Here is a 72,089-nt window from a genome sequence, read left to right as displayed (position 1 = left end):
TCACAACACTCCAAGAGTAAAAAAAATCATCTTATTTCTGTTTTAAAAGGACAACAGGGATCCCCAGATCTGATTTCTCCCACAAGAAGAAATTGTCTATATCCGGATGTTTCAACCATCATCTCTCAATCTTTGAAACTTTAGTGAATACAAGCCTATCCTGCCAACTTTTCTGCATAAGACAACCTCTCCATTCAGGTTTTAGCTGATAACTCTCTGAACTGCTTCCAATGCATTAACATCCTTCTTTAAATAAGGAGACCAATACTGTACACAGTACTTCAAATGCAATGTCACCAATGTCCTACACACCTGAAACATAACATCCCTACCTTTGTATTCCATTCACCTCACTCTAACGAATAATTCTTGTTAGATTTCTTAATTAGTATTGCGTACTATCCTTCTGTGAATTATGCACAAGGATATCCAGAGCCCTGTACAATGAGCTCTGCAATCTCTCACCATTTACATGAGATGCTTCCTTTTTTTATTTGTCGTGCCAAATTAGACAATTTCACATTTTACCACATTAATCTCCAATTACTAGATCTTTGCCCACTCATGAAAGCTATCTGTATCCCTTTGTAGCTCCTTTATTTACTTTCTTACTTATCTTTGTGGCAACAGCATATTTAGCAACCCTACATTCTGATTGTCAGTGTCATTACTGGCAAGTTCATCAGATTTCCTGTCTCTCCAGCTTCTGAAATTCACACCTATTCTTATCTGGCAGTGTTTTCAAAATGTTGAAAACATTGATAGGAGACTTAACGTACATCAAATTCTGGCAGTTTAGTTGCACCATTCTAAGAAAGGGAAGGGTAGGGTCGGCTGGGGATATTTTTCTCTCTGGAATTAAAAAAAGATATATTAGAATTCCACTGAATTAAGTAATTAGAAATAATAACAATCACCTCATGTTGATTTGCAGTGCTTCTACCAATCTCCTGAATTATGCTGTAGCTTCAACATTCTCAGATGCTCATTGTAAATAGCTTTCAAAGTATTGCTGGGAGGCTTTGTACAAATAATTATTCAGTTTGCTGTGTGCTGAATCAGACACAAAAGGTTGGTTCATTTACACAGAGGAGATTAATGGATTAATGTAGTTTCACATTTTCCAAAGAAAATTGTTTCTTTTCTCTGAAGATCAGATATGCTGTATGTTTTAGCTGATTTGTGCTTATTGTTCAACCATTATCGACCTATATTTCAGGTAGCTGATTCATCCACAGAGGTTTCCAATTCTGCTTTGGCATGTCCTTTGCAAAAACTCTGGTTTCAGCCTGTTGGAATACAAATTAAACAATAGAGCTTTTGCAACCTGAACATTAACCAAGATTTAAATCAGGGAAATCTGAGGTTACAGTCAAACGTAGGTCCAGCCACAGCACAGGCAGTGAGGACAAGTAGGCTCACTAAGATTCATAGAAAATATACTTCAGGCCAATGGCACAAAATGGATATGTGGGTATCAATTTCTGCTTGAATTCACCTGTACATATTCAGCTTCAGGGAGCTGAGGCCAACTGGAGTTAATATTCAAACACAATTCGGAGCCAGTACCAAAAGATTGAATTTCTACCCAAACCTATCAATTTGTCAATTTGCAAACCTAAACACTACCAAACCTTTCCTTCCACCATTGTTGTATTAAAATTACACCATGGATACCTGAATCTCTACCTTCAAAGATCTACAATTGACTGCAGCCAATTTCTTAGATGAACTTTGAGGATCTGGTTGTTGAATGTTACCCCTTCAGAAGAGAAACTCATCTTCATTCACAAGTACAAATCGTGCTTGGAAATACCAGTGAAAATGCATTTGGTTAAACATGTAAAGGTGAGTACAGCTTGTCGCTGTGAAATGGATATATGTTTGATCGGTAATTGGTTTATTATTGTCACACGTACCGAGGTAGAGTGAAAAACTATGTTTTGTATGCCATCCATACAGATCATTTCATATCAATACATTGAGGTAGTATTGTTATTAGTATTGGTATTGGTTTATTATTGTCACTTGTACCTAGGTACAGTGAAAAACTTGTCTTGCATACCGTTCATACAGATCAATTCATCACAAAGTGCATTGAGGTAGTACAAGGTAAAAACAATAACAGAATACAGAGTAAAGTGTCATAGCTACAGGGAAGTGCACTGCAGGTAGACAATAAGGTGCAAGGTCATAGCAAGGTAGATCATAAGGTCAAGAGTCCACCTCATCGTATAAGGGAACTGGTCAATAGTCTTATAACTGTGGGATAGAAGCTGTCCTTGAGCCTAGTGGTATGTGCCCTCAGGCTTCTGTATCTTCTGCCTGCAGGGAGAGGGGAGAAGAGAGAATGACCCGGGTGTGTGGGGTCTTTGATTATGCTAGCTGCTTCACCAAGGCAGCAAGAGGTACGAACGGAGTCCATGGAGGGGAGGCTGGTTTCCGTGATGTGCTGGGCTGTGTCCACAGCTCTCGAGTACAAAGGAAAAACAATAACAGAATACAGAATATAGTGTTACAATTACAGAGAAAGTACAGTGCAGGCAGACAATAAAGTGCAAGGCCTTGACGAGGTAGATTGTGAGATCAAGAGTCTATTTTATCCGACAAGAGGTCCATTCAATAGTCTTATAACAGCAGGATAGAAGTTCTCCTTGAGCCTGGTGGTACATGCTTTCAGGTTTTTGTATCTTCTGCCCAATGGGAGGGGGGAGAAGAGAGAATGTTCAGGGTGGGAGTGGTCTTTGATTATGCTGGCCACTTTGCTGAGCCTGTGACGGGTAGACAGAGTCCTCAGAGGAGAGGCTGGTTTTCATGATGTGCTGAGCTGTGTCTACAACTCTCTGTAGCCTCTTGCAGTCTTGGGCAGAGCAGTTGCCATAAGAAGCCCTGATGCACCTGGATAGGATGCTTTCTATGGTACATCCATATAAACTGGTGATAGTCGAATTTCCTTAGCCTCCTGAGGAAATTGAGGCACTGGTGCACACTCCTGGCCATGGCACCTACATGGTTGGACCAGGACTAGCTAATGGTGACGTTTACACCGAGGAACTTGAAGCTCTCAACCATCTCCACCTTAGCACCATTGATGTAAACAGGAGTGTGTGCCCTGCTTCCTGAAATCAATGACCAGCTCTTTTGTTGACCTTGAGGGAAAGATGGTTGTCATGACAACAACCAAAGACAAAATTGCCTTTGTCTAAATTGTCAAAGTGCCAGCAACCAAAAACAAAATTCTCTCCAACTCTGTTTACTTTTAATGACCTTGGCTGGGGGATAAATACCAGCCGGTATACCCTTCAAAGGTCCACGTGATGTTTGATTGGGCAGTCAGGACATAAGTTTAATGTTTCACCCAAATGACAGCAGTGCCAGCAGTGCAGCCCTTCGCAGTACTGAAGCTGAGCTGTATAGTCAAAAGTTGCTATAAACCATTCACTGGCAGTTTGCAGATTATTTAACACCTACCACAGTTAAACAATGGTACTAATGAACATGAGAGACTTTATTTCCGTGGGTGTCTTGAATAATTATTTCAGTGCTAATTATTTGACAGCATTTAAATTATTAGGCTTTATTGCTACAAACAGCTAATAAAATTTGCTCAACCCCTATGGTCATTATTCATATGCATGAGCTCACCTCATAGTACTGCAGGGATTGTCCTGTCAAATAAAACTAATGAAGGGCCATTAGCTATGACATCATCTCTTTTACTTGCAAAGATACATTTCACAAATTGTAATCTTAATGACAATCATTTATTTTTCAAAGGATTAAAAATTAATCGGAAATGGTATTAAAAATTAAGGATCTTTTCAAAACAGACAGCAGTACCTCTGATGAATATCACGAGTGGATAAAAAACTGTAGAAACAAATGAGCAAAGGAATTATGAATGACAATACAGTGAAAAGATTATTCATTACCGATCATCAGTCCATGAATGCAGGTTGATTGTGACTGATAGAATACAATAAATGATCAATTTAACTAGTCAGAACTGACAAAATGCAGTACAGTATTCCAGGGCCATGATTTAATTCAGGGCATTGTCCTGACATTTTGTACATCTTGTAAATGTTGTTAAAGCCTACATTAACTATAACTGTGATCACCTTTAATCTGGATATGTAACATTTCAAAAGAACTAGATGAAGACCAAAGGAAGAAAAAAAATAATAATAGAGTCTGGATCGGGTAAATAAATGAGGTTAAAATTACATCCACGCGGGCTCAGACAAAATAGAATGAATGGCTAACGTCCGAGTTACAACAACCTCTGAAGGTTGTTGTACTAACAGCAACCCAAAATATAATTCTGACAGAGACACATGAGACTGCAGACACTGGAACCTGGAGCACAAACAATCTGCTGAAAGAACTCAACAGGTCAAGCAGCATCTGTGCTAGCTGCATCTGTGGAAGCAGCATCTCCCACAGATGCTGTTTGACTTGCTGAGTTCTTCCCGCAGATTGTTTGTGCTCCAATAATTAATTCTGTTGGCTAGAGGCAAAAGTTAGGTAGGTGTGTGTGGAATAAAAATATATCTTCCTTTGTAAAAGCTAGCTACAATGTGGTAACATATGTCTATTGAACTCAGGTTTTGAAATTTGAAACAGAACCAAAAAGTGCTGGAAACACTCAACAGGTCAGACAGCATCAGAGGACAGAGAAACCGGGCTAATGTTTCAGGTGGAGGACACTTCATCAGATACTTCTTGACCAACTCATAAGTCATAAGTGACTTGGATGAGGAGGTGGAAGGGTGGGTTAGTAAGTTTGCAGATGACACAAAGGTTGGTGGTGTGGATAGCGTCGAAGATTGTCGAGGGTTATAATGGAACATTGATAGGATGCAAAGCTGAGAAGTGGCAGATGGAGTTTAACCCAGAAAAGTGTGAAGTGATTCACTTTGGAAGGTTGAATCTGAAGGCAGAATACAGGGTTAATGGCGGGATTCTTAGCAGTGCAGAGGAACAGAGGGACCTTGGGGTATAAGTCTATAGATCCCTCAAGGTTGCTGCACAAGTTGATAGGGTTATTAAGAAGGCGTATGGCGTGTTGGCCTTCATTGAGTTCAAGAGACACAAAGTAATGTTGCAGCTCTATAAAACCCTGGTTAGACCACACTTAGAATATTGTGTTCAGTTCTGGTCGCCTCACTATAGGAAGGATGTGGAAGCTTTAGAAAAGGTGCAGAGGATATTTACCAGGATGTTACCTGGATTGGAGAGCATGTCTTATGAGGATAGGTTGAGCAAGCTAGAGCTTTCTCTTTGGAGCAAAGGAGGATGAGAGGTGGCCTGATAGAGGTGTACAAGATGGTAAGAGGCATAGATTAAGTGGACAGCCAGAGAGTTTTTCCCAGGGTAGAAAGGATTTTTTGTTTACACAGAGAGTGGTGGGTGTGTGGAAAGCGTTACCAGGGTGCTGGTAGAGGCAGATGCATTAGGGACATTTAATAAACTCTTAGATAGGCACATGGATGATAGAAAAATGGAGGGTTATGTGGGAGGGAATGGTTATATACTGATCTTAGAGTAGGCTAAAAGATGACACAACATTATGGGCTGAAGGGCTTGTACTGTGCTGTAATGTTCTATGTTCTGAGTGTTTCCAGCATTTTCTGCTTTTATAAGATCATATACTGCACTCAAAATAGTTTGGAAAAATCTCTAAACTACTACCAAACAAACGTGCAGGACTTCCCATGACTAACTGACTCCAACTAGTCTTCAGATGGGCTGGGTCAACAACAAGAGAAATAAAGCACTTACTTTCTAGTGTCAGAAAGCTGCAGTTGCCTTCCCAAATTGGAAAAGCAATTCTGTTGGCTTGATACTTGTCTTAATTTTCCCACAGCCAGGCTAAAATGCGTACTTTTCTTGTGCAGAAACTCGAAGAACAATATCCCCACTTACTTCATGCACTACCATCTTAAAGAAAGTTGAGTGATGAGCTTTTCTGTATAATTTATATCCATTTTGGAACAGCAAGATCAATCCTGTCAGAAGGATCTTCCGACTTGAATGGGCTTCACTGCTCCTTTGACATCAGGTACAATACCTGATAAAGTGACCCAAAAGAATAAAATCCAGGTTTCTAAATTCTATATCACTGCTTGCATTTTCGTATATAATGGGTACTTTCTCTTTTCTTGTTGCAAAATACACATTTACTTTGCTTCTGCTTCACATTATGCTTATTTAATCTCCTGAAGATATCTTCTAAGATCTGAAGATATTCTTTTGTAGTCATTACAATCAAAAGATTATTTTGGTTGTACAAACAATTATCCACTACTTGGAAGATTTTTCACATCATGGCTGTACAGGGTAATTTTGTGTCTGGGCTTGGAAAAGGTTCAACCTTGTGAATACTTTTGATTCTGTGAATTCTGCATAAATATTTTACAGAGACCTTTGTGGTCATTGCTCATTCTTGAGAACATGACTTACTGTGACTTTGTAGTCATAGTGTTCTGAATGTCTCAGACAAGACAACTATTGGGATGATCCACTCACTCTGGTTGGTTTTCACAAGTATGCTATTAAGTTCTAATCTATCCAATTCCATTTCAATTTGACTCTGTTGAGCATGAAGAACAGGTCGGGGCTCACAATAGACTGGGCTTGCATTTGGTCTGATGCAAGTAGACTCACAGAGTCTGCATTGTCTGCATTGTATCCTCTTCTGCAAGTCTAGCTCTATTTGAACATACCTGTATCATCTTGGCTTCTAACAATGTTTTAAGGCACAACTTTGAAGCATCAATACTTAAAATATTCTTCCAATGCAGCTTAAGTTGTCTCAGCCAGTTCTTCCCCATTTGAGTTGGCCTGTCTTCATTGGCAGCTGTGCCCTCTGTCCTTTGCATTGAACTGTGCACTCCATTTGCCCAAATGTCTTGGCTCATTTATTGAACAGTCTGAAGTGGTATCAATTCATTTGTCAATGGAACAGTTGTTAACCAAAACTTATACTTGAAAGTTTGTTTGCAAACACTACATGTTACAGCATAGGTACTGCACAACCACATTTCTTATCGTCTGACTGAACTCCCAGATGACAAGGTCTTCCTTCTACTGAACATTTAATTCAACAGTTTTGGATAACCAACCTTTCCTGTTTGTGGCCAGTTCTGACGAAAGGAGATCCACCTGCAGCATTAACTCTGTTTTTCTCTCTCCACAGATGTTGCCCAATTTGCTCAGTATTTCCAGCATTCTCTTTTGCCAGAAACTCTTTTCTCTCTCTAACTGCCCTCAATAACTAGATGGAACTGAAAATAATCGTGTTACCCAAACAGCTTTGGTTCCCACCCTAACATACTGTAGGTATTCCTTTCGTTCTCCAACACTCCCCACTCCTGTAACTTACTATATTCTTGTCTTCTCACTTTTCTCGTTCTGCTGAAGGGTCATTGATCTGGAACATTCATTCTATTTTCTATCTCCACAGATGCTCTCTGCCCAGCTGAATGTTTCTGCCACCTTATGTTTTTTTCAGATTTTCAATGTCTGCAGTTTTGAGCTCACTTTCTTTCATCTTTCTTACATCTTTCTTTCTGTTCTTGTTTTGAATAGCCACCAAAATTGCTTTTGTTGTTTCACTTAACTGTAGATATGCAGACTGTTGAAATGTGACTCTTCTGGCAACTGAAAAACTTCACTTTCCAAAATTGATGAAACTCTGGTCAATCATTGGTCATTGAAATGAAAACAATTGATTAAACTAGTCTCCCCTGTAATTTTCAGTTTCATTGGCTTTTACTTCACAATGGCTCTCAGACTGTGGACTGTAACAAAGTAATTCTTGGATACTCTTTTCATCCACACGGCAATTTCACATGCAAACTTGAATGTCACATTTTGCTTGTTCAATAGCTTTGATTGAGATTGTTCTACCACAAGTCCACACGGAAACCAATTGTATAAGGCATGATCTAAAAAGGCATCAACAATTGAAATGCATGGGCAAGTTCTTCAATGAAATAATGTATTTGTTGAATGTCTCATGCTACTTCTGGCTTTTTTAGCCCAAAATAATCTTCCTGTTTCTGCACAACATTTTCAAACAAGTCACCTTTCACCTTGCATGACACAAGAAGATTTGTCTTAGGCCATTTGCTTATCATAGAGTCATAGACTACTACAATACAGAAACAGGCCCTTCAGCCCATCTCATCCATGCTGACCTGATCTTCTGCCTAGTCCATCTACCTGCACCCAGATCATATCTAGTCTAATTCCATGGGAAGTATTGTCCATTTACTCTACAACAACACAAAGTGCTCTTAAATGAAGACAACCATTTGTTAGGTTGGATTTTCAAATTCTAATTCAGATTCAGATTAGTTTATTGTCATATCCACCAGGGTGCAATGAAATTCCTTGCTCACATGAAGCTCATAGAATAAACAGTATACATGGTAAGAATAAATATAACAACAAATACAGTGACAGAATGGTCCAAAGATTGTCATGAAATCTGAAGTAGATCAAAAAGAAATGCTAGGGTGACAATAATGGAATAACCAAGAGGGATAGAATTAAGAGTCCGAGAACATGGCAGCATCACTGGGAAGGGGATGTGAAAAAGGAAATTGGTTCAGAAGTGGGGAAGAAGCTATTCCTGCATCTGGTCATCTGGGCTTTCGAGCTCCTGCATCTTCTCCCAGAATGTAGAAGGGAGAAAGGGCACACATCCTTGACAATACTATTAGCCTCCCTAAAGCAACACACCATGGAAGTGGACTGAATGGAAGGAAGTGACGAGCCTGTGATGGACTGGGCAGTGTTTACCACTGTCTGCAGGTTCCTTCAGTCCAGAATTTTGCATGTTCTTGGTCAACTTGGGTCCATTAATTTTTTTATTCTTTTTTAAAAAATAAAATTATTGAAGGACATTTCATGTGTTTATAGATATCTCCAGTTGTTCGGATTTAAAGCAGCCTTGGACAGCAGGATGGGTGGCCTCAGGAGCAGGTTGGGACATAGCTTTAGGATCTACCACCTGAGGCCCAGCTGGCCCTTGCAAACTTCTCCACCTTGCGGGACAGGTGTGGTTGTGAGATCTGGAAGATGTTTGTACTTGCAGGGTCATGGAAAGTAATCACAAGGGGCAAGTGCCTGATGGGGCACAATCTGGCCTATTTACTGATCTTGCAACTTGGAAACAAAGGATAATCAACAAATTTTACAAACCATTTGCATCATCCACTGCTGTAGTGTGCATCAAAGATGGTGAGGCAATAACTTCATACATTTGCTCACTGAGGGCAGATGTGTAATGTGATGACTTGCAACATCACACATCACATGATCAAAAATGTGCAAAACTGGAGCTGGTGCCCACGAGTACATGAACTAACTTGCATAGTTGGCAGTCTAAATCTGAACAACTTTCATTCAAATCTTAGACTTTATTTAGCCAAAGTAAACTTCCAGCACCACAGGTTAATGCACCAGAAACATACCTAAAAATAACTAGCAGTCATTAAGATAAGACAAGATGAGACAAGATATTTATTTATTAATCACATGTACATCGAAACACACAGTGAAGTGTGTCTTTTTGCATTACTGAGAATGTGCTGGGGGCAGCCCACAAGTGTCGCCACTCTTCCGGCGCCAACATAACATGCCCACAGCTCCTAACCTATACGTCTTTGGAATGTGGGAGGAAACTGAAGCACCCAGAGGAAACCCATGCAGACACATGGAGAGAATGTACAAACTCCTTACAGACAATGGCGGGAATTGAACCCAGGTCAATGGTGCTGTAATAGTGTTAAGCTAACTGCTAGACTACCATGTCATTAATTTTCTGCACTCACAGTGTTTGTATTTCCAAAGCTGTAACCGTTCTTGTCATTGTATAATTTGGAACTGCAGAAACAAATTGGAATCCCTAATGATGTATTGCAAATTACATTCCTCATCAAATAATGGAGTGTTTGGAAACGTATTGTGTAAAGGGCTGAAAGAAGGCAACACCATTGAGGCACAAGGCTTCTGAGCACAGTACTGATAATGGGTCAATTGCAATTCAGTTTAACGATTTGACAAAAACACAGCACAAGTTATTGTACTTTCTTTTGCCTATGAGACAATTGGGGAGATTGGCTCTCAGCAGAAGAGGCTGCTGAAACCAGGCAGATGGTGACAGCTGCTCAGACCTGACACTGGGATTTCTCTACACTACCAGCTTGGCCCATTATTTACATTTTTTAATTAGCTGATGAGCAAACTGTTTTCATCTGTGAATGTAAGCAAACAATACAGAACAGTGAGCTTGGGAGCACTAGGTTGAATAACATTGGCTTGAAATGCAAAGAGTAGTGCGCTTGGAAATGTATGGATATTTTCCCATGTGGAAGGATCAGAAAAGTTGGAATTGTAACAAGTGAAAGTTAAAAGTCAAAGATCTTGCTACATGCTGTAATGACAGTTGTAAGAAGAGAATAAGAAAAAAACTAGGCTGCATGAAATTCATCTTTGCTTTTTAGACCTCAGCAATCCACAGCACAATTAGCTTTTGGTATTTAATATGATAAAAGAATCATTGGCTCCCTTCCCAGCACACAGCACCAGCAGGCTGGGTGATTTAAAAATACAACCTGGATTTGTAAGCCACTCTTAACATGGCAAATTTTTCCAGGTTGCTTCACGAGATTCTAAACAAGCCTGGAATAATTGATACTGGATGAAGAAAGACAGGTCTTCAAATGCCAGGACAAAGTGAGTTTGTTTACCAGCATCTTCAAATTTTCCAGAGAGCTAGGGATGTGTAAGACTTGGGGAGGATCTTGGGGCCTGGGTAGCTGAAGACAAGGCAGTAGAGCAACAAAGTTTGAGATGAAATCTTTCAAAGATTAGAGCAGACCATTTGGAAGATGTAGTGCTCAAGAAATTTACGGTGATAGAGGAAAAGCTTTGCAGTGCTTGAACATAAGAATAAGGATATTAAATTCAATGTATTGGAGAGCCAGCAGTCAGTGGGTTTTGGGCCAGTGTAGGTCAGTGAGTACAAGAGTGATTAATCCAAGATAATTTCAATAATGACCATGACCTTTTTTCCTAAGCACTAAAATGTGCACAAAGGAATGGGCATGAGATCTCAAATGAAACACTAAACTTTATTATTGTTTCTTCCATAAAATCCTCAAGGTGATTCAAATGACATTCTCCTTTGAAAGATCTGGTCTGGCTGTGAATGTTAATCTGTTCCTTAATCCTGTTGAGGTTGTAAACCATAGAATGAGATGCTTGACTGTTTCATAGATATTGAAAGCAGAGTGGTGCTGATTTCTTAATTTACATGCAGCTTGGGGATGCCAGCAATACCTTCAGTTTTCAGCAAGGTCAATTCCAGGAACAGACGAAGATTTCACATGGTAAAAGAAACAGAAAATTTTGTTGAGCACAGGAGTTTTACGAATATAAATATTTTAATCCTATTGAATGTTATTGGTGGCATAATTATAGCAATAACTGCACATGAAGAGATGAGTTGAATAGATTCCTCAGTTGAGTGCTTCGTTTACAGGATGTGGGTGACTACATGAGAAATAATGTCATTAAGTGATGTTGTAGGTAAGATTTTATAAGATTTTCTTGCTGTGCAGCACAAATGTGCAACACTAATATCAGCTCATCAGCCACAGTTCTTGTGAAATCATTTTATTTTATCTTTAAAATAAATAAAACAAAGCAAAATCCAAATGTCAAACTGTACCTTTGACAAGATAACACAGCAGATCTGGCTTTGAATCTAAATACAGTGATAGTTGAATCTCACACTGGTTACAGGTGGTCAGAATGGAAAGATGGAGTCATTCTAAAAGATGGTTCCGAATGCTGCAACATGTTGCAAAGCTCTTCTGGCAAACAACTCTAATTCAACCCATCTGAGTAAGACTACCAGACAACACTTCAATACCAACTCTTAGGTGATACGGATTATTTAACTTATATATTTTACATGCACTTGCTCTCATTAATCCAGTATTCTCCACTGGAAGCACCAAATCAGTGTTACCCTTCTTAGATATTAGATTGATTCATGTATGCTGTAGGTTATACTTCCAATATTCAGTTATGTTTAAACAGGATATCTTGTTTGCAACTTGTACTTGAATTGTTTGATATCTTCTAAGATAAATTTACTAGTTACGTTGTTTTTCTCCCCCCGAGAGATAATGACTTTCTATTTGGAGCAGATTATTGGGAGTGGTATCATAGTATCATGGTATCATGCTACTGAACTTGTAATCTAAAGGACTAATAATTAGGACTTGACTTCAGAACACGTGCTGCATGGCATTCTATCTAGAATGGGCATTAACTTCTTTTCAAACCTTAAATCGACCAAATGTTTAATTTCCAATGTATTCTGATTTATAGACGATAAAACTTAGTGTTACTGGGGATTGAGAAATATTGAAAGACCAAGATTATTTTATTTTGAAAATCAGACATTTCCAACACAAGCATGTCCTTCATGATTGTAGCAAGGTGCCATCAGTAGCACTTTCATAGCTTTTCATCGTATTTTAAAAGAAGAAAAAGGTTCAAATTAAGTGATGCAGTGAGATTTTATATGTGATTAATTGCTTTACCAAGCTATTCTCATGAAAGAAACAATGGCATACTCCATCATACTAATTGAAAGCAGGTGTTCCCTTGTAACAAAGTGGTAAGCTGCAAATGTGGAAAATGCATTTGGAATTGACTCAAGACCATTTACCTCAGAGGCAGTTGTAAATATTTGACCCTCTGTTGCTCTACCACACATATATCCCCAATTCTATTGCTGTATGAAGTCCTTATATGGCTATCCTTCTGACCTTAAAGCAATACATCAGGATATCTGTCTCAAAGACATTGCTATTACATATTAGCAGAGTTCCCTCATAATTTATGTATAAGGAATGGGATTTTCAAAATGAGATATGTAGAGGGGAAGTGTTCCCATTAGTGGATAGTTCAAGGACCTTTACTACACATTGATAATATTGACTTAAAGGTACTAGGGGGATATGAAGAAAAAGCTTTTTTTTTTGCACAGAGAGTCTGTGTGATTTTGGAAGCAGCATCAACCTTAACGTAGCAGGACTGTGGGAAAAGGGACTGATGGGATTATTGTATGAGGAGCTGGCATAGATTAGATAAGCTAAATGGCTGGCACAGTAGTGTAGCGGTTAGCGTAACGCTATTACAGCGCCAGCAACCCGAGATCAATTCCGGCCACTGTTTGTAAGGAGTTTGTACATTCTTCCCGTGTCTGCGTGGGTTTCCTCCGGGTGCTCCTGTTTCCTCCCACATTCCAAAGACGTACAGGTTAGGAAGTTGTGGTCCTGCTATGTTGGTGCCGGAAGCATTGCGACACTTGTGGGCTGCCCCCAGAACACTCTACGCAAAAGATGCATTTCACTGTGTGCCCCGGTGTACATGTGACTAATAAAGATATCTTATCTTCTGACCTGTAACCATTCTATGGTTCTATGATTTAATATTTCCCTCTTTTAAAACTTTATATTGATTTTTTTTACTTCTAATGACTTACCAATCCTGCACCTTTTGATCTGTGATGAGTTGTCAGCCAAGAATCTTTTGAGATCATATGATAGCATATATAAGGGATACTTATCGTTTCAAGATGTTTCTTTCTCCTCCTACTGAGGAAATCTTGCTTTATAATGAGTTAATTGCTCACCTTTTCTGAATTATAAGCATCTCTTAATTGATACTGGTCTATCCCAAAGGTCTTGTTTTATTGAAACATTGTGCTTTGGTTGGTAGAAATCCCTGGGGTTTTCCCCTAAATGCAATTGGTTCCTGGATAAATTCACTAAGGTCACCTGATTAAATATGTTTTGTTCTCTTATGGAGACCCTAGAATGTAGAACATCAAACAGTACAGCACAGGAACAGGCTTTTCAGCCCACAACGTCTGTGTCAACCATGATGCCAATTTAAATTAATCCCATCTGCCTGCACATGGTCTGTATTCCTCCATTCCCTGCCTGTTCATGTGCCAGTGTAGATGCCTCTAAAACACAAATGAAACTGGATATATAGAGTTTCAGTATAATTGGCAAATGTGAGGTGATGCATTTTGGGAGTACTAATGAGGCAAGGACATACACCATGAATGGTAGGTTGTAGGGAATACTGAGGAACAGAGGGACCTTGGAGTATGTTCATATTTCCTTGAAGGTGGCAACACAGGAAGATAACATGGTTTGGAAGCCATATGGGACACTCACCTTTATTAGTCGGTACATCAAATATAGAAGTTGGGAGATGACACTCCAACTTTATAAAACCTTTGTCAGACCTCAGCTGGAATATTGCATGCAGTTCTGGTCACCATGCTTTAGGAAGGATGTAAAAGTGCTAGAGATGGTGCAGAGTACATTCACCAGGATGTTGCACGGGGTGGAGCAGTGGACTTATGAGGAGAGACTGGAGAAGCTAGGTTTGTTCTTCTCGAGTGGAGGAAGAAGTTAAGAGGAGACATGTTGGAAATATCTAAAATTATGAGGGGTACACATAGAGTACACCTCAGGAAATTTATCCCCATATCAAAAGTAGATAAAACTAGAAGACATAGATTTAGGATAAGGAGGAAGAGATTTCCCATACCCTCAGGGGATATCGTAGGGATATGTGGGGGACCTTCTTCACCCAGAGAGTCATGAATACCTGGAATGCACTGCCTGAGAGAGTGGTTGAAGCTGGGTTGCTGACAACACTTAGGGAGTATCTAAATAAGTGCTTAATTCATCTAGGCAAGAAGGTTATGGACCAAGCGCTGGGAAAGGGGAGTAACGTGGACAGGTGCCCATTGGTCAGCATGGACAAGTTGGACCAAATGACCTGTGTCCATGCTTTATGATTCTATGACTATTCAATGACTCTATTTATTATTCACACAGGCATTTGCCTCTTCCAATTAAAAGTGAACTTCTTCCCCAAGTATTTTTTAAAATATTTAATCATTATTTGCTACACCAGTAACAGAAATGGAATGTTTTGGATTGCTCCTTTTTTTGAGCCAGAGGGCTTCATTGCAGTTGCATTAACAATTATCACGGTAATGAAATTGTTTATTTCAACCCTCACTTTCTATGGTAAGTTAAATGGACAATTAATGTGCAAATTCTTGAAAATTAAAGGGGGACGAAGGGCAAAGTACCATCTGTATGAAGCTACTGGCAGATCACCATTAATGACCAGCAAGATCTGGAAATTTCACAACTCGCAGGTGTGTCTTGTAATTCCCTGAGCAACCTGACTAATTTGTATATTCACAACAGTTGCATCAATAACACACTAATATTTTCCATGCATGATCCCACCCATTTAACTGACTAATGTTTAGAGCTCAATTTGCTGATGTTATTTTTTGTCTTTTAGTATGTACACCTGCCACACAACAATTAATCCTTGTCCAATAGTTAAATACTTGTGTACGTTTAAATGGAGAGAATAATACAAAATCTCAAGCTTTTTTATCATTTATTCATGCTAACAAAGCAGTGCACAGTATCCATGTCCAACATAAAGTTGTCTCCATTTTATCATAAGGTGATCCATCAGTTCCAATAAGCCATCTTTCTCTTTGGCTTGTACTTATTGGAAACATAAAACCCATCTGTGTTGTGCAGTGTAGTAATCTCAGAATGTCACTCATTAACAAGAGCATACCACATGTCTGCATCAAATGCTTGAAAAAAAGCCTCAACAAGACAGGGTCTACAGAGGTTTATGGGAGTTAGTTTGTAAGAAGGATAATAGCAGACACAAAATGGGTGCTGTGTTAATAAGACATGCTATTGATACAAGTCAATTTTGGTTATAATTGCTGAAAGGGATACCTGGCAGACTGAGAATTCCAGAACTGATCACACATGAAGCATTTTATGAGGATTCCTGGCATTCATTTTGACCAAACAAAACAATAAAAACAACAATTTATATAGTTGCTTTAACAAAGCATAACAACTTGAGACCTTTTGCAAAATCTGGCATCAAGCCACAGAAGGAGATCCTCGAGCTAATGACCAAAAGCTTAGTCAAGGAGGTATGTGACATGGAAAATGTTAAAGAAAGAAAGATGGGTGGGGAAACAGCAAGATTTTGGGAGAGAACATAGAACAAGCCCTTTGGTCCATGATGTCTCTGCCGAGCATGATGTCAATTTAAACTAATCCCTTCTGCCTGTATGTGATCCATATCCCTCCACTCACTGCATATTCATGTGCCTATCTAAAAGCCATTTGAACACCACTTCCATATTGGTTTCCACCACTACCCCTGGTAGCCCATTCCAGGCATCCACCACTCTCTGTGGAAAATATTTGCCCCACAAATCCCCTTTAAACTTTCCCCCTCTCACTTTAAAGCTATGACCTCTAGTATTTGACATTTCTACCCTGAGAAAAAGATTCTGGCTGTCTACCCCATCTATGCCTCTCATAATTCTATAAACATCTATTGGTCTCCCCTCAGCCTTCAACATTCCAGAGAAAGGCTTGGCCATCTGAAGCCATAGCTGTCAATCATTTAGTTACTGGGCTCCTCTAATTCTGCTAAAATTACAGGAGCCCAGGGGTTTGTAATGTTAGAGATGGTACAGAGATAAGGACAGGCAACACCATCTAACCTCCTGCTTATACCCTTTCACCATACTTCATGCAGGGTGACCTGTACCCCAACTAGATGCCAATGACTGAACTTCACCCTTTTCCAATAACACAGAACCTGGAGAACTTCCAGGATTAATATTGATAGAGAATTCTTGACAATGTGTCCCAACAAGTCTTTTACTGTGTTTCAGAAACCCTCTTTAAACCCCAGTTTGCATGTGAATGGTTAAATATCCAGAGGAAATAATTTGTCCTCAGTTGCTAATGGCATATAACAGAGCTGATTCTGAAAATTAGCTCCTTTCATTTTAATGGAACTAAATTTTGGAAGTGGAATATTTCACAGCTTCTTCTGTATTATGCAATTAATATTGTCAATTCTGGACAAACACAGCATATAAATTTTTTATGCAGCACTCAAACCCTTCACAATATCTAGTTTATTCCCAGCTGGCTGGCCACTGTTAAGAGAGGACATTAGTTCAAGTATAGCCACCAAAATGTGATGCAGCCCCTCAATGAGATCTAGCAGGTAATTTAAGCGGCAACCAGCTGTTATACAATTCTCTGGGTGGCTGTCCCAGCATGACTCCTTTATGAAGGCTGCATCTTGAGTTACTGCAGCCTAAACCAGTCTTTCAGCTTAAGACCACATCATGATCATCTTGGAGACTCATTAATGCCTAAAGTATCCAGGGGAAATTGCTACTCAGAATTTCATATTTTCTACAACTATATCAGGAGCAGACGACACTGAATAGAATATTCCTCTGTTCCAATGCATTCATTTGTAAATTTTTCACCTCATTTTAATAGAACAAGTTTGTGAGGATGGAAACACGTGCCTAAGTTAAATAATGACCTTTATGCTTACCAATGGAAAACTTAAAAATGTCAGTGAAAGTCAGACAATGATTTGCCTATCTACCAGTATGGTCAGCAGTGATTCAAAACAATGGTGCTTTAATTGGCTTCCAAAGCTCATTCCTTGTTGATCACCCTGTTGTATAAAGGAAGAATAGAATGTTTGGGACCAACTCCAGCACTACGTACTTTGAAGAAGTAAATCTCTGCCTGTTCTGGTTTGATATCAAATGAAATGCAATTGTTCCTATTGTTGTACCAATATTTTGCATCTGTCATTCCCAACCCATCTGCAAATGTTCAGAATAGTATCATACATTTTGATGGATCTGATAAAAATTCACAACTCAATTTTTTCCAGTTGTCATTTACTTTCTGACAAATCCCACTATCTTACACCTCAATAGCAGCCACTTCTTTCAAATTTCATTATCTGACCCGTAATCATCAGGCAGCTTTGACGACAAGAAGTTCTGGTGTGATGTATACATTTTGGAAGTGCAGGCACATTATGAAAAGTGAATCAAGCACGATGGATCATCAATAACTAGTGCAGTGAAGATATGCATCAAGTCTACTTAAAATATGTTATTTTACAATAAGTTGAACAATTTATTTTGTGATCCTATAATGGGCTCTACTTTTGTGGTTAAGATCAAGTAAAATCAGTAATACTGACTTAGGTTAAACACAACCCACACATTGACTGAAATGACAGTAGGATGAAGAGATCCGCACCTAATTCCACTTACCTGCCTTTCCATCCCACAAAAATATCATTCAGCCTCAGTATTAAAACAATTGATCTTGCAATACTTGCAACTTACAGGACAAAATTCTACATTTCCATAGCTCTCTGCATTTAGAACTGTTTCTTAACGTCACTACTGAAAGTCTTGGCTCTAAGTTATCATCTATGTAACTGCTGCTAGATTGTACAACCACTTTCTGTCCATTTACCCTTACGGTTCCTTTTCATATATTGAAATCATTGATCAAAACACTCCTTGACTTTAATTTTGGGTAGTACAATCCTTCTATCATTTTACCTCTTAATTTATTTTTTGGACATCAATTATCTTACTGGGAAATTTATGCTACACTTTGTCCATGGCCAAATGTCCTTCCTCAGACTTGGTAGCCAGTTCATGTGATCTAAGCAAGGGTTGTGCAGCTTTGAATTATCTGTACTGCACCAGAACTTTCTCAGAGCTTATTCTAGGTATGAATTTAAAAAGTCAAAACACAATGAAGTCTTCTATATCCATGACACAATTTGTTGACAAACAGATTGTTTTGCCTTCTAAATTGGAGCTCCAGTTCTTTGCCACCAGTGTTCAGAAAGTGGGGAACTTCCAAGAGAAAATAGTAATGGCAAAAAGAAATGCATCAGTATTTTGTTGCAACTCCTACACAATAGTATTGAGGCAGATGTAGTTCACAGATATTGGTTAATGGGGATGCACTAGAAACATATACATTGTAAAACATCAGCCTTCAGTCTTCTCCATGATTAGAGGAAATCCTCCCAGTAGACATACCAGTCTTAAGTATATACATACATTGTAATAAGCCATGAATACAACTTAACAAAGAGTATGAAGGGGTGCTTAATGCAAATTAGCAAACTTGTCAGTGCAGATTGAAAATTCTGCAACTCAGACTTGACGGGGCTTCCAATGCCGGTCAACGTGGGAATGATAATCTGCATCGGAGCCTTGAGGACCACGGCAATTGATAAAGAAGGGTGATAAGTAAGAGTGTTCTGCTGTCACAAGACAACAAATTTCACGTCATATGACAGTGATAATAAACTTGATTCTGATTGATAATAGGTAAATGGGCTGCAAAGAGGGAAACTACTTGTGAACAGCAGTCAAATGGTCTAAATATAATAGTTGGATAGGCCATGAATAAGTAAGGATTAAGTCAGTAGCATAGTCACAAATACAGGCAAATATGGAAGTATCTGGTATCATAAAGGTTCACTCTGACTCAGATCTATGGGCAAGATGATAGGATGCACCAAATGCTCACCTGACCATGAGTAGAACCATAAGTGATCATATCAATACCTAATCATTGTCTTTATTTCTAATTGTAGGAAACTCAGTGCCCTCTGAGTCTTGGGAAAATTTTCATCAGTGCTGTCCTCTGGATGCTTGTTTTGATCAAATAAAGCCATGTTACATCCACACTTCTGAGTTCTGAGTGACATTTTAATCCTCAAACGGTAAAAACGGCAACCTTTCTTGTGATTAATTTTTCCTCAGTGCCTAACATAAAAATCACTGGGGTGCAGATTTTGCACCATTGACCAAGGACAAATCTTTAGGTAATAATCCATTCCCTTCAATTTGTTGCTCTAAAGCAAGATCAAGAGAGATGGAGTTAACTTATGTTCTAAATTACAGATTTATTATTGCAAAAAAATCCATTCATTTGGAAAAAGTATTTTATAAAGCAGAAACTTACGCTTCTATCATTTCTTTTACAATCTTAGTGTAGAAGGTGTAGTGCCACCTAGCACAATCTCATGCCACTGCAACTATTCCAAGCATCAAACATTGAGCTCAGAGGCCATGCAGTCTTGTTCAGAAGGATGAAATGCAGGCTTGTAAGTAGCTCAAAGGCATGTTATAACATAATTCACCAAGAACCCAAAGAATGTGACAAGGAGTATTTTATGAAAAAGAACAAACTGCTGGTGACAGCACTATACAACCCTGAGGATGTCCCAACATACCACACAGCTAATTAAATACTTCGGAACAACAGTAATTTTTGTAATATTGAAATCTATCCAGCATCTTCATGTGTTTGTGTTCCTTGCTGTTGATGTTATAATCTTTGTGCAAGTAATGCTGAATGGTGTTTTATCCACAGAATCTTCCTGTTTATATCAAAGGTGCTGAGGTCGAGAGGGTTGAGAGTTTCAAGTTCTTAGGAGTGAACATCACCAATAGCCTGTCCTAGTCCAAGCACATTGACACCAAGGGCAAGAAAGCTCACCAGTGTCTCTACTTCCTCAGGAGGTTAAAGAAATTTGGCATGTCCCCTTTAACCCTCACTAATTTTTACCAATGCACCAGAGAAAACATCCTATCTGGATGCATCATGGCTTGGTATGGCAACTGCTCTGCCCACGACCACAAGAAACTGCAGAGAGTTATGGACATAACTCAACACATCACGGAAACCAGCCTTCCCTCCATGGACTCTGTCTACACTTCTCACTGCCTCGGTAAAGCAGCCAGCAAAATCAAAGTTCCCACCCACTCCAGACATTCTCTCTTCTCCCCCTTCCCATCAGGCAGAAGATATAAAAGTATTAAAGCACGTACAACAAGGCTTAACAACAGCTTCTATCCCGCTGTTATAAGACTATTGAATGGTTCCCTAGTATGATAAGTTGGACTCTTCACCTCACAATCTACCTTGTTATGACCTTGCACATTACTATCTACCTGCACTGCACTTTCTCTGTACTGTAACACTTTACTCTGCACTCTGTTATTGATTTACCTTGTACTACCTCAATGCACTGATGTAATGAATTGATCTGTATGGATGGTATGTAAGACAAGTTTTTCACTGTACCTTGGTATACGTGACAATAATACACCAATTTACCAATTTACCAACTTAATGATTTTTATCATTACAATTTACTGATCTGACTCCTGCTTCAGTGACATATTTCCTAAGTCAGCACAGATGATGAAGAGGAATAGACAGAATCCAGTAACCCACTTAATTGACTACCTACTGAATTCCCATAGAATCAAGGAATCATCATGGATGGAGGTCATTTAACTCACTGCCATTGTTGGCTCTTTTGTTAGAACAACTCAGTTATTTTTATTCACTGAATCTTTCCCTGTAGTTCTGAATTTCTTTTAAATTTAAATATTTATCTAACACAAAATTAATGTTGAATGTTTCCACTGCCATTTTAGCAAATGAAATTCAGATTAAAACCATTCATTGTATGAAATAAATGCTCCTTTTTTTCTTTGGTTCTTTTGCCAATCATTTTCCATGATATTATATATTTAAAAAATACAATAAAACACAAAAAAGTGCTTAAAATATTTGAATAAACTGAAAAAAATGTTTAAAATACTAATATTTTTAACTGTGTTCCTGCATTGAAATCAATTGAAAAAAATCTTTGCCTCATATGTAACCTGATGCAAGTTCTTTAAATTCCCCAGCAAAAGTGCTAGCTAATTTCTGCAAAACCACTGTCCAACATAGTTGAAGTGGGGTCAGAAAATCACCACTAACTAACTGCATACAACATTGATTTCTTGAACATTTGCACACATATGTTTGGAACCCCTCAGCTTTTGGCACTATTTACATGTTAACAAGCTCTTTATCTCTGTTGTGAATGCATGACTTTTCTTCAACAAAACATCGGAACAACCGACAAGGACGTTAACTGGTATTCGTGGTGAAAGAAATCTCAAAGAAACATTGGACAAAAACAATCAAAAACTGCAGATGCTGGAAGTCTGAAGTAAAAATAGAAATACTGTGAGCATTCTGCAGGTCAAGCTGCATCTGTGGATTAACATTTCTGGGGCTTGGACCAGTCATCGGAGCATTTCCAGCATATCTCAAATAGATATTGCTCCATTTTTCCTCTCAGGTTTGATTACCCCAAAACTTTTTTATCGCTCTTTCATTGAATGTGATGTCTCTGGCAAGGCCAGACTTTAATGCATATCTTGGTGTACTGAGTTGCTCTCAAAGCCCTCGGGGGAAGTTGGAGGCCAGCCACCATGGTTGATCTGGATAGGTCTACATAGTCAAATTGATAAGAATGGCAGATTTCTTTTCACTAAGGAACATTGAAAGTTAGAGAATATTTCTATGACAATCCAATATTTTCATGGTCACCATAACTGACACTAGCTTTTCATTCCAAATTGATTTAATTACATGAATTTAAATTTCCGAACTGCTGTGTGGGAATTAAACTCGGGTATTCGATTAGTAGTTCAAGTCTTTGGATAATAGTCCAGTAACTCAATCACTGTCTTAGTGTAGTGGATGAATGAAATATATTTATCAAATTTGCCAGTTATGTGGCTCATCATTGTTGGAAAAAGGTAAAAGAAATATCATTTCACCATTTTAGCAGTCTTTTGTTTTCATTTCCTTATTTTTGTTCAAAACAATTCAAATGGCTTCTGATTGCTAATAAGTTGAGAATGTAGATTTGTAAAAAAAATGCAGAGGGGAAGATAATGATGATGTTGTTGAATATCACTGACATTAAAAACAGATTCAGGGAGGTAAGGAAAAAGAAGCCAGTTGCAGAAGCTCCAAATTTCTCACCCAAAAAGAAATCAAAAACATATCTTGACTCTTAACCTACACCATCAGAAGAAAAAGCCTATCAGCTTGTGTTTTGTGAACTCCATATTAAATAGAAACAAATTGGTTTAATACTGTAGAGTTTACTCTACAACAGGCTTCCCACACAAGCTACTGTTTCTCCAAGCTGTGCTGAAATGGTACTAATCCTTTGAATTCATTTTATTCTGTTAAATGTTATTCTCTTGTTTCTTTTCACATCTCCAGGACTGCATTGATATTCATGCTCTCATTCACAGGTGATTTCTCTGTGTTTTCAGGTCATTCCTTCCACCATTTCAGTTTCTATTTTCCCACCCCTGCCTACCTTTTAAATCAGGCTTAAAGTTGTTTCAGGCTGTTTATCATTTTCCATTCCATTTCGTGCCTGCTGTCTCCACCAGCTCATCTCAGCTTGTTCCTCGTCCTCTGTCGCTTTCTCTAGCTTTCAGCTTCTGTGAAACATCTTGTCGGTAAATATCTACTTCTTTACTTGCTCTTTATGACATGACATGCCGAATCATCTTGCATTCAAACAACTTGCTCTTAAACTATTTTTTTCTTGTGTGAAAAATGAGGTCTTCACTGGGTTTTGTATTAAATGGAATATTGTAATATTGAATCACACTGTTTAATTTGAAGGATAGAGGTGAAAGCACCATCTTCAAATTGAAGTGTTGACTCTATGGTGTTGTGGGAATTCCAGAAATAATTTGAGGTATCACATTAACAACTTTCAAAATGGCCTCCCTGAGTTCAATCATTGCTAATATTCCTTCATATTGACTGGTGGCAGAGCAAAGGAAATATAAAGGCTCTCACAAGGATCTTTTATGTTGGTGCTGCTCACTAATCTTGAAAGATAAGATAAGATCTTTATTAGTCACATGTACATCGAAACACACAGTGAAATACATCTTTTGTGTAGTGATTTTGGGGGGGCAGCCCACAAGTGTCGCCACGCTTCCAGCGCCAATATAGCATGCCCATAACTTCCTAACCTGTATGTCTTTGGAATGTGGGAGGAAACCGGAGCACCCGGAGGAAACCCACACAGACACGGGGAGAACGTACAAACTCCTTACAGTCAGTGGCCGGATTTGAACCCGGGTCGCTGGCGCTGTAAAGCATTATGCTAACCACTATGCTACCGTGCCTGCCAATATTCAGTGAATTAGTGCTCCAAAATACAACTGTCAAATTCAAATGTAGTAATGTGGTAAAAATAGGCATACCTTTGCAGTGAGGGGGAAAATTTCAAATTAAGTGGATAAATCATGTTCATAATCAGTAATTATTACAGAACATGCATTCATATATTAAAGCTGTTAATCATTTTTGTAGTGAAAGAGGATTTTCTTTTTCATTGGCTATAAAAGCACACACACAAGCAGGCCAGTGTGATTTCTTGATGATTGAGATGGTAAACAATGTGTTGTTGGTGAACCCTTTGACTTGTTACAGTGAAGTAGAGCTAAGTTTCTCCATTCAATTTGATTCATCATTCAATCCCTGCAAAAATCCAACTGGATGTTTGTTTTACTTAAGGAAAAATGAGGAGATTTTTTGTTTTATTCATACATTTTCCAGTATCTGGGCATCACTGGCAAAGTTGACATTTAATGTCTCTAACTGCACTTGAGTAAGTGGTGGTGACCATCTTCTTAGATCACAGTGATCTTTCTGGTAAATTTCAGGAATGCTGTTGAGTAGGGAGTTCCAGGATTTAGACCCAGCAGTGATCAAAGATTGGCAATTGATATTTCCAAATCAGGATGGAGAGTGACCTGAGGAGCTCTTGTAGTTATGTCCTGGGCCTGAGTTATCTTTTTAAGGCAGAGTTAGATGGAATCTTGGTAAGGAGAGGTATGAATGGTTAAAGGGCTATGAGGAGTTCATATTGCAATTAGATCATCAGTGACATTAAACAGTGGAAAAGGCTTGAGGGACCAAGTGACCTATTTCTGTTTTTAATTCATGTGTATGCATGGCTGTGCTTCTAACCATAACCATCTTCCTTTGTGTGAAGTGTTATCCGACCACTGGAGTGTTTTCCTGTTGATGTTCATTGATTTCAATGTTACCAGGACTCCTTGATGCCACACATAGACAAGTAGCACCATGATATCAAGTACAGTCACTCACACTTCACCTCTGGAATTCAGCTTTTTAATCCATATTTGGACCAAAATTTTAATAAGGTCTGGATACTCAGTCTGGCAAAACACAAACTCATCCTTCCCTTAGCATGGCTGACCAGAACTGTACATAATACTCCAGCTGCAAGGTTTTATAAAGTTGGAAAATAGTTTTCCTACTTCTATACTTAATGCCCCAACTAATGAAGGCCAATATCCCACATGCCTTCTTAACCATGTTTTCTACCTGCTTTGCCACCTTCAAGGATTGACAGATGTACTTCAAGGTTTCTTTGTTCCTCCATGATCCCTGGTGTACTTTGTTTGAAGATTGACACAGCAAACCTTGCGTAAAACTCATGGTCTACTGGGCAGCAGTGATCTTGCCTTCTTATGTGCTACTGAGGTGTGGACTTACCTATAGTAGGCACCTCAAGACACCAATGCTGTCTCCGTAAAATTCTACAAATCACTGGAAGGATAAGCAAACCAATGTCAGTGTCCTCTCCCAGGCCAACATTTCCAACATTAAGATCCTAATTACAGCAGGCTGGCTCATTGGGCAGGCCATGTCATTCAGGTGTCCGACATCAGACTCCTGAACAGACACTTTACTTTGAGATCCGTCCATGGAAAAAATTACCAGGCAGTCAGAGGAAAAAAAAAGCAAGAATGTACTCAAAACTTCCTTGAGAAATGTAACATCCTCATTGACCCCTGGGAATCCTCGCCTATGATTGGTCGAAGTGGAGAAAGAGCTTTCAGCACATCATTGAGAACCTCAGATTGGACGCACTTGGACCACACAGTTGAAGGAATACAACCTACCCATCAGCCTGCTTCATCGTACCTCCTGCCCTGTCTGCAAATGAGTCAATGCTTCCCACATTTGCTTCTTCATTTGCCTCAGCACCCACAAAACCAGAATGGAAGTAAATCATCTTCAATCATAAGGCAGTGTCAAAGAAGAAGAAGTGTCCTCTCTTGCAGAAGTGTTGTAGAGTTATATTGTCAATAGCCAAGAAGGTACAGTTCTAATAGAAATCTCTTTCATTCAAATCAGGAAAAACAGGTAAATTCTCTACATGTATTTCAACTGTCCCAATGGAACTCTAAATTATTGTCAAGTCCTTGCAATCGCATCCAAAATAATAGTGATACAAAGTCAATATCCTAAATATTTGCAAAGTATCACAATAAAACAGTAATAAATCAGAGATTTGTGCTTCTACTGCCACACACACCACAGCTTTTCTCCAATCTCTACCGCAACCCTCTTCAATCACCTTATCCACAAAGTCATCTATCAGCGACAATGTCATTGAATGATGGGCTTGGAGGGCTCTCCTATTCACTTGTTCCAACTCGTCACCCGAAAACCATGCCATTTTTTATTCTTTACCACACAATTTACCTTTCTCAGTCCCATAAGAGGATCATCAACCATCTCCTATCAGCCTTCAAATCTAAATATAACTCCTGCTAAAAAATACTTACCCTTGAGCCATCTATTCTGTTCTTTCCAAATGTAATTTTGCACCCAACTTCTTTTTCTTGTGTGCATTGTTGCTTCACAGTGCTAATCCCACGTTTTCTCCCATGCCCTGTACTAATTTGGCTTCTGCTTAATTGTCTGTTACACCACCATCATGTGACAATGCTCATACCCTATATTAGGCTGAGCCAATAATAGCTTTTCATATATATGGCCCAGTCTTGCTATTTTGCATCATCTTCTTTTGACCTCTTATGCCTTCAATGGCTCTTCCAATCCTCTTCTGCCATTGTTCCACAAATACACAAACTGGTCTTTTAAAATGGTCAGATTTATAAAGAAAACTTGACCTCCTTCATCTAAATTTCTCAGAATACCAATGTTAGGAATTATTTTGAAAACAGAAGCACTATTCAATGTAGAAATTGAATAGAAAGCTGCAAAGTTTCCAGCTTAACAATTAAAATTACAAATTAATCTAGTTTTTGGTTTTACCGAAAGTCACTGAAATCCTTCAGAAGATCGAGTTTTCAGTTAATCACATTTAACAGTGCATTACAGAAGCCCATGGAAGATTTTGTCATTGAGGCACCAGTGTAACATGCATTCTCTGAACAGCCTCTTAACTCCTTATGATTTTATTCTGCTGTCATTGTGCTTAAGCTTATGGTGTTTTAATATTTTCTGGCATCTCACTGTTTCTATGCATTGGTCAACCTGTACATCCAACTACTTTAGCCTTAGCAATACTCAAGATCACGTGTTATTTACTGCTACCTGGAAAATGCAGGAGGACAAGATTGGTATCCGTTGTATTACTGATTGATCAATATACAAATGGAAGTTAATCATTAAACATAGTGATGCCATTAAAACTTTTCTACTCTGTCTTCCATCAAGCCCAAACAAAGCAGACCCAGGTCAAATTGGCCACTTTATATTCTGCTACCTACAATGACTGTCTATGCTGGATACCATAAACTCTGTTCTTCACACACACACTGACAAATGGTAGGAGTAAGTATTCACATTTTTTCAGACTATGAATTCGAAACGAGAGATGAGAGTCTGCCTTGACCCTCAGTCTCAGGTGGTTTGCAGAGATTAGGATTAATGCAGGCTTGGTTTTTATTTTATGTTATTTGCCCTCAGCTGTGAGCACTGTGTTGGTATTCACTGGCCAAACCCTCTGTGAAAGAGGGCCACTTGGGCAAGATCAGTATCTTCAGTTTTGCCTCTGTCTAAAGGTTTATCATAGAAACAAAGAGAATGAAAAAGGAAAAAAAAAAGATGCCTGAATATTCTACATTATATGATGAAGGGTTTGGTTTCTCAGGGATTCAGTAAACAAACACAATTAAATCATGTTCTGTAAAGGAAACAAAAGCTTACTTATGTTTTTGCCTGTCAGACCACCTGGGTCCTCAGTAGATCTCTTTCACTAAATCATTATCAAACATCATGAATGTGTGTCAGAAGGATAAGTTTGAAACTATATTTACCCTTTGCAGTCGCTTTCAGCCACCAGCAATTAGAACGACACAGTCGGGATTTTGACATTATGATACAATCTCCCTCATCAATTATACATTTACTTCAGCAGACACAGATTCAATTCCCTTATCTACCTCAATTCGTGCAAAGTAATGCAAGCAAATGTGGGCTCATATTTGGGGTAGGTGAGAAGGTTGTTGGGTGAGATGCCATCAGGAAAATGGCACTTATTGTTACAACATTGTTATTCTCTTGGTACCAAAAGTATCAAATGCACTGGATAAGACCAGGAGGAACATTAACCATCAATCTACTTGGCTCATTACTGAATATTGGAGACAGAGGTTATAACCATATCACATCAGAGCAAATAATAATTACCTTCCCATCCACAACCTTAAAAATCAATCCTTTCCACCACAGTACAACGTAGGTGTAACTAACAATCTGCTGGAGGTATTCAGCTGGTCAAGCAGCATCTGTGGGAGGAAAGGACTGAGATTGGAGAGGCAGAGTGGCCAGTATAAAGAGGAGAAGGGGAGTGGTGAGACAGGAGTCCGAGGTGATTGGTTGACTGAGGAGGGGTGAAAGATGACAGGCAGGTTGCGCCAGTAAGGGAGGGGAGTGGAGGTGGGTGAGCTGGGGATTAAAACTGAGGCTTTTTTGATAGTACCTCCAAACTCCCAACCCCAATGATTGGTCCACCAATCACCTCGGACTCCTTTCTCACTACTCCCCTTCTCTGGCCATCTCGCCTCTGCACTCTCAGTTCTGATGCAGGGTTTTGGCCTGAAACGTCAACAGTTCCTTTCCTCCCACAGATGCTGCTCACCCTGCTGAGTTCCTCCAGCAGATTGTTTGAATGACCATACTAACATTGGCATATATCATCACTCTTTGATTGTTTAATTTCTGACCTAAGAACATAGTAGGAATACATTTCCACATAAACTGCACAGTTCAAGACTTGTCTAGGAATACATTCATGAAATAGTAGCATTAAACATGTGTTACAGTGGTGTCTCCTTGTCACCCTTCACTTCTGAACTTTAGTTCCAATGAAGCTGAGGACAAATTTCTCCATTGCGATTGCCACCATCTTCGTAAGGTTAGCTTGACATAACAATTACTGCTGGCCTTTCTGGTGAGACGCAGAAGTGGGGAATAAGTTATGGAAAATGATGAATCAGACAGTACATAAACCTGCCACTAGTACAAAATGCAAGCTAACAAAATGACTATTCACAATGAAAAGTAATTAAGCAGTGACCTAAAGCTCCATGTAAAACTGTCATATTTCAGGTAGTGGCAGCTAAATCCATGTTTAGATGGCATTTTTAATACATTTTCTGAATATAGGTATTGATGGTAGAGTTGACATTTGATGCCTATTCCTCATCACCTGAAATAGCAGCGGACTTTGTTGAGCTGTTGAAGTTCATGTGGTATTTTTGTAGATGCTAAATACAAATAAAGGGATAGATAACCAGATTCCTTCAAAGAATATTGAATAGTCAACCATGTTGAAGTGTGACCAAAATCATATTTTAAGTTAGCTGATTTAGGTAGCAAATTTCCTTTCTTACAATAAATTCATAATCCATTTGGGCTTTTCCAATGAGCTGTGCTGATGGGATTTGAACATGTGTCCACGAGAACAATTAATACTGTAACATAACTACCATACTATGTATTCCTAAGTGTCTTGCAATAGACTCTGATCATACAAGTCAAGTTAATGTCATAGAAAGCTATTTCATTTCTTAAAAACGTGTCACAGTTATTAATAATATGGTTCATGAATTTTCAGACAATAATTCCACCCCTCTTTTGTCAAACAGCAACAAAAATTTTGATTTGTTTCTCTTGAATATTGCATGCTTGGAAGTTGAATGCAACAAGAAATTCATAAAATATGAGGCATCTTGCTCAGATCTCAGTGTTTGCACAGTAGTCAAGTGGTATCAAATTTTCAGTTCCTTCTCTGCCTTCGTGCTACACTGACATTGCAATCTCTCCACAGCATGTTCTTTGATCTTTGGTAACTTATGCAAGTTATTGCAAAAAAAAACAAAGAATAAACACATCAATGGCATCAATTTTGGTGAATAAGGTGACCTGTTTTGTCAAACCCTCAGCTCTCAAGTGAGCTATTCTAGGTTTTGAATTTAACGTTCTTTCTGGTGCTGTCTGGTGCAGGGTATGTGCTGTAACAATTCTACAATTTAATGAAATTTTTTTTAAAGCATAACCAATAATTTAGTGTAAGAAATGCTACAGCCAATTTGAACACAACAAGATCCCTAAAGCCTCAAGGTAATGCTAACCAGATATTTCATTTTAGTGATGTTGAGTGAAGATAAATATTGGCCAGGACATTCGGAAGAACGCTTCAGCTCCTAGAACATAGAACATGGAGCATTACAGCACAGTACAGGCCCTTCAGCCCACAATGTTGTGCTGACACTTTATCCCGCTTTAAGATCTATCTAACCCTTCCCCCATAACTCTATCATTCATGAGTCTATCTAAGAGTCTCTTAAATATCCCTGATGTATCTGCCCCCAAAACCTCTGCTGGCAGTGCACCACACTTGCACCCACCACTCTCTGTGTAAAAAGCTTACCCCTGACATCCCCCTTATATCTTCTTCCAATCACCTTAAAATTATGTCCCCTCATGTTAGCCATTGTCGCCCTGGGAAAAAGCCATTTCAATAAAAGTCAATGGACTTTTTTGCTCCACTTCAGAGAGCCATAGAGCCATAGTTTGGTCTCACTTGAAATACAGAATTTTCCTTTCCAAGGCACAGAGAAAAGTATAACTGAGTAGAATTAATGTAGTTTGTTAGTTGACTTGTCTATTTGCTCTTTTTGAGACAACACAAACAATGACCCAGCAACAGTGAAATTAACTTCTGTGCACAGATTCATTCATCTTACGCTCAGCCTCTCGACCTATAATTGGAACAATTCTCTTGTTGTCCAGTGCAATGTTACAAAACAAAATAGCTACTTAGATCCCTATTCTTAATGCTGACCACAACAAGCCTTATTGGTAGCCTGAATTTGACTGATTTATCTGGGTAGCTGTTGAAATAATCAAACTAACTTCCTCAGGAGACAGAAACAGCAGAATATGATAAATGGGCATCCATTTGACTATTGCAGAATTTCTGTATTTGGCTAAGCATCATCCTGTGATGGATGTCAATGGATGGATTATCCAAGTTTGTGGTTCTGGCATGAAAAATAATGTAGCACTAAGGGGAGCAAAATATTCTGGTGATGAAAATTTTGCAGAGACAAAGATCTGCATTAAGAAATCAAATTACCCTGAAAGGTAATAATCTTCTTGATGATACCATCAGCCTCTTCACAGTGGTTTAAGAACTATCTGAATGTGAGTACCATTACAAGAGGTCTTAGATACTAAGAATGATAAAGAGTGATATCATTCAACCCATGTCAGCTCCCCAGAGAGCAATCCCAGCAATATCATACCCTTCCCTTATTTCTCTCCACCCCTGCTTCTTATTCTCTCTCACACTTGCCCATCCAACTACCTATTGATTTTTTTTGTTTTGCCATTAACCTTTACTAAGTGGTAATTCACAGTAGCCATTTAACCTACTGCACATTTTTGGGATGAGCAATGAAACCACCTGGTCATGGAGAGAATATACAAACTGCACACAGATAACACCCAAGGTGAGGATCAAAGCCAGGTCATGGGAGTTGTGAGGCAGCACTAACTGCTGCACTGCCATTCTACTCTTGCAGAAGGTGAAGGAATTACATCTTCCAATTTGTTTCATTATCTTCCAAATACTTTGGTTCTCATAATGTTGCAGAAAAGGGGTGGAGTGGAGAGGAGAAAGGTGTGTGTAGGGGGTGGGGTGGTGGGTGGGTGTGGGCTGTTGGTATTTGAAAGGGTGGAGACCAGAATCAATGAGGGTCACGTGTGGTGGTGGTGTGGGCTGAGAGAGGGTGATGAAAATTGGTAGTCATGGATGAACTGGTTTGAGGAGTGGAAATAGAAGGAGATAGTTGAAAGCAGAGGAGAGAGAAAGAAAAGGAGCCGAAAACAATGCTGGAAATGTGAGTGCCGGAGAAGCAAAACACTGTAGATATTGGTCATCGATAGCATATACGTATCACAGAAACACTATTACCCCTTTGATACCACTTTGCATTACAATGGACTTATTTTGTTCTAATTGTGTTCTTTCTTGTAAAACCTGTGTATAATTTATGTTTAATTTATGTTTTTCTTGTGAATCCTGCTTATCTGTTGCTATATGGGCCTGTAATGCTGCTGCAAGTATGTTTTTCATTGCACCTGTGCATTTATGTACTTGTGCACATGACAATAAACTGGACTTTGACTTTGATCTGAAACAAAAATGGAGAATGCTGGAAATACTCAGCAAGTAGAGGGGCATCTTTGAAGAGTGAACAGCAGAATTAGTGTTTCAGTTGATAGCCTTTCATCAGAACTCAACTGACACAAACTGGAAAGTTTGGTTATTTGAAATTATTGAATTCAGTAATAAGTCCTGAGGGCCGTAAGGTCCTTGGTCAGGAGAGAAGGTGCTATACCTTGAACTTATGTTTGGCAGTGAGAGGCCAAAGACAGAGTGGGACAGAGAATTAAATTAACAGGCATCTGGAAGCCCAGGGTATCCACCTTGGACTAAGTATAGGTCACTGAAACCACTTCTTGTTTCAGTTTAGTGGAGACCACATCAGGAGCATCAAATGAAAGTCAATCGAAGGAGTGTTTGGGTCCTTGGATAGTGGGTAGAGATAAAATGAGAGGGCTCATAGCACTTTTCCATTCGACTGCGCAGATGCAATACCAGCCCTTGTAAAACAGCTTCGCTTACCTTCCCTGCCTGATTTGGTGAACGTTTCCAGCATTCTGCTTTTATTTCAGATTTCTAGCAATGGCAGTAGTTTAATTTTAGAGTCTCCAGCAATTTATGAAAGTCATTGGTTCTTTGGGGAACTTCTTTGTCAACTCTGGGTCACACAATATCTGTGCTGCATCTGGGCAGATAACATGTTTGAACATGATCATCACAGACAGCAAATGCAGAAAAAAAAACAGGTCTGCACCTGGGTAGATGAGCTCAGATCTGCCGTGGGTAACTAAATTCAGGCCCATACTTTGGCAGCTAAACTCTGGCCTGCACATGTGCAGGTGAAGTCAGGCTTGTTCACGTGCACCTGACATTGGTTCTCTCTGGCTGCATGCTTCACTTGCTACACAGCATGGGCTCTATACAGGCAATTGGACCCCACAGCTGACAGTCTGAAAGGTCTCAGGATCTTCTCAGTGGAAAAGGTGGTAGGTATGATTAGTGCATGTTTACTATCATTTTGCACATTTAGGAATATTTGACTGGGATCAGATTTTGTCCCAACAACTCTATTAATTCCAGTAGTATTCTGCTTTCAAGAAGAAATCCATCAAAATCACAACCCAGGGACACTGAAGGATGGGTATGACGACAATTTCCAGCCAGTGGGTTCCTGCTCATCATCTGCTCCTGCTCATTCGAACTTTGTGTGGTCTATTTAGTAAACTCAACTGGTTCTATCCTCCTCAATGCCACAAAGTGAAAGGACCCCATTCTTCTGGTAGGAGAAGGGATAAATAGAATTATTTGTTGCTGGTTTGGGGACTACTGTTACTTCTTCAGAGGTACCGTTGGTAGCTGAAGATTTATATCATACAGTGGTTGTTGAGAAGGACCCTGTGAAACATCTCATGCCATTAAAAATCTATGTAGTGTATGTTAATGGGGAAAAAATATCAACTACCATTCATTGTCTCAGGGAATTCCAAAGTCATTTCCTTTTATAATGCCAGTACTAATTTATACACAGCACACTCCCACAAACGACAATTGAAGAATCTGTATTTCTAGGTATTGGTTAAGAGGTAAATGCTCCATATGTATGTCCTACTGCTGGGTGGCCATATGTATGGAGCGTCTTCACATGTGCAGTATGGGAAATGAACTAAAGGGAAGAATGCTTTGCCAAACTGTTTGACACAGTGGAGCCCACCTTCATTTATTCTTTACCTACTGCAGGACGTGAGACTGTGGCTACTCTGTAGACCATCTCCAACAAAGCATCCAGAGCAACTTTTATTAAAGAGACCTAATTGAATAACTCTTCCAAAGAGCTGGCAGAAGTATAACAGGCAGAATGTCAACCTTCAATGCTACAAAATTCAAGGATTCCTTGACGAATCATTGTGTTATCCTTCTTTGCTTATAGGTCCTTTCAGCATAAGCTTCAAGTAGGCATAAAAAATAGAACCCAACTTACCCTTACACGAGACTATTTTGATGTTTTACAATGTGGAAAGAAGTACAATGTAGGACTTCAAATGGCAGCTGATACCCTGAAGAGGAAGTTGCTCTTATTTTCAATTCTGAGAAATTTATGTTATCAGCTCTATTATTATAACAGAACAAGAAATTTCAAACAAATGCATTAAGCATTCATACCTTAATATTCACTCAGTTTAATTCCAACACCAAAGCTTTGTACCCTGCAGCATTTCCTGGAAAATGTAATTAGAGAAGACTGCTTATGCGGGAACACAGAAGAAAAACCATTATCTTCAATACTGGTATGTATTGCCCATTATTATTTATGGAAATAGACCCACACCAAGAATAATAAATGATGCATTACAAATCATTGCTTGTATTTTCATCTGTTAGAGTGTGTGAATGGATAACAAGTCCACATGCATTCTTATAAAGTTCCCATGTGCAACCAGAGTAAATTATGAATATAATTGCATGTTCTATGAAAAAGCTAAATTTATGAAATATTGATGATGTTTAGAACCATCATTTTGTGTCATTCACGGTACAAGAACTCATCGGAATATCATAGAACAGAATCCCTCAGTGTTCTTGCAGCGCTCCCAAAATGAGCATCATTCACTGTGACTTTCTGAAACAAAATATATAATTGGTAATTGGTTTATTATTGTCACATTTACCAAGATACAGTGAAAATCTTGGTTTTGCATGTCATCCATATAGATAATTTCAAAACATAAGTACGTTAAGGTAGTACAAGGGAAAAGAGATAAGATCTCTTTATTACTCATATGTACATCGAAACACACAGTGAAATGCATCTTTTTGCATAAAGTGTTCTGGGCATAGCCCTCAAGTGTCGCCACGCTTCCAGCACCAACATAGCATGCCCACAACTTCCTAACCCGTACATCTTTGGAATGTGGAAGGAAACGGGAACACCCAGAAGAAACCCATGCAGTCACGGGGAGAACGTACAAACTCCTTACAGACAGCGGGCAGAATTGAACCCGGGTCTCTGGCGCTGTAATAGTGTTACACTAACTGCTACACTACCGTGATATCAGATATCGGAATGCGGAATACAGTGTTACAGTTACAGAGAAAGTGCAGTGCAGCTAAACAATAAGGTGCAAGAGCCATGACGAGGTAGATTGTGAAGTCAAGAGTTCATCTTTATCGTACAAGAGGTCTGTTTTTTGAGTCTTATAATAGTAGGATAGAAGCTAATATATCCAAATCACAATTAATAAAAGTAGAAGCTACAGTATGTATAGGTTGGAATTAAATGATCTTCTCTGACCTTTTCTTTTCAATATGGCCAATGACAAGCAACCAAAAGTGCAGAAGTCCTTTTACTCAGTAGGTTGTAAATCTTTAGAATTCACAATCAAATTCCACCAATACAGTAGAAGGAAAATAATCCATTTCAAAAAACTCTCAATTTTTAGGTACTGCAGAAAAAAAACTGTTCATGTTATAATGCTACAAAAAGCCACCTTATTCACTAATTTAAGAGAAGGAAACCTGCCATCCTTAGACTGCCTGGCTAACATGTGACTCCACTTCTTTGCCATAAACACTCGCCACTCAAGGGCAATTAGGGTTGGACAATAAATCCCAGCTTTACCATTGAGGCTGATATCACAAGAGAAAGAAAAACATTTATAATAGACATTGCTGTTATTAAAATAATTGAGAAAGAAATTGGAAGTTTTTTTTGCTTTATCAGCCACTGGAATTCATTTGATTTTAGGGCAAGTTATTTTGTTTGTGCATACTGCTGGGAAACAGTCACTGATTTTCCCCCAAGCCTGAGACAAAACACAAGGATATTTTTCCATTATCTCCAAAGTTCTCCAAAGATGCAGGGTCTTGCTTCTCTAAAGTTTTGTAACAGCAGACCTGATGAGATAACTTGGTAACAAGAAGAGCATTTGATGATGCAGGGTTTTGAACCAAAATGTCGACAGTTCCTTTCCACCCACAAATGCAGCTCAACTGCCAAGTTCCTTCAGCAGATTGTTTGATATTCCTCTGCCTCCACTGATGCTGCCTGTTTTCCTCTGTTCTCCACTTCCTCCACTGTTTTCCAATAGCAGTTTGTTTTTTTGCTCCAGATTCCAGCATTTGCATTCTCTTGAATCTCAATCATTTACTGGAACTTAGTTGATTTTACAAAGACAGCTTCTGGAACTAAAAGTGGAAAAGCTGGTCAATACTGGAACCAAGCCTCGCTTCTTGTGATTAGCTTCTGTAAAATTGACAGAATTGCCACATATTTCACAATAAATTGCAGCACATTCATCCTTGTATAGACATAGGCTAATAACCCGCAGATTCCAAAATGTTCTTCCATGGCTCCAGCTATTCCTCATACATGATCTGCAATTGCTCTCTGTATTTTCTCTCAAAGGTAAGGTTTCTATTTTCTGGCTTTATTGTAAGTGTATCAAAGGATTACTGAGGTGTCATCAGTTTGAGCTCATCTGAAGCACTAGTGTCTTTTGCTTGTGTTGTCTGTGGCTCAGAGGACGGGAAACACACAGCTTTAGAACTGGTTCAAGTCCCACTCAAGGGATTTGGAGATAAAATTCGAGATACCATGCCTCTGTACTTGTGGACATCTTTTAAACCTGTGTGCACTTTCAGGTGGATACAAACAATCCCCTCCGTAAGCAGAAGTATTAGCTCTGGTGTTTTGGTCAATCTCTGTCCCTCAATTAACATTTCTATGACTGATTAGCTGGTCATCTTCACGTTACTAGCAGAGTTGCTGCCTCACAGCTCTAGCGACCTGGGTTCAATCCTGATCTCTGGTGCTGTCTGTGTGGAGTTTGCACGTTCTCCCTATGTCTGCAAGGGTTATCCCATGATGTTCTGGTTTCCTCCCACATCTTAAAGACATACAGATTGGTAGGTTAACTGGCTATTATAAATTGGCCTGAGTGTGCAGGTGGATGGTTGAATCTGGGAGGAGCTGAATGGGCTGAATGGCCTACTTCTATGTTGTAAGGAAATATGAAAGTCTGGAGCAACAAGTCTATTTAAGTCTGGAAATGGCCTGACCAACCACCAACCAAATGGAGCTGACGAGGAGATTTTCAGCAAGGAGCATACAGACCTCACAGGTGGGTGGGCCTCAGACAGCGTACTGCTGAGACTTTGGCCCCACAACATCCTGACAGCCTTTGTCAAGAGACATTTAAAAACTATTAAAAATTTTAAATAATTTAAGAAAAAAATCATTAAAACACTTTATATTTTTAATGTTTGCATTGAAGCACCATAAAATGATACAAATAATTCATGATTTCAATGATATTATTATTTATTTTGGGAATGTGGGCCTCACCAACAAGGCCAGATGTTATTGCTCATCCCTAATTGCCTTTAAGTTGTTTTCTTGAATTATTGCAAGTGAAGGTAGTCCTCGAGTGCTATTGGGCAGGGACTTCCAGGACATAGACCTACTGATGATGAAGAACAGGTGAAACTCCAACTTAAAATGTGCATGACTTGGAGGAAAGTTACAGAAATAAAACCTTTTCCTTCCCCTAATCTCCTGGTAGAAATTTCACCTTCAAATTAACGGGAAATATTTACTCCACACCAGGCCTGAGTGGTACAGTATCAGAAAGGCAGTCTCCCGAGTATAATGCTGGAAAACAGAGAGCAGAGTGAGAGATATGGTGGAATCTGTCATTCAGGATGTCCTAGACTCACTGGGGTCAGTGCTCCAGGACTACTACTGCAGGACTTTACTGACCTTAAAACAGAGAATGCTGGAAATAACATGGCAGGTCAAGTGGTCAGGCTACATCTGTGGGAGGGAAGCAAAGTCAATGATTCAGGTCAATGACCTTTTGTCAGAACTAGCTCTTTCAAATTTCAGCATTTTTTTGTTTTATAATATAGTGTTTTGCTCCAGGTTTAATTGAACTTGCAGCTCAAATGTCGGCTGCAGTAACTCAATTTAGCCCAGCACTTTGGAATACATGCTGCACAACAACCGGCCCGTTGTATGGAATCCGTCCAGCCCATGCTTGTCATCCTTGCCTTCCTTCAGTGAGGGCTCTGTGATCAAGAATTGGAATGAGTCTGGGGCCAGGGTCCCATGGATCCAGGGACCATTTCCAGCCTCGTCTGATCTTCCGCACCTGAATCTAGCACGAGAATCAGATGTCCATTTCTGGTGGTATTGATCTAGCAAGGTGGAAAGGAGCACCAGAAATGTGGCAAGTGGACCAGTGAGGAGTAGTAAGATACACAGCAGTTAGTGCTGCTGTCTCATAGCTCCAGGGACCTGAGTCTGACCCTGGCTCTGGGTGCTGTCTGTGCAGAGATTGCACCTTCTCCCTGTGATAGCATGTGTTTCCATCGGTTACTCCATTTTCCTCCCACATGCCAAAAACATGCTGGCAAGTTAATTGGATACTTTAGTTAACCCCTCAATGATGATAAGTGGCAAAAGAATGAAAGGTGAGTAGGTGGACATAGGCGACAGGAAAATAGGAAGAGTGTAATGGGACCAATTGTTCTGTCGACAGGTGGCATGCACCAAATAATAGGCTGAATGGGCTTCTTACACACTGTAATAACTCAGTAAATTGGGGAGGTGGGGCGGTGGGGTCAGTGAATGCAGGAAAAAATAGCAAGCAGTGAATGTGCAATGAGGAAGGGACTGGAGCACTGAGGAGGCTGCATAGTGATAAGGAGGGGCAAGAGGGAACGATGGCATTCAGAATGATTAAAAATATCAGTCTCTGGTTATAGGCAGTTAAAATAAAATGTGTCACTTTTTGTGGTCTTCAGAAGTAAATCTGGCCTTCCCCTCAATAAAGTTGTTCACCACCAAAGTGGAGCATATGAATTAGTATAAATTATTTGGGACACTTAGATGGATTTGGGCTATATTTATCTTAAAAAAGTAATCAGAGTGGTGGGAATTTGACTCCAGGGAATAACATTTCTGGTTAACCAAATGCATGAGTCCTAAGCTGGGCTGTTTTTATGAAAACCCAAAAATATATTAAGGAAGAGCAGATGGAATATATAGTTCAAGGAAAAGTTCACCCTACCCTCTCAAGGTTGAAGAATAAAAGCTGATCTAACCAGAAATAACCTGACCCCATGAATGAATTTAAAAAATGTCAAAACAGAACAATTGACTTGATTTTAACACAGAGATTTCAATACCTGAAGAACAATATGATTGCTCTTATATGAAGGTCTGATGTGTTAGTCTCCTCTATCCACTATTGGCAGGAACAGTAGTGTAACGGTTAGCGTAATGCCATTACAGCACCAGCAACCTGGGTTCAATTCCAGCCGCCGTCTGTAAGGAGTTTGTATGTTCTCCCCGTGTCTGCGTGGGTTTCTTCCGGGTGCTCCAGTTTCCTCCTACGTTCCAAAGGCATGTGGGTTAGGAAGTTGTGGGCGTGCTATGTTGGTGCCGGAAGAGTGGCGACACTTGTGGGCTGCCCCCCGAACACTCTATGCAAAAGACGCATTTCACTGTGTGTTTCGATGTACATGTGACTAATAAAGATATCTTATCTTTTAATGGAGGTACATTTCATTTATTTAATATGACCTGCACTAAAGTAATGAAAAAAGGACTTTATTGACAGGGCGTTGTCTTTCATAAAATAGAAAATAATTTGTTATGGGCATCTGCCTAAGCTGCACTGTCAGAATACCTGAATGGCATGATACTATATATTTAACTATTGTCTTTAGGTATAGGTTGATGTTTCCACTTGAAAAGAAAATCTTGCACTTTATGCTTGTTGATCACAAATTTCCCAATGAAAATATTGGTGAGAATTCTCCTTTGTCGAGCAGGTTCAAAAATGTGTGCAAATCAATAAGTAGCTTAACTTGAGTCACAGTTGTGTTCAATATGTTCAATTGTCCAAAAGCAGCAATCAAGGCCCTTTCATTCCTTTTATGTTTGTGTGCATTGTTCTGAGACAAAGGCCAATAAATGTTAAGATAAAGTGCAAAAGGTACATTCTCAGCCTTGTCATACTGTTTTCCAACAAAATTCTTTTTTTGTGTGCGTCATGGAGAATATACAATCAAAGATGGTCAGCTAACAGCCAGTTGTTGCAATTTCATAACTTTAAACTTTTGACAGGAAAGCAGCCAGGTTGCACGGTGTAGCGGTTAGTGTGATGTTATTACAGCGCCAGCAACCCGTGTTCAAATCCGGCCACTGTATGTAAGGAGTTTGTATGTTCTCCCCGTGTCTGCGTGGGTTTCCTCCAGGTGCACCAGTTTCCTCCCACATTCCAAAGACTAGGAAAAGGAAAAACTTCCAAAGGTTAGGAAGTTGTGGGCATGGAAGAGTGGCGACATTTGCGGGCTGCCCCAGAGCACTCTATGCAAAAAGATGTATTTCACTGTGTGTTTCGATGTAGAAGTGACTAATAAATATCTTAATTCTTAAAGCTTTAAATCATTCAGATAACTCCGCACCATTCTTCCTCACCTCAAATGAAGGTGATTTTCATCATGCTGTTGACTGGGTAATGAGACAGTTCATCATCCGATTGCTTACATGGAGCAGTGGAAGTCCAGGATATTTCTAAAAATAAACCAAAGGAAGGAAAGAATTGAAAAAAAAAACTTAACCAAATTAAGCAACTGCCATACAAAATTGGGCAAAGTGAGGTGATTAAGCAATTGGATGATGAACTGTCTAATTACCCAGTCAACAGCATGATGAAAATCACCTTCATTTTCATAACTCAGATACCTGTGGCTCTCCATGATAAACTTTCTTCAGCTTGAATGTAAAAATTACATTATTCAACAAATGCCAAAATCAGCCAATCAAATCACTTATATCAACAAAAACAACTTCTTATGTGCAAGCAAAAAAATGGAAGAACTCAGCTGGTCGAGCTGCATCTGTGCAGCCAAAGGGATGGTCGATGTTTCACCTTTCAGATTTTTACATCAGCGTATAGAAGTAAGCAGGTTCAGCTGTAGATCTGAAAATTCCTTTAGCTTCAGAATGCTTGTCAAGAACCTTGCAGCCATGGTTTTGACACAAGATATTTAAAGCTTTTCAACAGCCTTTCATCACATGGTGTGCGACCTGGTTATCTGTTGTGAACTCAAACTACTTTTCAGGCACTCTTATGCCAGCACTTCTACTGGGCTTCACACTGGAATTTTAGTTATTCGCCTCTTCAGGAGGCTGCAGATTGTCAGTCAGTGAGTATACTTAAGTTTAACACTGATAGATATTTGAAAACAAAAGGGAATGGTGGTGGTGCACAGTTAAATTACCGGGGTAGTAATCTATAAGCCTGGATAAAAAATCCAGAGATCTGAGTTCAAATTACCGTGGCAGCTGTGGAATTCTGTCAATAGTCTGACAGTAGTGCTGAAGGTAGTGCAGTTGTCACATAGTTCTAGTGACCCAGGTTCAATTCTTATCACAGGTTCTGAGGAACTTGCATGTTCTCTGTGAGACGCCATGGGTTTCCTGTGGATGCTCCGATTTCCTCTCACCTCCTGAATGGCTGTTTGGTTAATTTACCTCTGTAAATTGATCCAAGTGTAGGAGAGTTGTAGGACAATCAGGGGGTATTAATGGGCATGATGAGAAAATAAGTTACAGGGAAATAAATGGGGGAATGGGATTGATAGACTGAATGGGAGAAATGGCCTTCTTTTATACCATCAGGAAATATGAAATATGAATGTGAAATCATGGCATCATGCCAGATACAGGGATGTTCCTCGTGGCTGGTCAGTCCAGAACCAGGGATGACAGCCTCAGGATACAAGATATACTACTTAGAACCAAAATTTGGAGAAATTTCTTCACCCAGAGGCCTAATGGACTGAATGGCTCACTCCTGTTCCTTCTTTCTGTTACTGTATGGACATAGGGTGGGAAAGTTGGGTAGAAATTGGGATATGATTTTGTTGATTGGTTGAATGTACTCTCAGGGTCATGTGAACTGTTCTTGCTCCCACTTCTGTTATGTTCTAATTCACTGATCTAGATATCCAAATTTAAAAACTCTGCTTTGGTAATTTGTAATTGTTGTTTTTATTGTCATATGTACCAAGATACAGTGAGAAACTTTGTTTTGCATGCCATCCAGACAGTTCATTCCAGACATAAGTACACTGATGTAGTATGAAGGGAAAAGCAATAACAGAATGCAGAATATAGTGTTACAATTAGAGAAAGTGCAGTTCAAGTGGATAAATAAGGTGCAAGGGCCATGACTAGGAAGATTGAGATATCAAGAGTTAATCTTTATCATGCAAGAGGTCTGTTGAAGAGTCTTATAACAGCAGGATAGAAGCTGTACTTGAGCATGCTGGTATGTGTTTTCAACTTTTTGTATCTTCTGCCCGATAGAAGGAGGGGAGAAGAGAGAATGACTGGAATGAGAGGGGTCTTTGATTATGTTGGCTGCTTTCCCAAGGCAGAAGGAAGTGTTGACAGGGTCAATGGAAGGGAGTCTGGTTTTCATGACAGACTTGGCTATGTTCACAACTCTCTGCAATTTCTTGTGGTCTTCGGCAGGGTAGTTGCCATACCAAACTATGATGCATCCGGATAGGATGCTTTCTATGGAGCATCTCTAAAAATTGGTGAGGGTAATCAGGGTCCGCCAAATTTCCTCAGCATTCTGAAGAAGTTGAGGCGCTGATGTGCTTTCCTGGCCACAGCGTCTCCATGGTTGGATCAGGACAAGCTACTGGTGATGTTTACATCTGGGAACTTGAAGTTCTCAACCATCTTCACCTGAGCACAATTGATACCAACAGGGGCATGTATTCCACTCCCCCACCACACCACTTCCAGAATCAATGACCAGCTCTTTTGATTTGCTGACACTAAAGAAAAGGTTGTTTTATGGCCTGTTTATACTGTACTCATTCAGGATTGGTAAGGTAATGTCAGGCATAAACATAGACCCATCCAGAAAATAAGATTCCCCCAACACCACATAAGACAAAACAAGTGTGAAATTAGGTTAAAATCAAGAACAGAAATACTTCCAATTTTATTGTGATATTTTTCAAGGCCTCTGCAGGATGATAAATTAAATTAAATTGGCACTTTACATAAGAAAACTGTGCTGTAAAGAAATAAAAGAACTAATCATATCTTTCTGTTATATATGGGAAAAGAAAAAAAAAGATTTAGCTCATGCCAACAACGGACACCTGAGCTGACATTTTTCCTTGAATATGGAGTACTGGATTTTTCCTGTCACCTTGGAGACAGTTATTTAGACTACTCAGCTGTTAAAGTTTGGCAAGGTTCCAGACCCCTACCAATTCCCAGTTGACTTCTTACATTTAAAATAAAAAGCTCTTTCAGAATTGGTTTTGTTTCTATGGGGTATATTCTGTCATATCAGTGACACCTGAGGGTCAAATCCACTATCTAGCAGGACACACTCACTTCAATTACATTGTATGGTTTTCAGTTACACAGGGAGCTCCACTGCTGCAAGTAAGAGGATTAAAAGAAGTGCTGATCTTTGCCAGGGTTCTGCCTGATTGCTGCAAAGATGCATCTCAAGTCCCATCGGCACATAGAAAGCTGGTACAGAGGGAACTCCTTGTTATTGGGACTAAAAGGAAGTTTCCTTCTTTCAGAGCTAAATTGCAGCAATTACATAGTTAATTGAAAGCAGTAAAATGAATTGAAAGTCTTTAATAAATAACTATTGGGAGCATAGAGGTTCAATTTGATCAGATCAAAGTTTATAAGATTCAATTCTATTCAGAATTTAAAGCTGATAGTATCTGATGTTATCGTATGGCAATGTTAATTGTAAAGTTTATTAGTATTTCCACATATGTAGAAATCCTTCCTCTGTAAAATCCGTCAAAGATGAACAATTGAGCAAAATTTGCAAAGCTACATTCTTCTGTGACAAAGAAACATCTGTGTTGATCAAAATAAGTAATATTTGGCAAGATCATCAAACTCACAATAAGCTAAGATCTACAGCAGTTATGTTGGCCCAGAATTAGCTGGTAAATGCCAGCAAATTTGGAATCTCCTGGCATGTTCTACATAATGCCAGAATATATTTGACCTATACTTGTGGGATCAAACATGGAGGTTGCAAATTTACCTTCAGATTTAAACATAGTTACTGAGACAGGAAGCAATGGTTCAGATTGCTGGACTTCACATGGAACAAAATGGCAAAGGGGAAGGTACTTTAAATTTACTTTTCATTAGTTCAGTGCTTTTGATTATTCCTAAATGTATTAATTGAATTTTTTTAAAAGATTAAATCCAGGTTTCATTTCATGAAATTAATGACCATTTTTGTTATATGTTAAATGTCTTTGAATGTCAGAAACTGTATTAAAATGTCTCAAACCTTTAACAAGGAGGCAAGACTCTGCTCCCAGGACTTCCCTTTTATCTAAGGCTTTCAGCATTGTTCAAAGGGCATTCTGCCATATGAGGCTGACTCACCACTGCAGGCTCACCAATACACTTGCAGGAGTTGATGGTCGGCAAAGGTGGCCCCTGTGTCTGGCAAAGGAGAGGCCAGGCAGGTGGGGACTGCAGGCAGTGACATCAGATGGGAAGGCAGACCCAGTGCCACTCAACCCAATGATTTCTCTCTTGCCTCAACCGATATATTTTCAAGAGCTTTGTTCGTGATTTCCCTTTTTGGAATGCATAATCATTTCTCCTCTCAGATAGTGTCTGGTGTTTTTTTTTCCCTGCTCATGTTTCACAGTTGCTTTGTTTTTATTTGTTTTTGCTTGAACATTTCCTCTTCTCCAAAAATTAGTTTTGTTTATTATTGTCACATGTATGGAAATACAGTGTTTGTTTGTGTGTCATCCAAATAGATCATTCCATACACAAGTACATCAAGGTGATAAAAAGGAAAAACATAATGCAGAATATAGTGTTACAGTTACAGAGAAAGTGCAGCACAGACAGACAAATAAAGAGCAAGGGCCACAATGAGATAGACTGGGAGATCAAGAGTTCATTCTTTTAGTGTACAAGAGTCTGACAATCGAGAGATAGAGGCTGTCCTTGAGCCTGTTTAATTGTTTCCCACTTTCCTTGGTTATTGACTTCCTCACAATTTTGTAAATGTGTACCTGGCAAGGTTATTTAATGATTCCCCCATTTCAGACTTGGTTAATTATTGTTCTCTGTGTGATGCCTTATTGTGCATTTGCCCCTGTGCCACCAACAGCCATGCTGGATGGATCCAGCATGCTTTAGGTGACCTTCTACATGGTGACTGGAGAACATGGGTCTCAGAAAATCCAGGCCACTTTTTCCCATTTTATGGTAATAACTACACTGCGAAAGCACCTTGTTGGCTCTAAAATGCTTTGTGGCATCTTGACATTGTGCAAGATGCTTTATAAATGAAGTCACTCCTTTTTACTGTGAATTTAGCCACTTTGGGATACATTGCACATCTAATGATTTAAAAAAATTCACAAGCCAATGTATAAGATGGAAACTAGCAAAATGTTATGGTGCAATGTAAACTCAGCAAACTTGTGGAGCTTGTTAAATGGCTCAGGGAAATGTCCTGCCAAGTTGGTTTTGCTACACTCAACTGCAGTTACAGAGATTATGATACACCACTGTATAATTATTTTGATGACCTTTGGTTTTGATACCAATGAGATTTATCAGGATTGTGATCATTGCAAATAATTGTCTGTTGCAGTTTTATTGATTTTTAAGTGTCTTGAAATCAGCAGTAAAGTAGAACTTCATAGGATACTAAAGTCAGACTCCAGGTGTAGTTAAGCCAAATGATTACAAAGTTGATTTATTAGCCCCATGCTGCTGTTACATTAACTAAAGATAAGAATAATGAGTGTCATCAAGCATACTTTGATGCTCCTGTTGCCTCATAAGCACAGGTGGTTTTGCTTAAATGAGATTTTAACAGCCCCATGGTATACTGGTAAACTCTGCTTTCTAATGCTGTGATTGTCATGCTATGGGAAATTGATATTGTGACATCCCTAATCACAACTGCAATTTGGAACAGGGGTGTGGAATTCTTCAGTGTTGTTGGCAGGCAGATTAATCAGAGCAACAGGCCCTATTTCACAAAAATAGAAACTTGTTCAGTCTGGAATTTCTGTCCTTTGCTATGGGTCCTTGATTAATTAATTTCCTTGCATGATTGCTCACAGGTGAGACCATGTTGCGATTTAAGATGGCAGAACACTTTGAAATAAACTAAATGATAGCATAAACAAATGGGATATGGAATCATTTCTCACAGTACAGAATGAGACCAATCAACCCACGTTGTCTATGCCAGCTCTTAGGAAAACTATTCAATCAGTTGCATTCCCTTCTTGCTTCTGCAAAGCCTTTTGAAGTAAATTACTTCAGAAAATCAGAGTCGAATCGGTTTCCTTTTTCAGTGTGTGATTTCAAGATCATCACTATATTTAATTTAATATTCATTTATTAGTCACATTTACATCAAAACACACAGTGAAATGCATCTTTTGTGTAGAATGCACTGGGGGCAGCCCACAAGTGTCGCCACCCTTTCAGCGCCAACATAGCATGCCCACGACTTCCTAACCTGTACATCTTTGGAATGTGGGAGGAAACCAGAGCACCCAGAGGAAACCCATGCAGTCACGGGGAGGACATACAAAATCCTTACGGACAGTGGCGGAATTGAACCCGGATCACTGGTGCTGTAATAACGTTACGCTAACCACTACACTACCGTGCCACCATATACTGGGTAAAAACAAATTCTCATCATCTACCCACCCATAACTTGTTTTGCTGTTGAACATTAATCAAAGTTCTTTGGTTACAAGAATTGCTGTCAGTGAAAATTATTTATTCCTCTTTAATCCAACAAATCTGTTTATTAATGCAATGATAGTATCTATCAATATCATCCCAATGACTTTATCCCACAAAAAAACCATTGTACCTCTCAGGAAAAAAAAACAATGCACAAATTCATTTCTGGATTACTTGGGAATAGTTTTGTTCCACAAATTTTTGGATTTATGCCTAAAGCTCAGTCACATGCTGAGTCCAATAAATGAAATTATCTCCATTTCTTTCTAAGGTGAGACTTGTTGAACAGCTTGAAGAATTATCAGGTATGCTATCAATGTGATTGACTGCATTTTGGATATCATTGAAGACCATCTCACAAAGTTAGTATGTTCTCAAAGGCATTCATCAGTCTCACAACTGAACAGTAAAATAAATTGACTTCCTTTGTCCTTCCTGTTGAAATTACTCTATAAATCATCTGCAGTTTTCAATGACTGAAATTTATACTGAAGAATCAAAACCATTGAAGCTGACTACAGTCATTTTTGTTAATATGTGGAACTTACTTTTGTCAATATGCACCCCCTGCTCTAAGATTGGATATTATCCAGTTGGAAAAAAATGAAGCACATTATCAAAGAGGGAACAAATCTAGTTCATTGATAGAAATCTCTTTTTAATAGATATTCTCTTGACAAGGAGTGTTTTACTTTATTACATACTTCTGTAAAGAGCAAAGTTGCTCAGCTGTTTTGTATGCAGAACTATTTGTAAATTTCTTCCACCTATTTTGTTTTTAAATTGCATTTATTCACCACCTTTTACTATTTCAGAATGTTCCAAAACAGTTAACAGCCAATGCACTACTTTGTTATTGTGACAGAGGTAAAGTAGCAGCCAGTTTGCTAACAACAAGTCCCCAAGTGATAATAAACACATAATTTGTCTCAGCAAAGCTGATTGATGGATAAACATTGGCAAGTTCACAACTCCTCTTTGAAATAACATCTTAGATTTGCTTTGCATCTTCCCAAAGGAAAACAAAGGACCTCAGTTTAACATCTCATCCAAGAAAGAGTTGCTTAAAGTTGGGCTGAGTATCAATGTAGATTTTTGCAGTCTTGAGGTTGACTTAGAGTCATGATGTTTGGACTCAAGAGGCATCAGTGCTTCCTGCTGAGCTGGAGCTACACAGAACTGCATGCAGCTCAATTCCAGCTTCTCAAATCTTTTATCGGGAAAGTTAACATGGAGGATTATTTGGCAAACATTACAACTTTTTGTTTCATTTATCTTTGAGGAGAATTCTGGAATATTTCATCCTGCAAGGGAATTTCTATTATTTTGCATTATCAGTGGTGACAGTCATAAGACTCACAACTTGATACCCAGTTTTGGGCTTTGATAAGTAATGGAAGGACTGGCGATCAGGGTAAAGGCAGATGTGCAACAAGGCCATGAAAAGATCTACAACCGCTTTAGAAATAGTGAGAGCCGGTCAGTGAAAGAATTGTGCAACTTCATGTTGGTCAAAGTTAATGTTTGAACATATGAACTCTGACGATAACTTCTTAACTCTTATCCAATATTGCCTATAATTAATACCTCATTTAGAATTTCAAAATTCAGTTCTTCCTCCCAAAAAAGTTAAACACAACACCACTCCCCCACCCCACCTCTGCCAGAAGTCTGAAACTGTAACAGAACTATTACAGGTGACCACATTTTTGTTTCGAACAAATGGCAGTTTCTGAAGTTAAATTAATTTCTCACCATTGTTGTTGTGCCTGATGTATTGAGTGTCTCCTTGATTTACTGTTCTTTTACAAAAGACTTAGAAGGAAAGTTTTCTCTTCAGCTATGCTTTTTGTTCACACTGTAATTCCACAGCTTTTGTCTTTACTGTCATGTAAAGCATCTGCAGTGTACTACAACAATGCATTTTAAGCAGAAACAATTATATTCTCATGAAACTTATTTAAAGTTAATCATTCAAGTCTGAGTCATTCATTCGGAGTACATCATTAGAATGGTTGGAACAACTTGTCAGTGGGGGAAAGAAAACGGGTTTATGAATGAAGTCACATCATGTATCCATGCACTCTGTGAATGTTTCTCCTCTTGTTAGAGATAGCTGGGTGGTGGCAAAACCAGTTGGTTTGGTTTTTATTTAGCAAGAAACCAATCATTTGTAACAAAAATGTAGAAGCTGAGAATACAATATTACTGTTCAATTATGTGGAGAGCTATTGCCTGAATCATGATGGATTGCATCCACAGTATACTGTACAAATAAGTAATTTCAAAGCTTCATTTTTCATTTAATTAGAAATCTGAGCAATTTGCTTTGATTTTTCTTTACAGTTAAATTCTGAAGTAGGCACTGAATAATTCAATCTTCACTGCAATAAGGTTGTGTAAATAGTGTGGCTCTGAACTTTTAATGATTAGGAATTGAAGCAAGGTTTCAACTTAAATGATGCCATTTCTTTAGGTGATTGACAGGAAGTGAATATCTGTGCATTAGCTCAAAACGTCTAAAGAAATTTAATACTTGACACATGGTAGAAAGTAAGAGCAGAAGCTAGGCCTACAGCGAAGGCCACATCATAGATTAGGCTAGGATAATTAAGGATTGAGAAAAGCCTCTCTGTTCCAAAGGTAACTCACCCAGTATATGAAGCAGCACTGCCTGTGGAAGCAATAACACAGGTCAATCTGATTATACAACCTCCTCTACTCAAAGAATGACACAGAGCATTAACTTTGAAGATTAGGACCTGGGTAAGTCATGAAGGCCTCTGGCACTCAGTTTCAAGTACTGTATATGGTAATAGCTGTCATTTGCTTTTGTTTACTATATGCAGGGAGACTTGCCAATCATTTTACAGTGACAGAAATTCCTATAGCATTGCAGCTGCTGACCATGTTGGCCTCAGGGCCTGCATTGTGGGAGGACTGCTGGGTACCGAGATGAGGGTCAGCAGATCCAGTCTTATCTTGTCTGTTGTGACTTTAGCTTCACAAAGTATTATTATACTTAATTATATTGCAATTAGAAACCACATTAATGAAATTTTAAAAAGGTGCTCTGGAAATAACAAAAAAAGTTTACTGTTATACATTGACTATATAGTGGGAAAATATTCCAAGGCACTTCAAAGGAGCATTATCGAACAAAGCTGTTTAACTGGGAGCGAATCCAGGTCAGTCAAACAAGGGCAAATGGTGAGTGAAAACTAGTGTGAATTAGCATAGGGCAACAGAGTTTTAATGTCTTGTTAATGAAGGCTAGAATGAGTAAAGCCACACAAGATTAAATTGAAATGGTTCAAGTCAAGATAAAATAGCAGTTTCAACTATAGATAGGGTGAGCATGGGTAGGGCTCGGATGATTTGCAGAGGTCAAAATAGATGGTCTCTGTAATGAAATAATTATGTGGCCAAAAACTCTCAGGTTCAAAAATGACACCATTGTGAAACATCTGGTTCAATTTCAGATAGTTGCTAGGGAGAAGAATAGATTCAGAGACCGGGAAACGGAATTTGTGATGGAGACAGAAACCAATTTCTTAATTCTTTCCAGCGTATATTTGAAGGAAATTCCTGGCCATCCAGTGCAGAATGACAGACAAGCAATCTGATAACTTAAACATAGCACAAGGGTCAGAACAAGGTAGTAGTGGGATATAGCTTGTGTCATCAGTATACATATGGAAACTGATATTATGCTTTCAGACAATGTTGCCAGAAAGCAGCTTAATAATCCAAAAAGTTTCTTCAATATGGACAAAGGAAAACAACAACACAGGAGAATTGTGGTCAATATGTTCCCCATAAATCACCAGCTTTTAGTAACACACATCAGGTACTCATTGAACAGTTAGTGTTCAGATGGACTACCATCAACCTGAAACAACTATGTTTTCTCTCCACAGATCTTGCCTGACCAGTTGATTGTTAACAGTATTTTCTCACTGTATTTCCCCTTTAGAGCAAATGCTCTCTCTTCTGCTGTTTTCATGTTTGTGAACTATCACGTGATCGAAAAGAAATTAAAAATAATGATGACGAAACTGACAGTGTGCAGAATACATTTAATTCATGTAAGTGTGGATTTGGGGAATAAAGCCAATGTGATACAACACATTTCGACTCACTATGCTAACTGTACCATTTCTGATTGCAGAGTCAGGATGCAGAAGAGCAATGTGCCCCCATCCCAGTCCTGATGGCCTGTTTGCAAATCTTCTGACTGCTAACAGCTCTGCATTGCAGATCCAAAACTGCTTTTGTCTTCTTTGTAGGCTTTTGAGGGTTGTTATGCTTTGAAATGCATGTGCTGTCACTTATCCAGAAGCACGTGCTGACAAATGACTGGAAACTTAGAAACTATCTGTCGGCTCCTGTGATCCTGCAGGCAATCTGCTTTTAATAGCCACTGGTGACAGCAGCCACAGGCTTTTGTAAGCAATCTCTCAGAAGCATTCTACCTTCTTTTGCATAGAAGAGGAAGGTGTATCCTGCATCAGAGAAAATTCATAATGTGGTTATGTCCAGGCATATTGAGATAATGTTTCAGTTATCTTTTTGTTTTTGAAATTCAAAGATCAGAAGTGGTGCTTTCATTCTGCAGAAAGATAGTCTGTCATCAAATGTTCTTGCCCATGGCTCTGCATGCCTTCCTTTTCTGATGCAGTGCAAAATCTTGCAGATGCTAGGAACTTGAAATAAAAGCAGAAAATGCTGGTAGTACTAAGAAGGTTAGGCTGAACCGGTGGAGGTGAAAGAGTTAACTGGCTAGACTTTTTTGCATGCAACGCTGGTGGGTTTAAGAGAGAGTGGGAAATCCAGAATTAAGTGCAGCACTCCAGTTAATGGCTTTTTAATCCAGCTCCTTTGTTATAATTCCACTTCTGGATTCTTTGTCTAGTCATCATTGGTGGGTTAGATGGGGACCTGCACAAAACATTCTCAAATTCAACTTTATAAACTGAATTTGAGAATGCTTTGTGCAGATCCACATTACCGTCTGCCTCTCCATAACCTCAGCACCACATTCCCACTGACCTTCCACCCCCTTGCTTATAAAGAATCTTTCTGCCTCGACCTTAAAAATATTCAAGGCTTCTGTTTCCATTGTCCTTTGAAGAGAATTCCAAAGGCACAAGACCCTGTAAGCGAAATAAAAGCACCTCATCTTCCCTTGACTGGGCAAGCCCTTATTTTCAAAATGTGACCCCGGTTCCAGATTCTCTCATCAAAAAATAAAAATGTCCTCTCTACCTCTGCCCTTTCAAGACCCCTTAGGAATTTCCCCACTCCTACTGTTTCAGCATTCTCTGGAACACTACTTCACTTTTTCATACCCATTCTCTTAGCACCTTCCTGTGCAACTTCAGGAGATGCCACACCTACCATTTAAACTCCTCATTTTCTGCTGCCAGGGATCCAAAAACTTCTTGAAGTCGATACAGTGATTCGAGTGTACTTCTTACAGTTCAATGTATCACATTACTTATGATGTGGTCACCCCTACATCGGAGAAACCAAATCAGTGGGTTAGATGTGGACCTGCACAAAGCATTCTGTGACTGATTTGCAAAACACTTCAGTGCAATATTATAAGTGTGATCTTGAGCTTCTGGTTGCCTGATCTTTTAATGCACCATCCCACTTTGACCTCTCTGTCTTTGGCCTCCTGCACTTGTTCTAATGAAGACTAACACGAGCTCTGGCGACAGCACCTCACCTTCTGAATAGGCACATTACATTGAGCTTAATGGTTCCAGATAATCTATGATTTCTCGCCTTTTCATACCACGTATCCAGCAAACAGATTTTTTTGTCAGAATATTAGTGCTGAACTTTTCTTGCTAACTTTTTAAACTCTACATTTTCTTATTGCTGATGAAAAATAATCCATCTGAAAAGTTAACCCTGTTTCTCCCTCTACAGATGCTGCTTGACTTGTATATTACCAGCATTTCCTGTTTTATGCAGCATGAACAATGAATGTTCCAGGCAGTCAGTTAGTAAATGATAAGATAAGATATCTTTATTAGTCACATGTACATCGAAACACACAGTGAAATACATCTTTTTGTGTAGGGTTCTGGGGGCAGCCCGCAAGTGTCGCCACGCTTTTGGTGCCAACATAGCATGCCCACAACTTTCTAACCTGTACATCTTTGGAATGTGGGAGGAAACCGGAGCACCCGGAGGAAACCCACGTGGACACAGGGAGAACGTACAAACTCCTTACAGACAGTGGCCAGATTTGAACCCAGGTTGCTGGCGCTGTAAAGCATTACACTGTAGTTTGGGAAAATCCAGACAATCATTTTTATAATTTTCAAATCTCTTTCTTAGTTTCTGGTAGGAATATGACCTTTCAATTGCTTGATGATAAATAGGAAGGAGTGTAGTCAGATACTTTCAGCAAGAACAGCTTAATTCATATTGAGCCAAAATTGAACAAATATTTCATGCCAGTATGCTGTGAGGAATCCAGAGCATCAGTGCTGAATTTTGTAAACAGACTGTGAGCTGAAAGAAAATCTTGAAGTTGTTTGTACAAACATCAGCTTCTCCCTCAACCACTACAATGTGCCAATTTCACCAGTAATTTACAAGTCAACAGATGAATAATAAAGATGGCATCGATGTCTCTGCTCTTGCCTTGAACATCAGAATTATCACAAGAGTGAAACCCACTCACCAATCTTTCAGATTGCTGGTAAACTTAAGCTTTTTTCCCCATCAAAGCATCTTTGTTGTGCTAATGGTCAAACATCAAACATTTCTATATCAGACGGCTCATGGTTCTGTAGAGGCAAACAGAATGAAAATGACATAATCAAAAGGGAAGGTTGCATCAATCAAATTGTCATGGGTGTGATTTTTGGACTATAAAGTAGCAAAGATTTGAGATAAAGTTTGGCAACTTGTAAAGGGAACTGCAGACAGAGCTGATTGCCTGTACAAAGTCGGAAAATGAGTAATATTTAAATCTAAAGAATAGATTGCAAGGACTGAGTTCTTTGCCTATGTGGAGTCAGAGAAGTATAAGTGAATAGATGTCATTGTTACAGTTGAGGATTAACTTGCGTTAAGGGGTAGAGCACAGAGATCATATTAGTGGTCATATTAATGTTCAATAGTTTGCAACAGTTCACATCATATACTCTTTGGTAATTTCATATAACGTCTCGTCATTTTATTTGTTATGTTTGTATTTACTTTATTTGTGGAATGTGGTCAGTTTTAATAAACTTTCAAAGGATTCCTGCTGCTTTTTGAGTCTTGCCTAGTTTTGCAACATTCTTATAGGTTCATGCAGAACTCAGAGGGCAGATGTAAGGGGAAACTATCAATAGGCACAAAATGATGCTGAGCAGTGTTTTGGGGGAACCTAAGTAAACCTCATTATAATATGGTCAGCCAAGGATCCTGGTATTAATGTGCACCAGTACCTCTCCACCACTCACATCACATCCTGTCTCTTCCTCCAAAGAACTATTAGTACCTTGTTCCTTCTGCAGGTTGAAAGCTACTGCCGCAGGATATTATACGGCGTCTAGCTCTCATTCAGTGGACTCTGGCTGGAATATAGAAGGCTGCCCCAGGTTGTCTGTACTTGTTAAAATCCTGTTACATATTTAACTGCATTGACTTGCATAGATAATGCTGAGTATCACCATCTTCAGTTTTGAACTTCATTTTCCACACCTGATGTATTATTTCTGAAATAACCTCAAGCCTTTTCAGCATATTACTGAGTGCATTTGAATTGACATAACTCTGAATGAAACTATTCAGTTGCATATGTCGAAACAACATTAGTTTTCTTGTCTATTTATCTGCAGCGTTGTGTGATTACTGATGGTTGAAATGTTGGCAAGAATACTAACCCATAATGCTTGGTGAATTGCCCCAGGAATTTTGTTTGCTCCCCATTAAATAAGGTGACTTTAGTTAATGGACCTTGTAACCTTTGTGAACAGGGTTTCTCTATTGGGTCTTAATTTAAGTTAATGATCTATGAAAACAATTTGTCATCTTTAATTGGATAAAACACATGTTCACCTAATGCTGTAAATCTTCTGAATATTGATATCTGATGCAGAGGTAAGGAAGACCTCTAAAATTCTCATAGAGGGTCAACCCAAGGTTAAATAGTCTCCTTATGTATTCTCCTTGATGACTGTATTACAAAATCTGCAAACACTGGCTTGGCTACAGCCTAGTTCCTGATTGTTATTTTGAATTGCAAAATGCATACATGTCAGGAAGACTCTAAATAATTTTGCCTAACAAGGTGATGATGATTCAGACACAATCACACTGGTTGCTGATGCATGATTATGATCAGTGGAAATGAAAGTGTAATTTTTAGTTAGAATCATCATTTATTAACATCAATAAAATTATGTCTGGTAATTCTATTCCATATAACCCTCATTGCTAAATCAACATGTATTTCATAGTGTGTATTATGACTTTAATCGTAAATTATTGATCCCTGTGGCTTCTTGATTTATCACTACACACATTGTATTTTGTTGGGGTCCATTCTCTAAGCTGTACTCTGTCATTTATTTTTCCATATTTTATAAAAGATCATTATTAATAAAACCTTATCTTTTGTGTGGATTTATACAATATCACAATATATTGTAGGAAAGTGTAGCAGCCTTCACAGCGTAAGCACACCCAAATCTCCTTCCAACCTACTTTGGAATATGGTCACTGTTGTAATTTCGGAAACATGATGACAATTTTGTAAAACTGCAAGCTTTCACATTCACCAGTGTGGTAACTGTTTACTTTAGTAGCAAAACATCCGTTTCAGTGATGTAGCTTGAGGGATGTACATAGAACATAGAACAGTACAGCACAGTACGGAGCCTTCAGCCCATGATGTTGTGCTGACCTATATAAACCTACTTCATGATCAATCTAACCCTATAACTCCTATGCAGCCCATCCATAACCCTCCATTTTTCTTACATCCATGTGCCTACCTAAGAGTCTTTTAAATGTCCCTATTGTATCAGCCTCTACCACCACCACCACCAGCAGAGTATTCCAGGCACCCATTTCTCTCTGTGTGGAAAAACCTACCTCTGACATCTCCCCTAAACTTTCCTCCTCTCACCTTAAATGTCCTCTGGTATTGGCCGGTGCTGCCCTGGGAAAAAGCTGCTTGCTGTCCACTCTGTCTATGCCCCTCATTATCTTATACTCTTTATCAAGTTGCCTCTCATCCTCTGTCGCTCTAAGGAGAAAAGCCCTAGCTCACTCAACCTTTCCTCCTAGGACATCCTCTCCAATCCAGGCAGCATCCTAGTAAATTTCCTCTGCACCCTCTCTAGAGCTTCCACATCCTTCCTATAATGAGGTAACCAGAACAGAACACAATACTCTATGTGTGATCCAACCAGAGTTTTATACTGCAACACTACCTCGGCTCTTGAACTCAGTCCCTCGACTAATGAAGGCCAGCACACCATATGCTGCCTTTACCACCCTGTCAACTTGCACGGCAACTTTGAGGGATGTATGGACTTGAACCCTCTGTTCCTCCACAGTGTTAAGAATTCTGCCATTAACCTTGTACTCCGCCTTTAAGTCAATCTTCCAAAGCAAATCAATTCACACTTTTCTGGATTGAACTCTATCTCCCATTTGTCCATTCAACTCTGTATCTTATCTATATCCCATTGTAACCTACAACAATCTTCTACCCTATCCACAATACCTCCAACCTTCGTGCCATCTGCAAGCTTCCTAACCCACCCCTGCACTTCGTCATCCAAGTCATTTATAAAAATCACAAAGAGCAGGGGTGCCAGAACAGACCCCTGCGGAACACCACTGGTCACTGACCTCCAGGCAGAACATGCTCCATCTACTACCACCTCTGCCTTCTGTAGGAATGCTAATTCTGAATCCACACAGCCAAGTTTCCCTGGATCCCATGCCTCATGACTTTCTGGATGAGCCTACCCTGGGGAACCTTATCAAATGCCTTACTAAGATCCACATACACCACATCCACTGCTCTACCTTCATTAATTTGTTTTGTCACCTCCTCGAAACTCAATGAGGCTTGTGAGACTCGACCTGCCCCTCACAAAGCCGTGCTGACTATCCCGAACAAGACTATGCTTCTCCAAATGCTCATAAATCCTGTCCCTAAGAATTCTCTCCTATTAATTGTTTTCCCACCACTGATGTGAGACTCACTGGTCTATAATTCCCTGGATTATCCCTATTACCTTTCTTGAACAAAGGAATAGCATTTGCCACCCTCCAATCATCTGGTACCACTCCAGTGGCCAGGGAGGACACAAAGATCATCGTCAATGCCCTAGCAATCTCTTCCCTTGCTTCTCCTAGTAACCTGTGGTATATCCCCTCCGGCCCCGGGGACTTATCAGTCCTAATGTTTTTCAGAAGCTCCAACACTACCTTTTTCTTAACCTCAACATGATCCAGCACATTAGTCTGTTCTCTGCTGACCTCACATTCATCAAAGTCCCATCCTCCCTGGTGAACACTGAAGCATATTAAGGACATCCCCTACCTCCTCTGCCTCCAGGCACATGTTTCCCCCTCCTGAATGGTCCTACCCTCACTCTGGTCATCCTCCATATTTGGGTGAAGACTGGCCAAGACACTGAAGAATACTTACTTCCCTGTTCTCCTTCAAGGAGTTGCCAGAGGATTGTAGCACTCTCCTGAGAGAAGAGGCTAACATTAACATCTCTTTGTAAGAACAGTACCAACCACAGCACAGAAAGTGTCATCCTGAATCTTGTGCCCTAGAGCGGTGATTCAAACTCAGACCTACAACCTTCTGGTTTGGAGGAAATACCTTTATCCACATTAGTCATCACATATATTCTGTACAATGATATCAAACGTGCAGCATGGAAACAGGCCATTCAGTCTCACTGGTTTGTGCCAGTGTTCATGCTATTTGTAAATATCCACCCCTCCTCTCTTACTCCTGGTCAACCAGTATGTTCCCCATTCCTAAAGAGTAAATCCAGTTCAATCCAGAGGAGGACTTTAAAATTAAATACATTTCACACAGCCTTGATAAGTCAAACACTGTGTGCTTTTCATCTGTTCTGTAAGGTATTGAGAACATCGGGTATTTTTACCTCAGGCTGCCATGCTGGTAATACAGAACACAGGTATTTAAAATAGTGCCATACATCAAACACCTGTAAGAACACTTTGTCAGACCCACTCTGTCTCTTCCAGTCAAAGATTTGCTAAAAATACTACTTGATTCATAGATAGGAGTCAATCCAGCGTGCTGATAATAGGGTCACAGTGATTCCTTGGGCAAGAGCAAGGAATTATTTTTGCAAGGCACTGTACAGCAGCTAGTTTCGGCCTTGTTTTGAACAGCTATATCTGGTATTTTCTCCTGCGGTTAAGGAAACTGCAGCTTGTAGTACATCACTTTTTAATTATGCTGAATTATTTGCTTTGTAATCCCACCTAGCCTGTTGTACCAGTGAAGAATCAATTCATATTTATCAGTTCAATGACTGGCAGCCTATTTGCGAATTATCAATAAACTTTATACTGCAGGGTACAAGTTTTGGGACATTGGTTCACTCTTCCTTGAGATGACCAATGTGAACCAATGCTTTACCTGATAATCTGGTGCCAAGGGAGGAAAATTAGATATAAATTGGTTTATTATTGTCATGTATACTGAGGTATAGTGAAAAACTTTTCTTGCATACCATTCATATAGATTAATTCATTACATACACAGTGCATTGACGTAGTTCAAGGTAAAACAATAACAGAATGCAGAATAAGGTGTTACAGTAGCAGAGAAAATGCAGTGCAGGTAGACAGTAAGGTGCAAGGTCACAACGAGGTAGATTGTGAGGTCAAAAGTCCAATTTATCATACTAGGGAACCGTTCAATAGTCCTATAACAGCGGGATAGAAGCTGTCCTTGAGCCTGGTGGTACGTGCTTGCAGGCTTTTGTACCTTCTGTCCAATGGCGGTGGGGGGGGGGGGGTGGGTGGTGGGAGAAGAGAGAATGTCCAGAGTGGGTGGGGTCTTTGATTATGCTGGCTACTTTACCGAGGCAGAGAGTGGCTATAAACTTTCAAAGACTGAGTTATTTGGTTGCTTATTTGAGCCCAAAAGTCAATCCCTTTCTCACTGTTTCAGTCTTTGAATTTACATTTTGTTTACCTGCTCACAGGACACTGTTGAAAAGGCCAATGCTCATTGTTCATCCCAAATTTACCAAAGGAGATGGTGGTGAATCTTCTTCTTGAACCACTGCTGTTCGTGTGCTGAAGGTACTCCTATATTGTTCTGGGTAGGTAGTTCCAGAATCTCACTGGATTGGTGATATGTTTCCAAGTCAAGCTGTTTTGTGACTTGGAGAAGTATTTGAGGGTGGTGGCTGTGTTCCCTTCTGCCACATATGTAATTAAAGATTCTCTTTCCAATTTCAGACCACTTATTCAATTTAGACTTTGAGAAATTATAATTTTGTGCAACTGCTTTTCTTAATGTGGAATTTCAATTCGGAGGAGATGCAACATAATGCAAACTGCTATTAAACATAAATATGGGAAAACAAAAGGCTGTCTGTTGAATCCTCTTCCTGACCGTCACCTCAAAGCCCTTCTTAGCTGCTGCCTTTACTGAACTTCCCCACCAGCATCTCCTCCATGCTCCACTGTGCCTCCTCCCAAAACTCAGTGGCTCCTAACCCAGTCAGTCCTGCTACTCTTTCCATTCTCAGCTGCCCTCCCTGTTCTTCTTGCTAATCACTGACAGCATTTTGTTTCCCCTTTACTAATCTACTCAAGGGGCGTTGCTGTCAATGCAAAAGTTTGGATCTCAAAGCCACTTGCCAACAAATTGACCTTTCATTGCTTCGTCAATCAGATAAAACATACAGATCAGCACCATATTAATATAATACACCTTGATCAACTCTGCAAGTAATAATTTTTAATGAATTGTTCAGGACAGGAATGATTCTGTGGACAAGTTCAGTGAAGTGGCAGTGAATTGAGGGACTTTTCTTATATTGTCCTAGGACTGCCCTTGCCACACCAGTGGATTAACAGTGACCCATTGAGGGATCACTTTAATCCAATCTTCTCATGAAGAAGCCCATGTATTCAATGTTGGTTTTACACCCTGACTAACTTTACTCTTCATCAAAACCAATATTGGCTGTGGAGTAAATCATTGCATAATTCTGATGGGTTATCACCCAGTGAACTAGAATTAAAATTCTCTCATCAGTGTGGTGAATCAAGTGTTCACTGCAAGCTTGTTTTGGGAGTTGGGAACCAAAAGGTAGATTGTGTCTCCTCTCTGCCGATCAAAGCAATAACCTGAATTCAGCAGGATTTTTGAAAACAATTTAATTATTCCTTCATCCTGTTTTTATCTGATTTCTATTCATGTGAGAGAATGATTGGATTATAAGTGTACATATTACTACTTTTACAACAAATGTTGCTCTGAATACTGATGACGTTAAAGTTAAAAAAATCTATATGAGCCTAGCTTGCATTTAAAATCCTATTACAATTATATTGATTATACATTTGTGCTGTGGCATTCAGGAAAGCAAATAATATGCACTGTTGATCCAATACCTAAAGCTTGCACCAGGCTGTAAAGACAAGACACATATTTTAATTATGTTTACGGTGCAAATGGTTGATAAGTAATTAAATTCTTTCACAAGTGTGAAAGAACTGTCACTCATAAATCCTACAATAGTTAACAAGAGAATTATGATAATATTCCAGCAAGATACTCTATTTAGGTGTAAGCAATTATTGTATTGTGGAGTGTGAAAGATACATAATTTGGTAAGTGATGGTGTTATACTCTGTTGTGTTCAAAGTGATAAAATTTAACCAAGCAACTATTTCACTGTGATATAAAAGCAAGTATTGTTGTTGTTCAAAATGAAAAGAGAAAATGCTGGGAATGCTCAGCAGATCAGGCAGCATCAGTAGAGAAAGAAAGTGAGTTAACATTTCAAGTTGATGATCTTTCACCAGCAATGAAGAAATGATGGAACAAATTGGAATGAAAATGTTGTCAATCAGAAACATCTAATTGTGCTTATCAAAATCTGGAAAAGGTCCATAGAAACTGTTTCTAAAATTGTAGATATTTCCAGAGAGTGCCTGTGGTGTAGGAGCTCTCCATTGAGAAATGTCATCCACAAGATTAGTACCCTAATTATGCTGGTTTGATATTCGATTCTTTGCTATATTGTGAAATGTTATTGTTTACTTTACAACAACTCGATGGCCCAGAAAACAGAGAAATGTAATAAGTGTTTGTCTGCCAATGTTGCAAACAATAACTTCTGGCTTGTCCATGTGTTGCTCCATGGAGAAATTACAGATGAGGAAAAAGGAAAGATTGAGCCTATCTTTTGGGAGTAAAATGCTTCAGGTGTAAGGCCCCAGTTTAGCCACCAAAGATATTCCATTGACCTTTGCCTATCTAGTCGGGTCTGTGAAATCACCTTTTAGAGCCCATGATGACACTAATGATGGGCAAAACACTTGTTTCAGGACCTCAGAGTTAAATATACTAATGTAAATGCAATGCAAAGAAAATAACCAAGAACTATAAATGCTGGAAATCTGAAATAAAAGCAGAAAATATGGGACACATTTTGAAGGTCAAGCAACATCTATGGAAAGAGGAAAGTTAATGCTTCAGATCTGGGACTCTCGTCAGAACTGGGAAATAAAGAAGAAACAAGCCAGTTCAGTGTCAGAGGAAGTTGGATGGGGGTGGGTAGAACAAAGGAAATATCTCTGATAGGGTGAGACCAAATGGGTTAATAAAGACGGGTTAGAACCATGTTATGCTCAGTTGTTAATCCTGCAGACTTGACAACACAAATAGGAAAAGAGAAACTGGGACAAAATCGTGGCATGCAGAATGACCAGTTCTGATGTGACAGAAAGAAGGAATGAGTTGCCTAAAGTTGAAGGATTTGATATTGAGCACAGAAGTCTGTAACATATGTTATGTTTGTTCTTCATCACGAGACAAACTTGGCATGGGTTTAACATCGGAACATTTATTAAAACAACAAAACAACAGGCTGCACAGACTTACAACACCAGGCTGGCTGGCTTTTCCCGCTCTTTCCAGCCACTTCCTGTTCCCCCATGTGACCCCTTGCATTGCGTGCTGGGAAGTGTAGTTCTTTATTATAACTACATAACAACACATAATAACACAACATACTCAGAAAGAGGATGATGCATTGTTCATTAAGCTTGCACTGGACCTTGATTTCACAATGTAGGAGGCCACAGACAGAAAGATCAGAGAGGGAACAGGATGCTGAATTCAAGTGGCAGCCAACCTGAAACCTAATATCACTCCTGATCACGTAATCTGCTTTTGGTCTCTGCAGTGTAGAGAAGACCACACTGTGAACACCCAGTGCAGTGTACTAAACTTTGTTTGAGTCCTGGATGGTGGGATGGGATGAGGTAGAAGGACAGGTGTTCAATCTCCTGTGGTTGAATGGGAAAGTATCCTGGGCTGGAGATTGGGAGGTGGGAAGACCAGATCAGGGAGCAATCCCTTTAAACTGCTGAAAATGGTGGGGAGAGGAATGTGTGTCTGGTTGGAAAATACAAAGGATGATCCATTGAATGCAGAGACTTGTGTAGTGGGAGGTAAGGACCAGGGGAACTCTGTTCATGCTCTATCCAGAAGAAAAATAGTTGAAAGCAAAGGTGTGTAAAATAGGTAAACAGTTAAGGCAATACCATGAAATGACTGGTCAATTTTTCCAGTTTTATTTCAAAGTAGACAGAGTTTTCTCTAAGTAAGCTTATCTTCTCTCACTGACTGACCTTAGAGCCAGGAGGTGCAAAGGTGCTTCTTTCTGCATCAGTAGGAATGCTGTGACATTATTTTTCAGCCCCACTGAAGCTTGCCTTGTGCCCCAGGCATCACCTGCAGGCCTTCTCACCCAGTTTTAGGAAACATCTGATTGGCAAGCTGCATCTCATGACTTCATTCCAGATGCATCTCCAGTTTCACTTCTGTTTCCAGCAACACATCATATGCCATGCTCCATTTGTATTTTGTCTGATAGTAGATCCACAATAAAAATAATATTAAATGTCAGAGTGGACCATCCTTGAATGAGCTCAGTAACACTGTTCCCCGTCGCTGTTTGACAAGCCCTAATCTTGACTATCGTCCATATCTTAATGTTGACTACTGTTTATGCTGAAGTCCATAGTCATGTAGCCTCGATGGTAATTGTTGGTCAGATATTCTATTCATTAGTGCATTGATTAAAATCCAAGTTAAAGAGCAAGAAGTTTAATCGTTTAAGGACAAATTGTAACTGCCCTGTTTATTGGCAAAGAAATGGCCTATATTTTTCTCTTCAGCAGAAGGTTAATTTGCAGAGAATCAAGCTGTTTTCCTGAGAAGGACTGATTAATTATTACTGGAAAAAACTTCTTTAAAAATGCCCACCACCAAGGGAACTGGCCACTGGAGACTGAGGTGCTGAAGTGTGATCTCTTGCTGCATAACAAGAAGAGGCAGAGAGCAATCACAGAGACTAAATCCATTTCTGGACCATGCAGGACTTTCAGTGGGTGGTCCACAGAGGCTGATGGAAAAGGTAGAGAGTTTGCCACTGCTACTTCAGAGATCAACAACTCTTCGTTTATTAGTAATCTCAGAATTGATGGGAAAAGCAAGAGGGCCAGTCCAGGAACATTCTGGCTCCTATCTGCTGATATCAATTTCACCACTGTTTCATGATGTCAGACAACATTCCGAGCAATGACTATCTCCAGTAAGACAGATCAAAAGGAGAGAATTGCAATTTCTGAAAATCTCAAAAAAAAACAGAAAATACTGGAAATATTCAGGAGATTAGGAAGCATTAACTTGAAATGTTAACTCTTTCCCTCTCCACAGTTGCTACCTGGCCTGCTGAGTGTTTCCAGCAACATTTGTTTTGACTTCCAACAAGACAGTCTAACTAGCTACCCTTGGCATTCAATATCATTAGCATCACCAAGTCACCCACCATCAACCGTCAACATCTTGGGAGTCATCATTGACCAGAAGCTTAACTGGGCCAGCACATAAACACTAACCGCAAAAGCAGGTTGGAGGTTTGGAACAACAAACGATGTGCTGAAGGAACTCAGTGGGTCAAGCAGCATCTGTGTGAGGAAAAAAATTGTGGACGTTTCCGGTCAAAACCCTGCATCGGGACTGAAAGATGGCCAGCATAGAGACGAGAAGGGGAGCGGCAAGAAAGGATTCCAAGGCAATTGGTGGACTGAGGAGGGGTGTAAGACGACAGGTAGTGCCAGGTAGGGGAGGTGATTGGGGGTGGAGTTGGAAGACAGTGGCAAGTGAATATAGATGGAGGCAGACAAAGACAGAGAGGAAAAAGAAAAAAAAACAGATGGAGCAAGGTGGGGAAAGGGGAGAGTGAAGGTAGGAGACCACTGCTAGAGGGAGATAAGCAGGAACACAAAGAACCACCAGTGCTGGATTTGGATAAGTAAAGAAGGATAGAATGGGAGCCATGAAGGGAGAGGTGAGTGACAGTTGGAACCAGATGGGGGGGTGGATGGGGAACGTTGTGTGTGAAGTGGGTGGATGGAGCTAGGAGGGGGAAGGGGATGAAGGTGGTTGAAGGGGGGCTGGGGGAGAGTAGGAAGGGGGTCAAAATTGGAGGACCAGAGTATCAGATGGACGGGATAAAAAAGAAAAGGGGGGATTACCTAAAATTGGAAAACTCAATATTCATGCCATTGGGTTGTAGACTACCCAGGCAGAATATAAGATGTTGCTCCTCCAGTTTGCGTTGGGCTTCATCCTGGCAGCCAAGGCCAAGGATGGACAAGTCAGTGTGGCAATGGGAAGGGGAGTTAAAATGGTCTGCAGCTGGGAGCTCGGGATGGCTATTGCGGACTGAGCATAGGTGTTCTGCAAAATGGTCGCTGAGTCCGCGCTTGGTCTCGTCGATGTAGAGGAGGCCACATCAGGAGCACTGAATGCAGTAGACAAGGTTGGAGTAGATACATGTGAACCTTTGCCTCACTTGGCAGGTCTGTTTAGTCCCTGGATGGTGGTGAGGGAGGAGGTGTAAGGACAAATGTTGCATCTATTTTGAGGCCAGGGCAAAGTGCCAGGGGTCAGGGAGGGATGAACGGACTAGGAAATCATGGAGGGTGTGGTCCCTGCAGACGGCGGAAAGGGGTGGGAAGGAGAAGATGTGGCTGGTGGTGGGATCTCGCTGCAGCTGGCGGAAGTGACAATGTTTGATATGCTGGATGCAGAGGCTCATAGGGTGAAAGATAAGGACCAGGGGAACTCGATCTCTGTTCTGTCTGGGAGGTGACGGGGTGAGAAGTATGAGAAACAGAGGAGATGTGAGATTGGGCTCTGTCAACCGCAGCATATTTCCTGAAAAAGGAGGACACTTCAGACATCCTGGAACAGAAAGCCTCATCTTGGGAGCAGATGCGACAGAGACAGAGAAACTGGGAGAGAAGAATGACATCCTTACAAGAGACAGCATGGGAAGAGCTGTAGTCTAAGTAGCTGTGCGAGTTGGTGAATTTATAGTAAATATCAGTGTATAGTTAGAGGCTGGAAATCCTGTAGTGAGGGACTGTCCTTCTAACTCATCCAACTCGACAGGGCACAAGTCAAGAACAGGATAGTGTCAGCCCGAAACATCAACTGTTTATTTCTTTCCATAGATGCTGCCTGACCTGCTGAGTTCCTCCAGCACTTTTTGTGTATTGCTCCAGATTCCAGCATTTTCAGAATTTCTCGTGACTCTTGAACTCTTTATTCTTTACTTGCCCGAATCACTATATCTCTAACCAAGCAATGCCATTCGAAGACAAAGCAACTTGTTTGAATGATACCTCATCCACCACCCTAAGCATTCATTCCCTCCACTGTCAGTGCACTGTGACTATCGTGTGTATCATCTACAAAATACACTGCAGTTACTTACCTAGATTACTTTGAAAACACCTGCCAATGGATTTGGAAAACTTTGTGGAGACAGCATTGGTGGTATTTCTCCTGTGTTCTTTGTTGCCCACCCATAGCTAGTCTAAGGAGTGCTCAAAGACAGGAATCACAACTGCCAGTAGACCACACATTTTGTGCCAGATTTGAGGTCTTCATCTTTGAATGTTTTTTGTTCCTCAGGCTTTGTTACAGTGATACTGAAAGTGATGGTGAATTTTATCATCCATGTCTACCTTCACCGAGAGGTAGCTCCTGAGACAAGAAGGAGGATCAATGTTCTCTGGGGTCTCATTGTATATTTTTATTGTCAGGAACAATGTTCTGCAGTGTAATGGGCTGGTTGAGAACTTTTGTTTTGTCAATGTTTAGTGTAAGATCCATTCTCCCATACGTTTCAGTGAATGATTCAATGGTGACTTAGAGCTTGACCTCCAAACATGTGTACACAAGCATTTTCTGCACACTGTAGCTTGATGACAAAGAGTTAAGTCATCTTAATTTCAGAGGTGATATCGATTGAACAGTTTCCTACTCATACTGCAGACTTACTCCCTTACAGCAGGAAGTGTGTTGGATTGTTCTGTATTGTCATGAAAAGACCACTTACAGCTCATCCATGTGGTGAATCGTGTCTGTGGTGGACCTGTGAATTAGAGTTAAAGCTTGCATGTCATCAGGAAGAAGACACAGAATAGAGATGAATTTCTGAATTGGAGAATTTGAAAAATATCTCCATAGCCCTCTTGATTGATAGAGTTGAAGGCTTTTATTAAGGTCAAAAAAATGACATGTATACTGATTGATACTGCTTTCTCCATTTCTCTTGGAATGGTGCAGTGAAGGTCACATCATTATGCCTGCAGATGGATGTAATACACACTATAAGTGGAGCGGTAGCTCTTTGGCCACTGAGAAGGAGTTGAATAGGACCCTAGAGGTGAATTTCCCCACAGAAGACAGCAAGAAGCAACCTCTATGGTTTCCATAATTGGATGTGTCTTCTTTTTTGAAGGTTGTCACAATCTCTGATGTCCACTGCATGTCCTTCTCTTGCTCAGCATTGGAGATGAGGCTGGAAATTTCTGTCTGAAGTTCCTCTCTGTCAAGTTTTTGAACTTCATCATCTGTTCCTAAATGTTAAACTAGTAGTAAGCATTAATATTGCACACTGTCATTGATAATTCAATCTTTTTACCTGGATATTAATTTTCAATGAGTTTTCAGGCTTAAGAAGTTCTTTATGCCTTATTCCATACAACTAAAGAAGGTTTATTATTGTTTCATGAAATGTGAGAGGTGTGCAGAGGAATTATATTATAATGTAGCCACAGTAAAGTGGTTAAGGAACTGCAATGAATGACAGGGCTGATGAGTTGCAGAGGATATAAACTGTAAGTCTTCTGTGGTCACCTGGGCAGCCCTCTTACTCTTGAGTTAGAAAGTTATTGGTTCAAGTTCTTCTCTTAAGACTTGAGTGTAAAAATCTAGCCTGAAATTTCAGTGCTATACCAGTGAAGATCCTGTCTTTTGGCTGAATGGTTAAACAAAGCCTGTGTCTGCTCAATAGAGTGAATGTAAAAAATACCCTGGGGTTACTTCAAAGAAGAGCAGGTGATTCATTCTCAATCCAGCACAATGTTTATCTCCCCACCAACGCCCACATTAGCTGGTCAGAATCACCCAGCTGCCACATATTCTGCATTACAACTGTGATTGTATTTCAAAGTGTTCAGTGCCTATAAAATGCATTGAGACTTTCTGAGGTTGAGAAAGGTGTCAAAAAGAAAGTCTTTCTTGCAGAGGTTCTGCCCACTTTTGTTGAAGAGACCCCAAAGAACTGTTTTATGCTGTACCGTATCTACAGTTAAGTGAGATGTGACTATCAGTGCTCAACTTTGTGAATCAGGTAGTGAGAGAAACTGCCACATTTTCTCTTCTTGGAAGCACTACATCAAGTATATTGGAGTACAAGTCTGTCCTCCCAATCTGTTAGGTTGGCATCAAGTGTCTCTAAGCAATCAAGTGACTCTAACCAGTTGGCAATAATTTGGAAATGCAGAAATTGACTTGTTCCAGGATCCATCTGTTCAATTTTGTATTTTACTGCCAATATGCTGTAAACTTTTAAAGATAACTTGTTCTAAGAATTAAGGTAACAGACATTATGAGCAGTTAGAAGTGGTTAAGTTTACTTTACAAAAAGCTAGTGTTAAAATATACAAACAATGAATGTAACCAATATTATTCTTGAAAATTTGCCACGCAACATATACTCCAGCTGTTCATGCTTACAATTGAACATAGTCAATGAAACATTATTCCAAATTTGGATGCATGCATCATTGTTAATACAAGCATTTATTACCTATCCCTAGCTGACCTTGAGCGGTTGGTGGTGAGCCACCTTAGTGAATCACTGCAGTATAAAGATACTCAGGGACTGCTGTGCACAGAGAGATCCATTAAATTATGTAAATAATGTCTCCACATTAAGGTGGTACATTTCTAAGTTAGGGTGGTGTTTGACTGTTAATAAAGCATTCCCGGTTTAGCTATTATGATAAAATTTAGCAAAGATGGTCAGTAATATATATTTAGCCTATTTGATGGCAGATTTGACAGCAAATTTGTGACTAGTGGTGTACTGCAGGGATCCTTACTTTTTGTGATATATTTCAATGACTTGGATGTGAATGTAGCAGCTACAATTAGAAAGTTGCAGCTGAAATGGATGTGGGTAGTGATGTGGATATCAAGGAAGGTTGTCTAAGACTGCTGGAGTATACAGATCAGGTGTAAATTTGAGCAGAGCATTGGCTGATGGAATTTAATCCTGACCAGTGCAAAGTGATGTATTCTGTGAATTCAAATAAGGATAGGACATAAAAGGAATTTTGATGAACAGAGGGACTTTGGGGTTCAAGTCCATAGTTCCCTGAAAGTGGCAACACAGATAGATAAGGTGATGAAGAAGGCTTATGGCATGCTTGTCTTTATAGGTTAGGACATAGAATATAATAGTTTGGACATTATATTGCAACTTTAAAAACACTGGTTAGACCACATTTGGAGTATTCTGATCACCATGCTATAAGAAGGATGTGATTGTGCTGGGACAGTGCAGAGGAGATTCACCAGGTTGTTGTCTGGATTGGAGGGTGATAATTATAGGGAGAGATGAGAAAAAATGGATTTGTTTTCCCTGGAGTAAAGGAGGATGAGTGGTGACCTGATAGAGGTCTGTAAAATTATAAAAGTATAGATAGGGTAGATAGTCAGAATTTTTTTCCAAAAAAAAGCAGACTTCAGTTCAAGGTGAGATGAGAGTCTTAAAGGGGATTTGAGGAGAAAGGTTTTTATTCAGAGAGTATGGAACTTGCTGACAGAGGAGATGGTGGGAGTCAAATACAATCACTATGTTTGAGAGACATGGAGATAAGCAATTAAATAGGCAAGGTATAGAAAGATATGAACCTAATGCAGGCAAATGGGATGAGTATAGATGGACAAAAAGGTTAGAATGGATGTGGTGGGCTGAATGTTCTGTTTCTATGCTGTACAACTCTGTGACTCCATAACTATTCACATATTGAAGTTTATGAAGTAAAACAAAATGCATAATTTTAGTTAAGTAACAATAAGTAACACTGCTCCAATTGATTGGTTGTGTTTGTTCCATAATACATCTCTCACCTTCATCTCAACTCTCCAAAACCAACACATTGTTGGTTTAATAAGAACAATGCTGAAAATACTCAGCAGGTCCAGTAGTGTATGCAGATAGATAAACGAGGCTAAGGATTCATTTCAATGACCTTTTCTCAGAAGCACATGGAGCTGACAGTTATTTTGCTATTGGTCTGGTGCCATAAATTGGTACAGTGATATGTACCAATTCCTTCTGTGTCTGTGGGGAGGGACCCCCTTGTGCACAAACTGTGTCGGAGTTAATGTGTGCAAGCAACAAGATTTCCAGGTATTTAGTGGAGTTTCACATGGAAACCACATGAAATTTCAGGAGTCGTGCAAGAATTGTGAATTAACTTCATATGAGGACTGTTCCTTTAAATCTCAAACACATCTTGTCATTAGGTTCCTGAGTACGGATTGATTTAGTTTCTCAATCGTGTCTGAATGCTTTAGTGTTGCCATTGTTATGTCAAGCATATGCTGCATGTTAATTGATATCACTGTGGCCCACCTACCGGGTTCTTGCTCAGGCAATTCACACGCATGGAAGCATGCAATTCAACTCCCACTGAGCACCCTGCACACTTGGAAGTGCTAATTGAGATTAGTGGTAGACTTTACACTTCCATTCAAATGCATAGCACTTTAAAGGTATGTGTCTATCTGTTGAATTTGTTTACTCTGAATTAACCATTTCTCCCTAGATTATTCAGAAAAGTTCTTTGTCTCTTCTTAGCAACTACAGTTATCATTATACCTACATTTCAGAAACTTAAACTGATCATTTTGGAAGCAGAGTGTTAGAGTCGTGGAGATAATGCAGGCCACTCCACCTACTGAGTCTATCTGGCAACAATCCTATCAGCGCCATTCCCTCTGTCTGTGCCCATGGCTCTGCAATTTTATTTATCTGAAGTGTCTGTCCAATTTCATTTGGAAGTCATGAGTCATCTCACTTTTGACCACTGTCAAAGGAAGTGAGTTCCTGGTCAATCCCACTTGGTGTATAAAGAAGTTGTTCTTCAAACACTTCTTCAGTCACCTCCCCTCCCTCACCCTTGTCTCATACCCAAAGTCATACATATTGATGCTACAGTCAACAGCTAATGAAAACAGCTTTTCTTTGCTTATCTTATCTAAACTCATTAGAATCGTCTACATCTCTATTAAATTTCCTCTCTATCTCCCATGGTCCAAGGGAATAACTACGGTTTCTCCAAACTAACCTTGTAACTGAGATAGCTCATTATAGTATAGATAAATATGGAAGTCATTCTGCAGTTGCAATTCATTTTCAGCAACACCCTGTTAATATGTACCTGGGTGACATTAATTGGATTAAGAATATTAATTAGAACATTAAATCTCTTTTACTATCTACTTTGGCAGCCATATTCCATAATCAAGCTGCCATAGCTGGGAGTCAGAAGAAAGCAAAACAGATTGCCTTTGCTATAACAGAGGGAAGGAATAATTATTTTTCTTGGGTCTTTGTAACTTAGCCTGGCTTGGAACTGTGGCCCCAGTCAGTTTGATATGTTGGATTGGTGTTAACTCCAAGTAGGCCCATGGACCAGCCCTTTCTAATGTGAGCTTTCATTAACGAGATCTCAGAACTGCTGCAGAGATATGCTCATTCCTTCTTTCATCTCATTCATCCATCTTGTTCCAGTCTTTGTTCTCTTCTATTTCCTTCCACTTTAACAAGCATCTTCTCTGTTCCATCATTTGCCCACATCACACGTTCAAGACACAAGAACATATGAAGTAGGTGCCATATCTGCCATTGATCCTTGAACCAGCTTTGTCATTCAATCATGTAATGATTCTGGAAGAGAAAGAAAATGAAAATGATCATTTTTCTGAACAGCTAAGGTGACTGATAAGAAAAAAGAACAGGTGTAAGCCTGCTTCACTTTTCAATAAAATTATAGCTGATTTGATTTTGGCTTCCACTCCTACTGTGCCCCATTACCCTTAACTCTCCTGCTGGTTAACAATGCACCTACTTCAGTCTTGAATATACTCAATGACTCCTCTTCCAAGGAATTTCAAATATTCATGACCACCCCAGAGAAGAAGTACCTCCCATTCTCCATGTTGAATGGATGG

This window comes from Pristis pectinata, chromosome 5 (assembly GCF_009764475.1).
Source record: "Pristis pectinata isolate sPriPec2 chromosome 5, sPriPec2.1.pri, whole genome shotgun sequence".
In the NCBI taxonomy this organism is placed as follows: Eukaryota; Metazoa; Chordata; class Chondrichthyes; order Rhinopristiformes; family Pristidae; genus Pristis; species Pristis pectinata.
This window is presented reverse-complemented; position numbering follows the sequence as displayed.